The sequence below is a fragment of the Erythranthe guttata genome, chromosome 3 (genome assembly GCF_056151865.1).
Source record: "Erythranthe guttata isolate IM_541 chromosome 3, IM_541, whole genome shotgun sequence".
Lineage (NCBI taxonomy): Eukaryota > Viridiplantae > Streptophyta > Magnoliopsida > Lamiales > Phrymaceae > Erythranthe > Erythranthe guttata.
The window spans coordinates 7,534,562-7,606,650 of record NC_142535.1 but is presented as its reverse complement, the minus strand read 5'-3'; the positions used below and the strand labels follow the sequence as shown (position 1 = coordinate 7,606,650).

The 72,089-nt window shown below is 32.2% G+C and overlaps 1 protein-coding gene, 2 long non-coding RNA genes and 2 pseudogenes across 5 annotated transcripts; 3 read left to right on the top strand and 2 right to left on the bottom strand.

The window, feature by feature from the left end:
* Nucleotides 1-262: 262 nt before the first annotated feature.
* LOC148771684 (uncharacterized) lies at nucleotides 263-3,434 on the bottom strand. The gene is made up of 3 exons (XR_016030273.1): nucleotides 3,228-3,434; nucleotides 3,084-3,141; nucleotides 263-466 (listed from the first exon to the last, which is right to left on the bottom strand). It is a non-coding gene; the product is annotated as an uncharacterized LOC148771684 (long non-coding RNA).
* Nucleotides 3,435-10,285: 6,851 nt separating this feature from the next.
* On the top strand, nucleotides 10,286-11,384 carry LOC105966837 (chalcone 4'-O-glucosyltransferase pseudogene; annotated as a pseudogene).
* Nucleotides 11,385-16,590: 5,206 nt separating this feature from the next.
* LOC148771683 (uncharacterized) lies at nucleotides 16,591-17,453 on the bottom strand. Its single transcript, XR_016030511.1, has 2 exons — nucleotides 17,164-17,453; nucleotides 16,591-16,867 (listed from the first exon to the last, which is right to left on the bottom strand). It is a non-coding gene; the product is annotated as an uncharacterized LOC148771683 (long non-coding RNA).
* Nucleotides 17,454-39,359: 21,906 nt separating this feature from the next.
* Nucleotides 39,360-42,374, top strand: LOC148771682 (protein NETWORKED 1D-like; annotated as a pseudogene).
* A 3,219-nt stretch (nucleotides 42,375-45,593) lies between these two features.
* LOC105966877 (hypothetical protein) lies at nucleotides 45,594-47,707 on the top strand. Of its 3 annotated transcripts, none has more exons than XM_088815474.1 (3): nucleotides 45,594-45,778; nucleotides 45,848-46,669; nucleotides 47,512-47,707. In XM_088815474.1, exons 2-3 carry the CDS (start codon nucleotides 46,113-46,115, stop codon nucleotides 47,660-47,662), a joined length of 708 nt encoding a protein of 235 aa, XP_088671600.1. In that variant the 5' UTR covers nucleotides 45,594-45,778; nucleotides 45,848-46,112; the 3' UTR covers nucleotides 47,663-47,707. The 3 variants fall into 3 exon arrangements, with proteins under 3 accessions (XP_088671600.1, XP_088671601.1, XP_088671602.1); XM_088815475.1 differs by having other exon boundaries at nucleotides 45,594-45,817; nucleotides 45,965-46,669; XM_088815476.1 differs by having other exon boundaries at nucleotides 47,430-47,642.
* Nucleotides 47,708-72,089: the final 24,382 nt, after the last annotated feature.

The window sequence follows — 72,089 nt, the reverse complement described above, 5'->3', positions numbered from 1 at the left end:
TGTTTTTTCGAAACAAAGTTCTAGAGAAAAGTGGTAAAGTTTTCTCTAGTTTTGAAAATACTTGAAGTGTTTCGCTTCAATTTTTGTTCGATAAAAATCTTTCTTGAAAAACACTTGAAGTCGAACACTTCATAGATTTAAGTCAAAACAACTTCACTCTTTATTCGGTGCCACATTTTCCTTTAAACATTTTCTTGCTTCAAATAATAAATTCGAATTGTGGTGGAGCTCTTAAGAAATCAACATTAGAAATGAATAAGAATAATCGGAAAATATTATATTATACATAAGGATTAAAAATCATTTCCCGATAACATATCCAAGTACTACGGATTACAATCCACTAAAAAGATTTAAGTACCAAAACGGAAGTTAATTAAATCCACATAAATTCCATACGGCTCGATTCCTCGGCTTTCCCCGGACTTGGTTCAACTTTGCTCCTCGGATTCGGATCATGAGCTACCTACACCAAGATAACATCTATATGAGCCTTTAAAAAGACTCAGTAAGAATCCGGAAGTAATAACAAGATTTTGAAAAAGACTTTACACATAATTTATATATATACACATATATATATATATAGGTATACACGAACACATAATAAATTTACAATCATTCGAAACTTACACTTACTATACTTTACCTTTACCTTTCCTTTAAATCTTTCAAGGATACTTTACATCCTTTCATTTCTTTCAAAAGTCGGGTACTTAACACCCTTCTTTCTCTTTACTTTAATATGCAAAAGTCGGGTACTTAACACCCTTCCTTTCTATACTATAATATGCAATATGCATGAAAATGAGACTTTAGACTTTTAAAACTTTTCATGAGAAAACATTGGGCCCGTTTGGAAAAACAATCGTGGAGTTCGGCAATAAGCCGTGTATTTTGGAGCTTGTGATCTATAACTTTACTATAGTCACGACTATAACTTTACTATAGCCGAGTTAGTGGTTTATAATCCCGATTCCTATGTGAATCAGTCCCTATGTGGACAGGCCCCTATGTGGACCCCAACTATCAACCGCTAACCGGAATATAGTCACGGCTATAACTTTACTATAGCCGAGTTAGTGGTTTATAATCCCGATTCCTATGTGAATCAGTCCCTATGTGGACAGGCCCCTATGTGGACCCCAATTATCAACCACTAACGGGATACCAGCCCCCCGTATCCCATACTTATTCACCTAGATCCACAACCAATTTCCAAACATTTTTAACTTTGAAAAATCGTGATGTATGCATCTTAGACTTACTAATGAATGACATGAAGCTTACATGATCTATCTATGTTTAATCAAATAAACAAACATAAAAGTAACAAGTATCACAACAATTATACTTCACATCTTCAATCAAATCATTGAACACATAATCATATAGAACATAGCACCTTTACTTCACATTTCATTCCATGAACACACATAAATATTTATTATCACATAGTAGCACCAAGAAGGGCATTCTTCAACTTTAACCATATTGTAATCACATAATCATATAACCATGTCATTCATAGCATATCAATATCACTCATATCATGAATTATGAAAATTATCACATACGGCATTACTTTAGTCTAATCACTTAATACATAAACCTTTATTTCAAAAGGGTCACATAACATCACAAATAATATACGAAAACAATCAAGTATTCTAATTTATCATTATAAATCAATTAATCATTTTTCTAAATCTTGCACTTGATTCATAACACCGTTCTAGGCTAGTAGACTCTAATTCTCTCTTATAACATGCAACATAATACCTAAACTTAGATCATTAGACCATAACTTAGAGGTTTCACCTTCATCACTAACTTATCTTTCCTACCTCGTATATTAGAACCATGATCACAAATCATACTTTGATAAAAATAGTCATCTTAAGAAAATCAAACAGCTTTGGTATCCTAACTTTGAAAAATCATTTGTCTTGCACCACAAATCAAAAGCCTTTGAAAGTTTCACTACATACTCCTTTATATGCCTTTAAAACCACCGAGAAACAGTTTAGAAAAATCATTATCCGAGTAAGAGATATAAATAAATTTCTAAGGTGGTACAGTTTTGAAATCTGAACAGAGGGAGTCACTTTAAAAATTTATTGAGCTTTACATATTCATCCAAACCTTTTGAAATTTTAACTACATATACTATTAGGAGTCTTATATACTCCAGAAAAACAGTTTTAGAAAATATTTAGGAAATTAGGTTAAATAAGTAAAATGGTACAGTAGTGCAGTTTAAAACTTAGAACAGGGGAGGGGACTTCAAATATTTCTTATAAATTATCTACTGTGTCAAAAACTGCCAAATATTATCTCAAATGAGTTTTCTAAGTTGGGGTTATGTTCCAAGTTGATTCACTAAATTTGAAAGAGGAAAACGTTAGATTTCATTACTAATTCTAAACTAACTCTAGTTCTGTACAGTTTCGGTAAATAATTCATAACTCATTCATTTCTACTCCAAAAATTACAAGCCACATATCAATATGACCATAATAGAGAGATCTATCCTCATCTAAAATTTCGTAGTTTTCATAAATAAACTCGTGGGTGAAACATGGGTTAAAATCCGTACCTATGAATCTGAAAATTTTACATATAACAATCTATTTCAAGATTCTAGACCCAATCAACTTATGTGCCTCAAATCAAAACCTTAAACATATAATCATAATTAGTAAATCTTAACATGCAATCATTATAAACATCAAGATAATTAATTTCATAGCATATAATCATCAAATTTTCGGTTTTCTCACCAATCTTCTATTTTCTTTCCAGAATCAATAATCAAGAGCTAGATTCTCACATGCAAAGCTTTAAACATGAAATTAAACATATCAAAACATCATCATCATTTTTCTCATCAAAGGTCAAGGATTCAAGCATGGATCTTAACATGCATGAGGCTAAATATATAATATAACATACTATGAGCACTTTCTTTCATAAAACTTTCGATTTCTTCAAACACTCAAGAAAGGGAGTTTTTCAAAAAGAGAAGAGAAGGAAATACTATTGATGTTAGCTTGATGTAGCAAGAATTCCATGATTCTTACCTTAGGGTCTTTGAGAATTTGAAAGGCTTTGTATATATTTGAAACCCACTAGAGAATCCTTCAAGAATTTCGAAAATTAGAAATAGGAACTATAGGGGATTTCGAAAAGTTTAGGAAAGAAACAAAGAACAAGGATTTGCTTACCCTTCTTGGTTGAAGACTCTCCTTTTGGAGATGAAGAACTATCCTAGCTAGGAATTTATGAAAGAAAAACGAGAAGAAGAAGAAGAAGAAGGAAGAGATTTAATGGAGAAGGCTTGAATTAGAAGAAGAGATTTCTTCTTCTACTTTGGGCTATTTTGATCGATGGAGAGGGGGAAGGAGAAGGGGACTTGGCTGATTTTTTGGTGTGTGGAAATGAAGAGGAGAGGGTGCTATTTATAGAATTGAAGAGGCTTGTATTCTTAATGAGTAAGTATGAAGAGGGGTCTTTTTGCAATTAGGAGTAACTTGAAATAATCTAGAGGGACTTCTAGGCAATTTCATTTAAGATATCTTAAAAATAATGCTAAATGAAAAGCCAAGTGGAAATGCACATGGAATAAGTGTATGCATGCAACACATACAATCCTAGCCAATTTAAAAAGAGGAAATTACTATCAATTAAGCATATAAACTTTCTAGTGTGAGAAAATAAATTCTTATGTTACTAAAACTAAATCCACGTAAATCACATAATTTCACATGTTCAATTATATTAAACACATAAAATACATTTTAGTTGCGCAAATAGAGAATAAAATCAAAAATATTTATGTAGACATATAATGCACATTAGTTCACATAATTTCACATAAATAGCAAATAAAGCAAATTGAAAAGCAACTAATAAAATTCGCACATACAACACATATTCATGCAAAGGAGACGAGAGGGAAAATACGGAAATCGGGTATCGGAAACGCGGGGTGTTACAACAAGAGGTAAATAAATCGAAACTTTCGTAAATTAATTCGAGCATGTTTGTATGAATTATAATTTATGATTATGAGTAATATGTGATTACGTGTTTCGATTTTATTGAATGATGAACAAGCATGTTTCGTAATTTTCGGTTTTACGTGTTTTCAATTAAATCGATAATTACCATATGTATGGCGGAAGCGTTAAGGTACGTTGACTATGTGATTAGTTTATGCATGTAATCGAAACTAGTATGATCTAAAAAAAATTAAATTCTGCTGCGTATACATGCACGATCCCCAACATCCGAGGGATCCGAGGGATCCGAGAGTGGTGTAAATCCGGATGGAGATGTGGGAGATGGTGATGACATTCCACGCGAAGATGTCATTATAGACAAAAATAGAGGGAAGAAAATAAAACCACTTAATCTGAAGTTGGTGGATTTTGATACTTCGTTAACCGAATCTCAATTATGTATTCTTCGTCAGCTAGTTGGGGCTCCGAGGAGATGCTCTTGCCTAAGAAAGGTGAACGATTGTATGCACCTCCTGTTGGGTTCCACACCCAATACGTCGCATATTTGACATGTTCCTCGCAGATTGTGCCTGACTCAACTCTTTTGAAGATATGCGAGGGATTTCGGGTAGGATATAGTCAATTAACTCCGAATGTGATTCTCACGTTCGAAGCGTTTCGACGAAGAATGAGCGAAGTAGGATTACCGATTAGTGTTGAGATGTTCAAGGCCTTGTTTACACTACATCGTTCAAGTGATTTACCCTTCTTCTGCACACATCCTCGGGTTCCTTACAGATTTTTGAAGGGGATTAAATTGAAGTGGGACAAATGGAGTACTTTATTTTTTTATGTAAGGGCTCCGACGTCCGATGTTCCCCTTGTTTGGAATCCGGTATGTGAATCTTTCAAGATAATAAATAATATGAAGAAACGTATTAAGGAGTCGAGGTACTGTGCTTTGGAGTTCGATCCGAGTTGTATTAATCCAAAGGGTCAGGCGCCTACATCGTTGCGTGTAGTCTATGCATTTTATTCCTCTATGCCTTATTTTGTCTTGTCTCTGCTATTCTATTTTATCCATCTGTGAGTAAATGGTTTTTTGTTTTTTTTTTTTTTTAATAGATGGGTGTATTGATTTCGCGGCTCTTCGGAAGAAGGCTACTGGAGGTGCGAAAAAGCAAGCGAGGAGGGATCCCTTGAAGCAAGCAAAATCAAGTAGTAGCAAATCGCACGAAGTGACCCGCGTGGAGGCCCCGCATGTGAGTGGAGATGATCGTAACCATAGTGTTGAGGGGGATGAGCTGGATCGAGTGGTCAATAATGGGAAGGATGAGTTAGTTGAGATCGAGTATGTGCCTGCACCGAAACGGCCTCGAGTGGATCCTGAGGTTTCTCATGTGCCTCTAGGGGGTGCAGGCGAATGCCTGTTCACATACGGGGTGAACCGAGAGGGGAAGGATTCTTTTTGGGATACGACCGATCATACTATCGTGCTGAGGAAGACCGAGGATTTCGTTGGGGAGTACGACCGAAGTCGGATGTCGGGTAAAGGTCGTGATCATATGCTTTCGTTGGCTGGAGGAGACATGTGTCGGGTAAATTTTTTTTTAAGTTAATATGTTTTCGTTTTAAATTATAAGTCTCGATTATCTAATATTATCTGTCTGAATTTTGATATAGCTTATAGTTATATGGAGATATCTCGTGGAGCAGGAGGAGCAAGTCGAAAAGACCAATGATGAGGAGCGTGCTGGGTGAGAGGCAAGGTCAATAGCTTGCCAATTCGATAATCCTAAGGTCCCTGCGAAATGAACACATGTGAACTAAGCTGGGGGTTGATCCGGCGGAAACCCCTCCGACACTCAAGTCAGATGTACGGATCGTGGAGATGGTAGAGAGAATAAGCACTCTAGAATACTTGTGAATAATAGAACGTACTATAACAAATGAGTAAAAATCTCTATTTATATGTAGTTGATTGAGTTGGATTTATTTTATTGGGCTCAAGCCTTATATTGAAGGTGTCTGGATTTTCGTGTATTGGGGCCAATTATTAGATAAAATTGGGGCATATTGGATCGGTCCAGTTAGGTATATCAAACATCAATAAATTAATAACCTCGCTTAAATAATAATTTCCTCTGGTCTCAAATTGGTAAAATTATTAACTCCATAATTTAATATTTTCACTAAATTAATAGAATTTTGTTAGTACCATTACGGAGGTTTAACTGTAATTGTATAGTCTCTCACTAGAGAAGATGATTATATATGCTTGTGATATATAGATTATTATAATTGCGTAACTAATTACTTGTTTGTCACGTAACAACATCAATATAAAATATAAATCGTCGTTTCCGCAAGTACAAGAATTATTGATTTAAACTTTAGAGTAGGTTGAGATTATTGACACTAGCCCTGAGTCCATAAAAATCAAATGTACAACTAAGAGTTCGTTGGGTTAAGTTATTTTATATGGCTTATAAGCTCTTAGGTTTGATAAGTTTCTTTAAAATTTGATAAGTTGGTATCTCTTATTTTTATAAGCTTTTATTTATAATTATATTTTAAAGTGTTTGGGTTAGGGGTCCGTTTGGCTAAGTTTATTTAAACAGTTGATAAACTCTTACGTCTGATAAATTGTTTTAAGAAATGATAAGCCGTTACATCTTATTTTTAGAATTATTTTTTAAAGTGTTTAGATAATAAATTTATAAACTATTTTTACTCATTATAAGATCTTAAATAACGTGGGATAGAAGTACCTCCAACAACTTGTTTTTTAAATTTGTAAAAAAACATTTATTCACTTTTACCAAACACTTTACAAAAACTTATAAGCTTTTAAATATCTTATAAGCTATTATAAGCTTATCCAAACATCCTCCAGTTCTATTAAATGTAAACTGTACTATGTAGTCTGTCCTTTTTGCACGGTAGATGCATTGCACCGTTCCAAAATTTATTATTTTTGCATTTTTTTTAATATGTTTACTTTTTTTTATTTATTTTTTAATTTTTTATTTCCTCATAAATTTTGATTTTGCCTTTTGAATACCGGTCGGTACAAAATTTAAAATGTTAAATGTCGTTTCAATTTTCATGTTTTGAATTTTCTCATATTAAAACAGTAACTCATTAATGCTTAACTATCTCAATCGACATTAAAATCTAGTTGATTAATCATTCAAATTAGATTAGACAGCCAATTTTAAGACCAATTTTTTTTTGTCAGAATGTTTCTATTAATAACGTCACTAGAAATCGAATGAAATTAAAGGGGTCAATATTACATATTTTATAATTTAAACAAAAATAGACCTATAAATAGCCATTATAGCACATTTAGGGTTTACCCAAAAAATTAAAATCAAAGTGTCATCAACTCTTGTGGTGTAGTCTTTACTCTTTAGTATCGTATCAACTACTTCATCCACTTAAAAGATAAACAAAAACAAAAACAAAAAAAAAAAAAGAAAAAAATAAAACACAAAATACAGTAAAAACTCGATAAATTAATAACATCTATTAAATAATAGTTTTTCTCAGTCACGACTCGGTGCAAATGTGTTAAATTATCATTTCGATAATTTAGCAATTCGCTAAATTAATAGAATTTCTCTAGTCCCGACTGTATTAATTTATAGAGGTTTAACTGTATATGCCATTTGGTCTAGATAGTCGGATTGCTAACGGCCAACCAAAAAATGCTATTAATAGAAAGGAACGTGACGAAAGATTTTATTTAGATTGAGTATTGGTATTAAAAAAAATCCATTATTCGAATTATGGGTCATTACAAATAAGCCCATCAATGGGTACTTATTCATAAAGAAATCCAGACAAAAAACTCTTTTACCAATAAGTACACACATGGTCCAGATTTTTGTAAATGACTAAAATAACCCCTCATAGTTTAATATGCTCCAATTTCATCGTAAAAAAAAATCAAATATTGATGTGGTTGACAACAATATTACCGTCAACCACAGTAATATTACCGTGAACAACAGTAATATTATTGTGTTTATAGTAATATTACAATAATAGACAGTAATATTATTACGTTACTTCGTGAATAACTCATACAAAACAAAAAACCCAAAAAAAAACATAATATTGATGTTGTTGACAGTAATATTATTGTGTTTACAGTTATTTTACTGTTAACGACAGTAATATAATTACGTTGACTTGTCAACAAATCAAAAAAAATAATAATAATAACAAAAAAAAAATATTACGTTAATTTACTTTCAACGGCAGAACAATTACATAAATGTATTGTCAACGGCAGTACAATTACGTTGATTAACGTCATTGACAGTATAATTACGTTAATTTACTGTCAGTGACAGTACAATTACGGTCAACGTTTAGTGGCGGACGTAAAAACAAAAAGAAGAAAAAAGAAAAAAAAAAGTCAACGCCGGAAACCGGCGAAAATATCCGGAAGAAAAAAAACAAAAGAAAGTCAACGCCGGAATCCGGCGGCAAAAAAAAATGTTGAAAAAAAAACGTTTTGAAAAAAAATCAAAATTGGATTTTTGTGATCAAAATTTGATTTTTGTGGACAAAATTGATTAAATTGGGGTTACAATTAAGAATTGGGTATAAATGATTTGGGGTAATATTGGCATATATACATGAATGTTTCCTTTATTTATAATAAATATTAAAGAGATGGGCTTATTGGTGAAAGAGATATAACCTTAAACCTAGAATAATAAAGATGCTTGATTGGGGACTGATGCACAAAAACCCCTTCAAATTAAGTTTTCCAATTTATTATATGCTCATATGCAAAAGGGGCTTCAAGATATAGGTCTCTGGTGACAAAACTTATTAGAACTAAATAACAAGTCAAACTAAACATTTGTTTCACATCCTTTATAAATTTCATTCCAAAAATATCCCTTATACACAAAAAATAAAATTTGCACCAAGTAATATTTAAACTGTATTTATCATTTTTATTCTGCATTTAATAGTTGAAGTTTTGCATCTAACATTTTTGTTTTTATTTTTTTTCTGCATTTTCGTATTTTTTCACAATTATAATAATCTATTTTTTTTTCCTTTTTCTCTATCTAATATTGAAAATTATGGTTTTTTTAAAAAAAATTCGGCCATAGGCATCTATAGAAAATCGTAGGAAAGTTGAGTATACCGTAATCACGTATAGACACCCGTAGAAACCTGTAGTAATCCGTAGTCACAATATTATTTAAACTCTAACTCCTCATTTTAACCCTAGCCAGCAGACACCATAGACACCTATAGACGCCCACATACATCTGTAGACATAAAACGAAAAAGATCTTCGATCTGTCCCACCAAACCATAAATCTACTCCACCAAACCCTAGATTCACGATGTCAACGTCACCCACGCCGCTAAAGATGCCACAAACCCAACCCACGTTGCCGTTGCCATCGCCACCCCACAACATTGTTGCGCCACCGGCACCATCCCCGAGCGCCGGCGCCCAACGAGTGTCGTCCTCATGCCCAAAAAGCGTCACCACCGGCGCCTCCCCTGTAGAGCAGCCGCCGCCATTGCCACCCCCCACATGCCGCCGCCGCTTCCATCGTCATTGCCACCATCTCCCTTCAAACCATGGAGTGGAGTGGTGAAGCGAGAGACCTTGAGAGAAATAACTCGAACGAGAGAGATGGAGAGAGCGAGACGCGAGACAGAGAGAGAAATAGAAGAATAAAAGAGAAAAAATGGATCTGGGAAATAAACGTGAATATGTGGTTATAAGATTTAGGGTTAAGGGCAAGATTGAGATTAAAAAAAAAATTAAGAATGTGGGTCATATATTATTTCAAACTAAGAATTTAATTAAAAATTGGATTTAGAGTTGTCATTTAGTTCAAATTAAGTTTCAAATTAGGGGCTCATAGCATATTAACCCTATGCAAAACAGATATCTCTTTATTAAACTCCAGTTTCTTGTATTTATAATTTACATCCCTAATTTAATTAAACTCCAAAAATATAATCCCATATTATTTACAAATTTCTTAAACTATATATTATTTCTCAAATAAGAAAATCAAAGTTAAAATTCATTTTTTTTTTGTCAAAAAATGTACTTTTTTAATTTATTTATGATGTTAAAATATAATAATTCAAAAACGTAGTTGGCAATTCAAAATAATTCACAGTTTATTTATTAATTATTTAAATAAATACTACGACTGCATGCAAAAGCAAATATCATTATTTCATTCCTGTTAACATTTTTGTACGGAAGGTTATTAACAAGAATGGCGGACACCATACTCGTTTACGCCTCGTTGGGAGCATTTGAATTCTATGTTACCACTCGCTGTTTCAATCACCAAACACCACCCCTCCATCTCCGTCGTGGTCCTCAGCACCGCCGCCGCGGCCTCCTCCTCCGTCACTTACCGCCGCCTCCCGACCCCCGCTCTTCCACCAAACTCCGATTACGTCGAACACTTCTTCGAAATCCCTCGCCTCAACAACCCGAAACTTCTGGACGCCATTGAAGAGATCTCCAAGGTATCAAACATCAAAGCAATCATCATCGATGTTTTCTGCTACTCCGCGCGTTTGAAGTTTCCGCCGCCGTCGGCATACCCACTTACTTCTGCAACACCACCGGCGCGTTCGGCCTTTGCCTACTGCTTCACTCTTTGGATCTCCCCAAGGTATTGCTTTTTCCTCAGAGTAATTCTTACAAACACTTTGTCGACGCGTCAATTAACATTTGGAAGAAGGGGTGTTTTATCTGCTCAACAGTTGAAAGAAACGGCGGTTGGTTTGGAAAACAGCGGTTGCAGATTTCTTTGGGCGGTGCGGAGTCCGCCGGGAAATCCAGACGTGGAGGCGCTGCTGCCGGAGGGTTTCGCGGACAGAACTAAAGACAGGGGGATCCTTTTGAACTTTGAAGGGCTACGCGCCGCAGATGGAGGTGCTGAGTCACGAGTCGGTGGGGGGTTTCGTGACTCACTGCAGTCAGAGTTCGCTTCTGGAAGCGGTGTGGTTCGGCGTGCCGATGATTGGCTGGCCGCTGTACGCGGAGCAGAGGATGAATCGGGTTTTCATGATGGAGGAGATGAAGGTGGCGCTGCCGCTGGAGGAGGCGGAGGACGGGTTCGTGACGGCGGCTGAGCTGGAGAAGAGAGTGAGGAAGCTGATGGACTCGAAGATCGGGAAAGAGGTGAGACGCCGGGTAACGGAGATGAAACACTCCGCCGCCGCCGGGGTGGCAAAGGGTGGATCTACGGTGGTGGCTATGGAGAAGTTTATGGAGGCGGTGATTGGGAGTTAATTATTTTGGTTAGGTATTAAGGTAAATAGGACATAGCTGTAGTTTGCTTGTTTTACCCTCAACCCATTCTACTTTTATTTATTTATAATTTTTTTTTTTTTCTTTTTGTGTGTGATAAATCTAGTTTTATGTAATAAAACTTATAATTATGTACTTTCTTTTGAAAATGATTTGGATGAAGGACGTTCTATGGACGTGTGACTCCATTTTTCCTCCAACCATTGCTACCATCTATGAATCAATTATGTATTTAATTTAATTATAAAATTTGAGTTGTAGATCTTTACACATATTTTTCATATTCTCTTTCAAATTCCTTCGTCGTTAAAGTTTGTTTTACGTTTGATCCTTGTAGCAGATTCAAACATGTGATCGTTGTACTTAGAAGACTATATTGATGAGAGATTGTTGCATCTCCGCCGGTCTGAAAATATTATGATAATATTATTATCTTAAGGCTTCAGCAAGTTTCAATCGGCACTTCGAGCTTCACAATTTCGAGTCTTTTCACAATATAAGTAGTTGTTTTTCTTTTCACACATATTGTTATATACAACAACACAAAGACCCATTTCATAATTAATACATGGTTTCCAAATAATATATACGTATATATCTTGTAAGATAATTAATGTGGTGTTTGCAAATGATTATTTAAAAGTAGAAGTTAGTGATTGTGAGTTTAGTTAGTTTTAATTGCCTATTTCTAAAAGTTGGGGGTGTTTTTAAATATTACGGAAAATGAATTTAAATAGAAAAAAACATGGTTAGAGGTGTTTTAAAAAAAATAGCTTAAACAGATTATTTTAGAAGAAGCAAAAGCAAAAGTTAATTTTGGGAACACTTAAAAACAGATTATGAGCAAAAAAGAAGTTTATAATCACTTTAAAAAAGCTTTTGCAAACACCACCTAACTACCCTATGGTACTTTAAATATAAAATGTGTAAAAGAAAAAAATGTAGACCGAAATCGATCCAATCTTACAACCTTTTCGATGTGAAGGGATATCTTCGAGCGAGTATTCTTCGCCCTTTACGTTAGAAATATCAGAAGTGCGCTTGCACTTTGGAGTTTAGTTTCTTGTTAGTGGCTTCGACGAATCACTACAAAGGTGTAAACCGATTGTATTTCCGATGTTCAACTTATTGAATTTCATTGGATGCAGTACAGTAAAATTGCACTATAGACTAGACTCCAATAATTGAAAATAATCTTGCCTTGGGATTCGAGGGAGAGGGCAAACAAATTCATTTTATTAAACGATTCAAGATTATGCAAGAATTTTTTGAAAATTTCTTCAAAACTCATTGGGCATTCACATGTACGTTATTTGATCTTTCCCAAACTTTTAACGGTACATATAACTAGGACAGTTTGATATACTTTGCTTCACTGAAACAAAGGAGATGAGGGGCAAAATCATCACATCACCTTGCTTTCTAAGAACATTCAAAGGAGAGGTAGATTCAAGAATACGCTTCCCATAAATACGATTTCTTGAAGATCTTCAAGTTTTCGTGCTCTACAGAATGGGAGCTTAAAAAAAATTGGTTTATTTTTTTTTTAAATATCGAATTTTTAAATAATTTGAGCAACATCATAACACATGTTGGAACTATTGAACTCGTTTGCATATTCATCGTCAACTTCTTCGTCAGAATCACCATCAACACCCTACCAAATTATAAAGATTGATAATTAGTATATTAATAAATACTAAGGAATAAAGTAAAACAAAAAAGAAAAAGAAAAAAAAACTAAAACCCTAGATTCAATTCCTGTCCTCTAGGGGACGATTACTTAAAAAAAAAAAAAATTTACTACCCGTGCTGTAAAGCACGATTACCCTTCAGAAATTTTCATTTTTTCATTTCTTACGAATAAAGTAAAAAAAAAAAAAGAAAAAAAAAACTAAAACCCTATAGTCCTGTCTTTTAGGGGACGATTACTTAATTTTTTTTTATATATATATACTTCTCGTGCTGTACAACACGATTACACCCTTCATTTTTTTTATTTTTTTGTTTTCTTCATTTTTAGCTCATAAAAGTAATTTGGATCGGTCATCGAAGAAGTTGTTGTTCGGTTTCAAATTTGTCGAACGACCTTCAGATTCTAAGTTTTCGACTTTTGTTTAGTTGAGAGCGTCTCGATTTTGTTTAGAAAGTTAGAAAGTTGACAAATAAGACTACCGCCGCAGATAAGTCAACTTCAGTAAAATTTCCGTAGCAATTAGCATTTCAGATCATCAAACCAATGGGATTCAGTACATTTACAAACCAAATTTCACCAAATAAAAATTAAAAATTAAAAATTAAAAATTAATTCACAAAAAAAAAAAAAAACAAAAGAAAAAAACAATCAAAGTCCACATATTTAGCTTCTCACCTCATTTTTTTCTTGAGAGTTCACTTGGTGTAGAATAACTCTTGCTAGAAGCACTAGATTGACACCGGTGAGGGTCAGGCCCAGCCACGTTCCATCATAGATTAAATCATCGTCTGATCTGGGCTATTTTTCCCAAGCCCAATATAAGAACCGAAAGCCCACCATGTACTTCTTTCTCTCTCTCTTGGGTCAGCCCATTATCCCTTCTCCCTCTCTCTCTGGCCCAGCCCATTCTCTCCCCATCTCTCTCGGCCAACTAAACGGCACACGCCCCAAGACAAATAAAGAAGGATAAATGGGAAGAGAGGGGCAGCTAGATAGAGGAGAATATAAGAGAGAAGCGTGCCTCTCTCTAAAAAGAAAAAGACACAAACCAGAGAACACACACTCATATCATACTACACACACAAGCATAAATATGCATACAAATATATACAGTTATACATAAATCCTTGAGGGATCCAAATGGGCTCCATCATAATGGGGAAGATAAATAATTTGTGGTTTATTTACATCATATGACTTCTATTATTTCTTGTTTGCTAATTCCCCCTCCCTATCTGGATGTTTCATTCCTTTGTCAATTCATTGCAATTGGATTTAAGTTTAATATCTGACCTTAAAGCTATTGATGGGGTCAATGCATAACACGACGACAATTGATCCAAGTATTCAGGTAGCTGGCACGAGCTCATTAAACAAACAGGATGGGTCGGAATCGACCTCATACGATGTGAAGACCGCGGTCGGTATCGGCCGTGTTACCGAAAAGACGGGGTCGGAATCGACCCCGCACAAAAAAAGGAGTGCGATCGATATCGGTCGCACTGGAGTAAGACGAGGTATCTCGCATCCGAAAGAGGACTAAGACGAGGTTTCTCGCATCCGAAAGAGGAGTAAGACGAGGTATCTCGCACACGAAAAAGGAGTGCGATCGGTATCGGTCGCACTGGAGTAAGACGAGGTATCTCGCATCCGAAAGTGGAGTAAGACGAGGTATCTCGCATCCGAAAGAGGAGTAAGACGAGGTATTTCGGATCCGAAAGAGGAGTAAGAATAGGAATCTCGCATCCAAAAGAGGAGTGCGATCCGATAGTGGAGTGCGATCGGTATCGGTCGCACTCGGTTTAAAGACAGGAAATATTGAAGTCATAATGAAGAATGTACGTCGTAAAATACATAGTGAAAAGAAAAACATGGCATTAGGAAAGAACTAAGGTAACCGGTAATTTGTTCATAGAGCGAAGAACGACATCTCGTTCCAAACAAATATAGAAAAGAGAGAAAAAACAAACTCGAGGTGACTATTTACTTCGCGCCTCTTCACCTCGTCAAAGCATCTCGAGAGAGTAGTTCACCACTACTAGTTGCTCCGCACTCCTCATGACGAACTGGGGGGTAGATAATCTGGGCTATTTTGCCCTGGCCCAAATATAAGAACCCAAAGCCCACCATGTACTCATTTCTCTCTCTCGGGTCAGCCCATTATCCCTTCTCCCTCTCTCCGGCCCAGCCCATTCTCTCCCCATCTCTCTCTCGGCCAACTAAACGGCATATGCCCCAAGACAAATAAAGAATGATAAATGGGAAGAGAGGGGCAACTAGATAGAGGAAAAGAAAGAGAGAAGCCTCTCTCTCTAAAAAGAAAAAAGAGAAAAACACACACTCACATCATACTACACACACAAGCATAAATATACATATAATATACACAGATATACACAAATCCTTGAGGGGTCCAAATGGGCTCCATCATCGTCTATATATGGACATTATTGATGACTCGTCTTTCAAAGGAATGGATGTAGGGACTATAGCTCCTTTCTTAAAATAAATTGAACTCGGCCTTGTTGATTTTCTTCGTCGATTTGGATTTAGGAGCCGCCTAAATATCAGCTCGTGATAAATATAATTTGTGACCGCCGGTTTCATTTGGATGTCTGGGATCACCAGCGGTGGATTCCGCCAGCCTTAGGAAAAGTGTGCAGCATGTTTTGAGGCAGCCATGCATGGTGTGTGGCAAAGTGGTGGTGGCGGCATAAATTTATTGAAATCCATAGACAATTTTGCCCCTCCTCAAACACATGTGAATGGCACATGCACCATTCATGCGAGAAATTGGTTGAAAATTTCCAAATCTTTTTATCGGTGCTTCAAATAATAGAGTATGGAGGTATTGTGTAACTTTTTTTTTAGTTTAGGGGTAACGTGCGAAACACGTAAATATTTAGGGGGCAAAATGCAATTAACCCTTGAAATAATTGAAGGGGTCATTAGCAATAAACCCCTCATATAGATAATAAATGGTGATATGTCCAACCCTTAAATCTTTCTTTGTGATAACCCCTAGAATTTGTATTTTCAATTCTACCCTTATGTCAATTAACATAATTAGTCTCAATTATTCCTTTTTTCACTCTTTCCATAACAATAATTTAATTCCTAAAAATCTACTTCCAAATTTCTAAAAATTTGCTACCAAATCAAAAAATAGGATTTTTTATTTATTTATTATTTTGTATTATTTTCGGATTTTATAGCCACTTTTTTATTATTTTATATTTTTTAATATTTTTTTAATAAAAAAATAAATTTTTTTAATAAAAAAATATATTTTTTTAATTTTTTTTAAACAAAAATTTGATTTTTTTTTTCTCGACAGATTTACAACTCCGAATATGACTATAGTTGAATATGACTATTATGTGACTACAATGTGTATAATAGTGTAATTAACATATTGTAGAAGCATAATTATTAATATAACAGTAAGAATATGACTACTATGTGAATGTGACTGTGCTTTGTAAAATATTATAATTAACAGACAGTAGAAACATGAATATGACTATTATGTGACTACAGTTTGTATAACATACTGAACATGATAGTGGGAATATGACTATTATGTGACTAGCAACTGCGTAATGTGACTACAAGTAATCAGCACTTGAAAAAACTTGCAATATTAACAGCAAAATACATTGCAAAAAGAAAAAAAAAATGACTACGAAAAAACAAAAATAACTAATGTGATCCTTCAACAATGGCCATCGAACATGTTTTTTTGTTGCGGTATCCAACTCGGTTGCACCGACTGCACTTAATCTTCCGTTTGATCTTCTCTGTTAAATATGACTACACTGTTGAACATATGCAGCACTACAAAAAAAAAAGAACAAATATAATTAAGTTGTTAAACATGACTACTCTGTCAAACGTGGCTACTCTGTAAAATACATTGCACTACAACCGACTAATCTCGTAACTCAATGGATTTTCCAGATCTAAACATTCAGAATATGCAGAATAACACAAAAATTAATAAAATCAAGAATAATTGAAAATCAATGTATTCGTTCATAACAAACAAATAATAGAACTGAAAATCCAGATCCATAACATATTCTATTGCTAGTTCGACAATTAATTCGAGAAAAATAAAAAATAAAATTTACCAATTAATATAGTATATATTGGTATTCCGCGTTGAGAGAAGGGAAATCTCCATATAGAAATCCGACGGAGGCAGCGACAAGGTGGGGGAGGCGCCGCCGCCAATTGTACCAGGCGTCGATGTGGTGGTGTTCGACGAGGGGGGAGACGATCTCCAACATCGGCGGAGGAGGGCCTCGTGCAACGGGTTTCGGCGGCGGCGTTTGAAGGGTGACTCCGGCGGCGGCGGTCTACAGATGTGAAGAAGAAGGAAAAAGAAAAAAAAAAGAAAAAAAAGAAAAAAAAAAAGAAAAAAAAAGTTGTAAACAGAGAGAAATAGCGAGAGAATGAAAGAGAGAGAGGCGAGAACCGAGAGAATGAAATTGAGGGAGAAATAAAATTGTATTATATTAAAAACCTAACACATAGGGGCACTTTAGTCTTATCATGGCTGGTAAGGGGGGTCTCACTAATTTAGATTGGAATGTGGGTTATGGGAAAAGTCTTTAAAGTCAATTGGGTTTAGTTCAAAATATTTTCTAAATAAGGGGTGTATTGCATATTTCCCCATAATTGAAATATTAGTGAATTTATTGTAAAAACTAAGTTTATTGTTGGGGCTGCGTGCAGTTTTCATTTTATGCAAAATACTGACTTTTTTTTGTTAAAGCAAATTTGCCATTTCAATTTTTAGCTAGCCAAATTTGACAAACCAAACCTAAATATGAACAAGTACCCTAAATTTTAAAAGAGCTGGTGGAGCAAGATTTTTAGCCAAGTTGTATCGGAAATGGTAAACTATAACATACGAAATAGCTGTTGGAGTTGTTCTTACGTATTTACATATTCCTCGAAAAACAACATCAATGTAAATCGTCATTTTCGCAAGTAAAGGGCTTTATTGATTTAGAGTAGGTTTGTCACTTTCGACACTAATTTTATTAAATGGAAACTATACTCTGTGTTGTGCATATTTCCTTTTTATATAACCAAGTTTCTTAATTCATGAAAAAGCCTATTGAATGAATATCACTCAACTTCAAGCCAAAATTTAACTGAGTGACAGATATCGTAATAATAAATTTTAGTATGGGTAAATATTGTAGTGAAAGTCATGATGGATCAGATTAAAATTAGTCTTTTTGGAAAAAAATCAAAAAAATTCGGAAGTACAATATCAATTTCAATTCCAATTTCAAAATTTTCAGAATTTAAAAATTTATTTCAATTCCAAAAGGTCCGGAAATTTAAGCCAATATTTAACGAGTGACATATATCGTAATACTTAATTTAGTATGGGTAGATGCACTGCGCCTTCAAATATTTATTATTTTGGCACCCGAGGACACCGTAGGCTACCGTCGTCGGATCCTCGGACAATCCCTTATGCATATTGTGCCACCCAATTTTTCACTATCAGTCAACACCACCGTGTATACTAGCACACACCACTCAGCGTTGTAGTTCGCCGCGGTAACCTCGCACAAGTCCACTGATCTCAGTCTCACTGTTGGAAGTAGGGGTTGGATGGGTTTCTTGAATTTTGTGTCAACCTCAAAAAAGTAAAGTAAATTTATAAACTAGGTTATGAAGAATGTTTAGCTGCTAATTAGGTATTTCATGTTTTCCTCTCTCACGAAGAAGTAGAATGAACATGAGAGACATTTGTTAAAAATAAAAATGATGGGAGCGAGAAACGGTGGTGATCGGTAGACATTATTAGTGTTTTAAGCGAAAATAAGTAAATGCACAAGAAAACTGACGATGTTAGTTTTTAAGGTAATGTCAAATTACGAAAAAATTCCTTATGTTTAGGTAATTACAACCACCCTTCAACTATGAATCTTCTTACACGTCCACCCTTAAGGTATCAAATTCAGTGTAATCTTCTAAATTATATAGATTATGTGGAAAATTCTCGAGTTTGTACCCGTTTTACTCTATTCGAGCTCCACATTTTGAAACAAGATGATCATAAGATGTGTCTCGTGGCTTGTAAATATCAGATTGTGGAGCATTGGAAACTACATTCTTTGTACAAATCTAGTACAAACTAGAGAACATTCCAGGAAATGTAGAAGATTCTGTTGAATTTGCACCGTAAGGGTGTACGTGTAAGAATATTCATAATTGAGGGGTGGTTGTAAATTGTAACTACCCAAACATCAGATATTTATTCTGAATTATATGTATCCGCGGGATTAATTCACCGCTCCTGGCCCCAAGCAAAGACTTTTCCTACTCTTGACCTTAGTTACCTGACTGACCTTATTTTCCCTTCCTGGCTCTGATACCGTCTTCCCTTTCTCTTCCTTCTCTGTCGGAGTGGCCAGAACCCACTCAATCTCCAACTACCTCATTTCTCGATGAGAGGACCGCGAAATCTTCAGGGTTGGCCGTAATTTATCCTAATTTTTATAACGTCGACCAAGACATGGACTTTTTTGTTATGTTTCTACTTCAAGGGGGGTTTTTGGTACAACCCAAATAGTTCAGGGGTGAAAAATGAATTTTGCCAACAATAAATTGACTCCGATTGCATGCAAAAGCAAAATATCACTCCTCTAAACATTTTCAGTCCTAAAGGTATCATCAATGGCAGAAACCATACTTGTTTACGCCTCGGCGCGGAGCACTTGAATACAATGTTACCTATGTCGTTTACAATCGGCAAACACCACCCCTCCATCTCCGTCGTCCTTCTCAGCACTGCGGCAGCAGCTTCCTCCGCTGCCGCTGCCGCCGCCGCGGCGCCCTCCATCAACTACCGCCTCCCTTCCTACCCCAGTTTTTCCCGAAAAATCCGATCCCTTCAAACTCCTCTTCGAAATCCCTCGCCTCAACAACCCGATCCTTCGAGACGCCATTGAAGAGATATCCAAGGAATCAAACATCAAAGCAATTGAAAGAAATGGCGCATTGGTTTGGAAAATAGCGGTTATAGTCAGATTTGATTGAAGCGATGCAGAGTAAAAGCTCCGGGAGCGGCGGCAGAAGCTTCGCCTCTCTCGCCGCCGCCTCTTTCGCCTCCACCCCTAGATTCTCGGCCGTCATCTTCTTTCCCTCCTCCGTGAAGTTATGAGACTGTTGGACAAAGATTAATTGTTAAAAATAGGTAGAATCATGAACGAATTTGGAGAGAATTCAAATCTGTTTTGTAATGTGCATGGGTTATCTATCGTATTTGACGTAGATCATTTGATTTAATAATTCGCAATTTCCCCTATTTTTACTATAGGAAGATTGGATTCCACTGAGCAATTGACACGTGGATAAGAACATGGTTTATTATACTCATCCTCCTAATTAGCAGGCGTTTATGTATATATTTTATCTATAAAAGTGGGAATGTTAGGGAAGGTTTCTTCCATTTCATGTGAGCACCAAAATATCTTTATCAATAGATAATATTTTAATACTAACTGTATAATATTCGAAATGAGTTGCGGAATTCAAACTCGGACCTTTTGCGGAATTCAAACTCAGACCTTTTCATAATTTCATTTGACATGACTCTGATACCATATTGAATGGTCATCTCATTCAAAAGTTTAAGCAATTACTGAAATATATCATTTAATATTAATATATTCAACAAAGATGGATACATTTGTTAACAGAAACATCTTAATATTAATGTGAGTTTCAAAATTATTTTTCTACATATCACATATACTTATTTTAATTTATGTCTTAATCATTTCGATTTGTATGTATGTCATATGGTACCGAACATTACCATGACATGGATCACGGTGGTAGCGAACTTCCAATTCTTTCATCAAATTTGTCTTATGAATCCAATAGAAAATAGAAGGTATATTTATGAAACTTATAAAAAAAAAATCAACATATAGTCTATACTATTTATAAAAGTGGGAATGTTAGGGAAGATTTTTAATATTTTAATATTAACTGCATGAAAGGATAATTGAGTAATAACAACAAATAAAAATAAAAATAATAATAATAATAATAATAATAATAATAATAATAACAATAATAACAATAATAACAATAATAATAATAATAATAATAATAATAATAATAATAATAATAATAATAATAATAATAATAATAATAATAATATAATAATAATAATAATAATAATAATAATAATAATAATAATAATAATAATAATAATAATAATAATAATAATAATAATAATAATAATAATAATAATAATAATAATAATAATAATAATAATAATAATAATAATAATAATAATAATAATAATAATAATAATAATAATAATAATAATAATAATAATAATAATAATAATAATAATAATAATAATAATAATAATAATAATAATAATAATAATAATAATAATAATAATAATAATAATAATAATAATAATAATAATAATAATAATAATAATAATAATAATAATAATAATAATAATAATAATAATAATAATAATAATAATAATAATAATAATAATAATAATAATAATAATAATAATAATAATAATAATAATAATAATAATAATAATAATAATAATAATAATAATAATAATAATAATAATAATAATAATAATAATAATAATAATAATAATAATAATAATAATAATAATAATAATAATAATAATAATCTTATATATAAAAGAAAGAAACGCTAGGGCAACCCTAAGAAACCCTAATGTCATATTTGTAATTTTGTTTCAATTTTTATCAAATTTTTATCTCCTTAATATTATTTTAAATATTATTTTCGAATTTTATCATATTTGTATCCCCTAAATATTATTTTTTATTTTTATCAGATTTTTGTCTCCTAAATATTATTTTTTATTTTTATCAAATTTTTATCTCCTAAATATTATTATAAATCATATTTTTTTTTAATTTTATCAAATTTATATCTCCTAAATATTATTATAATTATTATTTTCGTATTTTATCAACTTTTATCTCATTAACATTATTTGAAATATTATTTTCGATTTTTATCAAATTTTTATCTCCTAACTATTATTTTAAATTTTATTTTCGATTTTTATCAGATTTTTATCTCCTAAATATTATTTTTTGATTTTTTTTATCAAATTTTTATCTCCTAAATATTATTTTAAATATTATTATCGATTTTCATCAAATTCTCCTATATATTATTTATAATAATCTGATTTTCGATTTTTACAGAAAAGGGTAAATAAATCTGATTTTCATCCCTAGCGGATTTTGTGACATCGTTTTACAGAATGTCTGTAACATTTGAATTTTATTTCTTCCCTACCTAAGGCTTCTTCTTTTGGTAACCCGAGTTTAGATTTTGTTTCTTATCTTCTTCTTCATCCTATTGACTGTGTGGCAATTAGTTTACATCTTTTTCCATCATGGCTTATAGGTAATTTCATTTTGTTAAATTATGTGTTCATTAATTTATACCAAAGTTTTCAAATTTTATGTATAACAATTATTTCATTTTATATGTTATTGGACATGTTATTAAAAGGGATGATTTGAGAAAATTAACCAAAAATGGGCGGAGCCACAAGCTATTGGAAGTCGACCTTCAAGACTTATTGTTTGTATGCGATATTTAATTTATTGTTTGTATTTATTTTTGTTTCTTAATTTTCCAATTGTTAATTCCAGTGGCAAAACAGCCTTAAAATGAGGTAGTGGAGAAGGGCTTAGTTCCGATGCAAGATGTATAGATGGCCTTTTACGATGGTATGTTGTCGATAGTTTAGTTTTGATTATGTTAACTTAGTTATTAAATCTAATTACTTTTAAGCTCAACATGAAAGACATAATTGATGATTTTTTTCCTGGTTTAAATTTTCAATCTACTGGTATTAGCTGATTCAATTCATTTAGAAAATTATTCAACAGTAAAGTTATGTTTTTTTTTTTATGTGTAGTATACTTAATAATGTTCCAGTATAATAGAATTTTGATCATACAATACATCAAACGTTTGTTTATATTCTTACAATATCAAAACAATACAATTTGTTGTCCCGTGCATCGCACGGGTACAATTACTAGTAATAATAATAATAATAATAATAATAATAATAAATAAATAATAATAATAATAATAATAATAATAATAATAATAAATAATAATAATAATAATAATAAATAATAATAATAATAATAATAATAATAATAATAATAATAATAATAATAATAATAATAATAATAATAATAATAATAATAATAATAATAATAATAATAATAATAATAATAATAATAATAATAATAATAATAATAATAATAATAATAATAATAATAATAATAATAATAATAATAATAATAATAATAATAATAAATAATAATAATAATAATAATAATAATAATAATAATAATAATAATAATAATAATAATAATAATAATAATAATAATAATAATAATAATAATAATAATAATAATAATAATAATAATAATAATAATAAATAATAATAATAATAATAATAATAATAATAATAATAATAATAATAATAATAATAATAATAATAATAATAATAATAATAATAATAATAATAATAATAATAATAATAATAATAATAATAATAATAATAATAATAATAATAATAATAATAATAATAATAATAATAATAATAATAATAATAATAATAATAATAAATAATAATAATAATAATAATAATAATAATAATAATAATAATAATAATAATAATAATAATAATAATAATAATAATAATAATAATAATAATAATAATAATAAATAATAATAATAATAATAATAATAATAATAATAATAATAATAATAATAATAATAATAATAATAATAATAATAATAATAATAATAATAATAATAATAATAATAATAATAATAATAATAATAATAATAATAATAATAATAATAATAATAATAATAATAATAATAATAATAATAATAATAATAATAATAATAATAATAATAATAATAATAATAATAATAATAATAATAATAATAATAATAATAATAATAATAATAATAATAATAATAATAATAATAATAATAATAATAATAATAATAATAATAATAATAATAATAATAATAATAATAATAATAATAATAATAATAATAATAATAATAATAATAATAATAATAATAATAATAATAATAATAATAATAATAATAATAATAATAATAATAATAATAATAATAATAATAATAATAATAATAATAATAATAAATAATAATAATAATAATAATAATAATAATAATAATAATAATAATAATAATAATAATAATAATAATAATAATAATAATAATAATAATAATAATAATAATAATAATTAATAATGCAACTTACTCATTCACAAACTAACAAAAACCACCGCATGAAATTCACTCTCCATATTTCTGTCAAATGAAATTATTTCATTTAATGTGAGTAATAACATATATTACTTAATAGTAATGCATTAGAAATAGGGTAAATTCCACTTCACCCCCTCGTACTCTGCATGAGAATCACTTTCCCCCTCGTACTCTCAATTTCACCGATTTACCCCCTTGTACTTGTACAATTTCCCAATATAGCCCTTTCCTTCAACTTTTGTCTATTTTGACTCTGACGCCGTTTAGTCAACTCTGTAAATTACAAACCACTGCCTATAACGCGTCGTTTCTCCTTCGTCAATATTGTCATTTCTACTTCTCCAACCACTTCCCCTCCCAAGATATCCCCAAATTGAACACCTAACTTAGTAAAAATCAAGACCCAAAAATTGATCGATTCCACCCAGTGCAAAGAAAAAAACATATGAATGTGTGAAACTTTCTCTTTTCTAATCTCGAGAGTCAAAATCGAAAAAAATCAGTATTTACGTCAATATTTTGACTCTTGACCAAATGGCGTCAGAGTCAAAATCGAAAAAAGTTGACAAAGAGGGTTGTATTGGGAAATTGTACAAGTACAAGGGGGTAAATCGACGAAATTAAGAGTACGAGGGGGTAAAGTGATTCTTGGGCAGAGTACAAGGGGGTAAAGTGGAATTTACCCTTAGAAATAAAACTGAATTAAAACCTACATAATTGAATTCTCCTATAAAAGGAAATATATCCAACAATTCTCTTAATAAAAAAAAAACAAAGAAACTCTCCACATGCCGCTGCAACCAATCTATCATCATTAACACAATCCCATTCATTACTATGGAGACGTTTCCAAATCACCCGTTATCAAATAGAAAAAAATAATAAATAAATAAATCTTACTCTTGGCTCATTCGGCAAGGTGGTCATTCCAACCGTTAACGTTTTGTGGAGGCCGGCATTGTTGTGAAGGTGATGTAGGCAACGGGATGAAATTAATGGGGAGTTTTGTGGGTAAGGGGTGACGCAAGTTGTATATGTTTGCGACATCCAAGGGAGATGCTTATTAGGTGCATTGTTAGAGAGATGATCAAAAAATGAAAATGAAGAACAGATACGCATTAGTTCAAGTTGCAGAGCTGGCAAGACAAGACATTGTGCCAAGATATCACCATGAATCAAGGGTATTTTTTTTAGCTATATACCAATTCTTTATGTGTCTTATTATATTAAGCCATAGATCGTGTTTTTTTTTAATTGTAGTGCTTTGTAAAAAAAATTGTTGCCTCCAATCTTTAATTTGTTTTATTTTCTTTTTTTTTTAATTTAATGTGGATCACAACCATAATTTGTATTTTCATGCGTACATTAATGATGCATAGATGTATTATTTTCATGCATATACTGCTTAAAACTACGAGGATGCATGTTAAATGATTCACAATGTCTATATCAAGGGGTTACAATTAAATTAAAATTCTTGAACATTTCATCTAAAAGCCTTACGAGTTGGAACTCAATTATGAAAAGGCTGATTTTGATGGATCAGGAAGTAAGTATACAAGCCTAGCTCATTTACCTATTATATTGTTTCAACACCTAAGAAACTAAAGACTTCAACAAAAAATTGCAAGGGAGTCAACGAAGAAATCCAATATTTGGACGATCATTTCTCCTTTTTTAAGACTTGCATAATCTCTAACCATCACCAAAAAAAAAAAAAAGAAAGAAAAACATAATCTCTAACGGAATTGTTCGAAATACCAATCCCTATGTATTATTGATGCCATAAAAATTAATATCTATGTATATAGTATGCAAAAAGCTAAGTTATATTTAATCACACAAAAAAAAAATTATACTTATTTCACGTTTTAATTATTCGACGAATTAATATAGTAAATACAAACTTTTAAAAAAAATTATCAACTTCGTGAATAATATTTACTGTAAATATATAATTCTATATTAATGCTTAAAATAAGTTAATTTAGTTTTTTTTTCTTTTTTCTGTTTTTTTTAAGGTGTTATTGAAAGAAAAGAACAAGGATACACCTAATCATTTTAATATTTATGCAATAAAATAGACATCCTATATGAATTGACAACCACATGTCAACAAGAAGTTAAATCATTAAATCAATACCAAAGGGGGTAAAGTATAAAATAGGTAGACATCATGGGTTAAGTTTTATTTACCCCAAATTTAATATATCTTTCTATTGTTAATATCATACATATCAAATGAAAATAAATTACGAAAAATATTCAACTTCGATAGGAATAAGTGCTAAACATGTGTAAATAATAGAATAAAAATAATAATTTATTATGATAATATACCCAACTATTATTAATATCATACATAGAATAATTAATACGACACGTGCAACGCACGTGTGCACCTATCTAGTAACATTAAAAACTTCTTAACCATTCTAGTTAAGAGTGGGAGTGCGTAACCACCGTAACATCCACAAGTTAACTTTTTTCTTTGTTCATTTTAATTTCTTTCATTTTTTCATTTTTTAAGGGTAAATAGCACTTAACCCCCTGTAGTTACAAACTTCTGCAGATGACCCTTAGTGGCGAAACATAAGAGGGGCAAGAGGAACTGTGGACTCCCAAGATTTAAAAAAAAAAATAGTGATTTTCAGTAATATTCAAGAAAGTAAATTAATTCTGATATGGGAATAAATCAATCAAAAAAATAAATTATTTTTTTTCTCTCATCAAACTATGACGAATAGAAGAATATAATAGAACATTTGAGTTATTCTTGTTAACTATTTTTACCAGATTTGCTATGGCAGTTAAATTTTCAGGAAAAACCTTGAGCAATTTTTGCTTTGTAGGTTCGTATACGCCAATATTTAGTAAATTTTTGTGTTTGTCTTCGGTTACGATGTCTTTCGTCTTTGGAAGACTTCTTTCTTGTTATAGGAATCACCAAGTAAGTCAGGTTATGAATCCCATGGATTCCATGTATTTTATAGTTACTTACCGCGTCAATTGTCAATTCTCGGTCATTGAGATTCGGTACCCCACAAATGAGATGAATAGTGTGTGGTTTGATTCCACTTATAAAACGGGTTCCAAATAAATGAAGGCTTATTGTCTAAGGTTTTGCTTGATTTTTCAAAGGATATCCGAACAAAAATGTTTTCTCACACACCTAATCAAATTGCTTGAAATGAATGAAAGTATGTACTAACCTCACTTGCACGTTTTTTAAGTTGGAAAGTCTTGTAAAACATAGATCGAATAAACACGGGGTATGAGGGACCGGTACCCCAAAAATGAGATGAAGAGTGTGTGGTTTGATTCCACTTATGAAACGGGTTCCAAATAAATGAAGGCTTATTGTCTATAGTTTTGCTTGCTTTTCCAAAGGGTGAAGAACCTTTGTGATCAGCTGGAGGTTAAATTTATTGTTTCTATTCGTATAGCTCATTCGATAATACTATAATATGGGTTTCGATTTTAACATGGTATAAGACTTACGGTATAACACCACCAAACCAGAGTAAAGTCCCTTCAAAATCATTTCACCCGCGCCACGAACTGCCTACATAGGAACCAAAAAAGAGTTTTAATTAACAGCTTATTTAACTGCTTATTCAACCAAAAGTGTGGTTCTAGTGAAAATAATTAAATCATATAACATGCTTGCAATCGAGTTTTTATCGTATCAATAGGGTACAAAACAATTTCGACCAATGTACCCTCCTGCCACAACACTTTCTCCATAATCCCAATAAGGCAACATTTCACCAAATAATGGGTCGGCTCTAGTGCATAGGCAAGTTAGGCCTATGTTTAGGGCCCCAAAACTATCTGTAATATCTATAGGGCCCCCTAAATTATGTGTATTATAAATTAGAACCCCAAAATTTGATTTTTTTTTTGTATATTTCCATAAAACTAAACAAAAATATTTATATGAAAGCTAAACTATACAAAATATAACATAAGATCTAATAATTTTAATATTTGCACTTTAAAAAATAAGAAAATATAAAAAAAAATATTTAACATTAAATTGAAAATTTAATATAAGGCCCCCCAAAAAATTATTTGTCTAGGGCTCCATATGGGCTTGAGCCGGCCCTGACCAAATAAATTAGACTGCATACTCTAAATACGACGATAAAGACTTCATTAATTTACACAAATTTTCAAGATATTGATGTTCATCAATCGCCAATGAGATACCTTCACAATAAAATCGACATGCGTACATATTCCCTAAAACTTCCTCTCATATCGTAGTAGTTCCGGAAAAAAATGAACTTTAAACTTTTTTTTTTCCGTTCAACAGAAAATCGGTACTTTTAAACCCCTGAAGTAAATTTAACCCAACCATTGCACGCAATTCAGTTTCTTCTCATTCCAATTGACATCCCTTTCTATAAATCATTTAGCAGCATCATTTGTAAGGGCCGTCGAAAATTAACCCACGAGAACTTAGCATCGTAATACACGATTTTATATGTCATGATCTTGATTCACGCTCTTCTCATGCAGTTACATTACAAGATTGTTCTATGATTAAAATTTCTGAACTTCTAAATTTATGAAATAAATTCTACTATTAGTGTAAAACTATACGGAATAACACGCCTATAAAATCAAAGGGCTTGTGTTGTGTACTGACTGATGCTACGCTCGTATATTCCTTGTCCGAAGAAGTGGTTGTCGCTAGTTTCAAAACATTTTCTGGACAGGATTGATTAAATAAACCACATTCACATCAAATAATCACTCATACTATAAAACGACGAAAGCTAACAAACAGTTATATACAACCAGGGGCGAGCCGGACTCAAGTCCACCCTCAATTGATTATTTATTCCATTTGCATCACCCCACGTCTCTGATAATTTAATGTTCTATTAATTAGCATATATTTAGTTAACATGATTTTATCTATTATGTGCGTTATTATTTTAAGATTTTATTTATGTGATAACCGGTGAAATTTCATATAAAATGCATTAGTCTGAAATAATTTTGGGCGAATTTAAATTGATCGTATTAGTTAATTATTATATCTAGAGATTGATCATACTCTTTTATTTTACTAGAACTAATTTATTAGGAAAATTTTAAATCAGATATTTTCTTATTTTCAAACCAATTGTTTTTGTTGAATAAAATCATTTGTAAGAAAAATCGAAAGATTCTCCTTATTACTCCCTCAAATTTTTGCCACCATGGTACAACACAAGATCAAAACTTTTCCTTGAGTACAATCCTTCTCTAGGTGAGCCCATGTGTAAATTGCAATTTATTTTGAATTATTCCTTTTTGAATTTATTTTGAGGGATAGTTAATTGAAATTGCAAAGAAGTCCCTTTAGATACTTTCTAAGTTTGCCTAAATAGCAAAAAGGCCACCTCCATTCTTAATCATTAAGCTTGCAAGACCCCCACAACTCTATAACTAGAACCCAAGCCTTCATGTGTTTTCTCATCTTCTCTACACATCCTAAAGATTAAAGATCAAAATCTCTTTCTCTTCTTCTCTCATTTTTGAAATTAGTGGTGTAGGAAAGCCCCAAAATCTCTTTTTAAAGAGTAAAATTCTTGGCAAAAGAAGTAAGTCTTCTTCCTCTTCTTTCTTTTCTTCATTTTCGAAAATTTCAAGAAGCTAAGCTTCTTCTTCCTCTCTCTCTCTAAAATTTCTTCTTCTTCTCCTTGTAGAAAGGAAAGAACACCCTTCCAAATTCTAAGAAGAACAAGGTGAGAATTTTCGAATTCTTGCTACAAGTGCTTCAACACCAATAGTATTTTTCTTCTCTTTAATTTCGTGTTAAAGTTCTTATGATGACCGAAAACTAAAGGAGAAACAATATAAAATTTTGTGTTGAATTTATGCTTTGATCATCCATGAATGTAATAATCTAAGCTTTAATTGAAATAATCTTGAAAAACTAAGAATAAAATGATGATTTAATTGTTATGTAAGTATATACTAAACCTACGTGATCTTAAGGAAACTTCGATCCATAGTTTTTGTAAACCTACGTGGTCAAAAAAAGTATTTAGTCCATGGTTTATTTATAATCTCTATGAGAAATATATATAAATATATGTTTCTATGTGTATATATATATCAACCTACGTGGTTGTAAGTGTACTTCATTCGGATCGAGGAAGCTTGCAATCCATGGTTCATGATCTATGAGGTATAAGATAATATATGAAGATAAAAACCGAGACCAGGATTAATAGAAATGGATCGGAATTTTGTGTGATTGAATTGTTGATGTTTCGAATATTTTTGGAAAGAATTTGAGTAAAATGTTTAGATTGCTAATGCATGTAGAATTTACAAGAATGAGTATTAAAAACTCTCAATCTAACCTTGAATGTAAAGATTTAGAAATAAAATGAAATAAATTGAAATTTGGTGCTACTTTGAAATTTGGTGCTACTTTCAACTTTAATTAATGAAACTTGGAGGTAGTAACTATAAATAACCGAAAGTTTTGAGACACTTTTGTCATAAGAGTAAAATATGTGATCTGTGCTCTTTGCTTGAGTTGTTATTTCTCTTACTTGATTTTGTCATTTTGTGACTATACTATGTGCCTTTATGAATTATATGGAAATATGTCTACTAATATGCTTATGTGTAAGCTAACTTTGAATATGTGAAATTAAAAGTGTATACTAACCTCACTTGCACGTTTCTAATATTGGAAAATCTTGTAAAACTTAGATTTAATAAGCATAGGGTATGAGGGATCGGTACCCACAAAATGACATGAAGAGTGTGTGGTTTGATTCCACTTATATAACGGGTTCCAAATAAATAAAGACTTATTGTCTAATATTTTGCTTGATTTTTCAAAGGATGTCCAAACAATAATATTTTTCTCACACACCTAGTGAACTTACTTGAAATGAATCTATGTGTAAAAGAACGACTCTGTTGTAAGCTATCTACTCCTATTCCTTATGCAATGATGAAAAAGAAGTTCCAATAGGTAAAACGAGAAGGTGTAAGAGGTAAACCGAGAAGGTAAAGGTAAATTGGTCAACTTGCTCAATGAAATAACAATTGAGGTAAAATCGAAATGTTTATATTGAATATATGTGTGATTTTAAATGGCATATATATATATATATATATATATATATATATATATATATATATATATATATATATATATATATATATATATATATATATATATATATATATATATATATATATATTACTGTCTGAGATAGTAATTTTGCTGTTTGGGACACTAATATTAGTGTTTGGGATAGTAATATTAGTGGTATTATTGTTTTGGTATTCAAAATTACTGTGTCAAACGGTTACATTACTGCTGGACACAGTAATTTAGTACCCAAGACATTAATTTTAATTAAACTATTTTTTTTAAGAAAAATAATATAGAAAAAAAATGTCAACGCCGGACTCTGGCCAGGAAAAAAAATTCAGAAAAAAAGAAATATTTTTTCAAAAAATTATTAAAATGGGGTTAAGGTGATATATTTGTTCAAATCCGGGGTCAATGTGTAATATGGAGGAAGTTAGAGTACAATGGATGGAATTGATAAAAATTATATTATGTAGAGTATTTTAGACAAACGACATGTGAATAAGTTTATTTGAAAGGCTGTTTTTTATCTCGACCAATGTGTATTTAACTTCTATGTCATGTCCCTCTTTGCTATTTACCTTGTTTTTTTAATCACTCCATTATGATCCAAAAATATCTTTTAATTTAGTGCAAAATAGCATAACTATTGCTCGGATTCTTAACCACTATTTTAACAAGGAAAGAAATATGTTGTGTTAACAGTTTACCACTAATATAAGCTAAATTAAGGAGTCAACCATTGTTTTAAGGGGTTTTTGTGCATAAGTCCCCAACCAAGTATCTTTATTATTCTAGGTTTAGGGTTATATCTCTTTTACCAATAAGTCAATCTCTTTAATATTTAGGGATCATTAGCAATAAGCCCCTCATATTGCTAAGAAATGGTGATATGTCCACTCCTTAAATCTTTCGTTGTGATAACCCCCTAGAAATTTTATTTCCAATTCTACCCTTATGTCAATTATAATATATTGCCTCAATTATTCCTTTTTTCTCTTTTTTCTCTCTTTCTCTCACACACGTTTAAATGCTAAAAAACTGTTACCATATATAAAAAAAATATTATGTTTTATTTTTTATTATTTTCAGACTTTATTTGGTATTTTTTATTTATTTTTTAATTTTTTTTAAACAAAAAAAATTAAAAAAAAAAATTCCGACTGATTTACTACCCGAATATGACTATAGTTGAATATGACTATATGTGACTATTCAACTATAGTCATATTCTTTTTTTATATTATTTTTTTGCATTTTCAACTTAAAAAATCCAGTTATATAGTGTGGTGCAGTCATGTTTACCAAATTATATAAAACAATGTAGATGGCCTAATGTTTACGAAAACAATTCAATCAACATCCACACAAAAAATTACTATTTGAATCTTGTTATTACAAGGCAACTTGAAACGATAAGATAAAACACATTCGAATATGAATATGACTACAGTCATATTCAACAATAGTCATATTCTAATATGACTACAGTCATATTCAACGACAGTCATATTAGAATATGACTAGAATATGACTATAGTCATATTACTGCTGCTGTTCAAATCTGAAATTGTATTTTCAGATCTGGAGAAAAAATTAGAAATTTTTTTTCTCGAAAAAGACATAAATAAAGATAGAGAATAACGAAACAGAGGGAGGCAAGTCGATGACAACGGCGGTTGCGGCGGTGACGAAAGAGACAGTAAGAGAGGCGGCGACGATAGTGGTGAACAAATCTAGCAAAAAAAAAAAAACTGAGAAATCGAGAGAAATAATGAAAATGAGAGAAACAACCTTATGTGGAAACGAAGGAGGCGGCGGCGGCAAATGGTATCCACGCTCAAACATTCTCAGATAAATAAAACGAACTTGAACAACATAACGAAAAAAATAAAAATCATAGCTCTTATCATGCCAATCCACAAGTATCAGTGTATACAAACATGCACTAGGATCCGAGATAACAAAAACTCAGAAAATTAATAAAATGCAAGATAATTGAAATCTATGCATTCATAACAAACAAATGATAAAATTGAAAAATTCAAATCCAGAACGAGCTTTACGGTTAATTAATTCGAGAAAAAATAAAAAATAAATTCTACCGATTAATATTATAGATCTCGGCAGGCAGCGGAGGGAGAAGGGATGCATCGTTCGAATGACACTTTTGACGGAGTACCGCGACGGCGGTTCTGGTGAAGGGCGGCGGAGGTGTTTTGGCGGAGAGCGACGGCTATGGTGAGAACATGGGCGGTGTAGGGTAATTTTCAGAACTCCGTCGGTGTCTAGCCGCTAGTCCTTTACCGCCTTTGTTTGTCGAATCCGGCCACCGGTGATTTTCTGTTGCCTCTTCGATTTCGTAGTGATGGAAAGAGTAGATCTCGGGTTTGAGGAAGAAGAATAATGAAGAGAGAAAACAGATCGGTTGAAAATCCGAGAAGTGAAGGGCGGCGGCCATGGTGAGAACATGGGCGGCGTAGGGTAATTTTCAGAAAACTCCGTCGGTGTCTAGCCGCTAGTCCTTTACCGCCTCTGTTTGTCGACTCCGGCCACCGGTGATTTTCTGTTGCCTCTTTGATTTTGTAGTGATGGAAAGAGTAGATCTAGGGTTTGAGGAAGAAGAAAAATGAAGAGAAAAAACAAATCGGTTGAAAAATCCGAGCATGACGATTGATAGCGGAAGAAAAAAATTAGGATTTAAGGTTATAGGGTTGGGGGTATTTTTGTCTTATCACATAAGTCTAGGGGGTCTCACAAATTCAAACTGGAATTTGGGTTTATGCAAAAGTCATTAAAGTTAATTGGATTTAGTTCAAAATATTTTCTATTTAAGGGGGTATTGCATATTTCCCCTAATATTATTATAAATAAATGAAACATTCATGTATATGTCAATATCACCCTCAACTATTTATATCCAATTCTTAATTGTAACCCCAGTTTAATCAATTTTGTCCACAAAAATCTAATTTTGACTATAAACATTCAATTTTGACTTTTTTCTGCATGATACTTTAATATGCTCCAATTTCATCCTTAACTTATTTTAATCTCAATTTGACCCCAAATTTCACAAATTATTCAATTTTGACCCAAATGTTTTTTTCAAAAACCAAATTTTGCCGCCGGATTCCAGCGTTGACTTCAATTTTCTTTTCTTTCTTTCGGATTTTTTTGCCGGTTTTCGGCGTCGACTTTTTTTAGTGTTTTTTTATGTTTTTTTTCCCTTTTTTTTGTACGTCCACCGCTCAACGTTGACCGTAATTGTGTTGTCACTGATAGTAAATTAACGTAGTTATACTGTCAATGACAGTTAATTTAAGTAATTGTACTGTCGTTGACAATACATTTATGTAATCGTTCTGCCATTGACAGTAAATTAACGTAATATTATTATATTTTTTATTTTTTGTTATTTTTTTTTTATTTTGTTTGATTTGTTGACAAGTCAACGTAATTATATTATTGTCCAGTAAAATAATTGTAAACACAATAATATTACTGTCAACAACATCAATATTATTATATTTTTGGGTTTTTTGGTATGTTTGAGTTATTCACGGAGTAACGTAATAATATTACTGTCTATTATTGTAATATTACTGTAAACACAATAATATTATTGTAGTTGCCGGTAATATTACTGTTTTTATAGTAATATTGCTGTCAACCACATAAATATTATTATTTTGTTTGGATTTTTTTTGTTTGTTTGAGTTATTGACGGGGTAACGTAATAAAATACTGTCTATTATTGTAATATTACTGTGGTTGACGGTAATATTACTGTTGTTATAGTAATATTACTGTCACTCACAGTAATATTAATTCTTTTGGCTTTTTATTATGTTTACATTTGTTGAATAATTTGTGAAATTTAGGGTCAAATTAAGTTAATGATGAAATTGGAGCATAGTAAAGTATGAGGGGTTATTTTAGTCCTTTACTAAAATCTGGACCATGTGTGAACTTATTGGTAAAAGAGATTTTTGACCCGATCTCTTTATGAATACGCACCAATTAATGGGCATATTTGTAATGACCCCTTATATTACTCCCTTCTTTCAGTTATGCATAAATATTAAAAAAATAATAAATATATTTTCGATTTAGAAAAATAAATATAGTTAGATTAAGATACTCTTATTTATTAATTAATACAGATAGAGTGTTAGAGACTTAATAAAGATATATATATATATATATATATATATATATATATAGATATATATATATATATATATATATATATATATATATATATATATATATATATATATATATATATATATATATATATATATATATATATATATATATCTATATATATATATATATATATATATATATATATATATATATATATATATATATATATATATATATATATATATATATATATATATATCTATATATATATATATATATATATATATATATATGGCAAATGGCAAAAAGGCCCATCACATGGGACTTAAATGCATTTTAGTCCACAAAAAAAACAGTCTCTCAATTAAGCCCATCCCCATGTCTTTAGTCTAAAATACCCTCAATAATATAATTCTTAACAATTTCACCCATTATGCTCTAACTTCCTTAATATTACACATTGACCCCGGATTTAAACAAATATATCACATTAACCCCCAAAACTTTTTTTTTTTCAGAAAATAATTTTTTTTCTGAACTGTTTTTTTTCCGGCCAGATTCCGGCGTTGACCGCCGGAGACCGCCGGTCTCCGGCGTTGACTTTTTTTTTTTTTTTTTTTTTTTTTTGAATTGTTTTTTCTTAGAAAAAAAATATTTTAATTAATATTACTGTCTTGACTACTAAATTACTGTCTCAGACAGTAATATTACTGTTTGGGACAGTAATATTATGAATATTATTTTTCCGAACAGTAATATTATTAATATTATTGTCTAAGACAGTTAAATTACTGTTGGAGACAGTAATTTAACATCCAAGACAGTAATATTAATTAAAATAAATTTTTTTAAGGAAAAAAAAAAAAAAAGTCAATTAACAGTTAAGTTACTGTCTCCGACAGTTAAATAACTGCTGGAGACAGTAATTTAGCAACGAATACAGTAATATTAATTAAAAATATTTTTTTTAAGAATAAAAAAGTCAATTAACAGTTAAATTACTGTCTCCGACAGTAAAATAACTGCTGGAGACAGTAATTTAGCAACGAATACAGTAATATTAATTAAAAATATTTTTTTTAAGAATAAAAAAGTCAATTAATAGTTAAATTACAGTCTCCGACAGTTAAATAACTGCTGGAGACAGTAATTTAGCAACGAATACAGTAATATTAATTAAAAATATTTTTTTTAAGAATAAAAAAGTCAATTAACAGTTAAATTACTGTCTCCGACAGTTAAATAACTGCTGGAGACAGTAATTTAACAACAAATACAGTAATATTAATTAAAATATTTTTGAAGAAAAAAAAAAAAAAAACAGTCAATTAACAGTTAAATTACTGTCTCCGACAGTTAAATAGCTGCCGGAGACAGTAATTTAGCAGCCAAGACAGTAAAATTAATTAAAATATTTTTTTTAAGAAAAAAAAAAAAAAAAAAAGTCAACGCCGGAGACCCGGCGGTCAACGGCCGTTGACCGGCCGGAAAAAAATTTCAGGAAAACAAAATAAAAAAATAAAAAAAAAAAGTCAACGCCGGAGACCGGCGGTCTCCGGCGGTCAACGCCGGAATCTGGCCGGAAAAAAAATATTTCAGAAAAAAAATTATTTTCTGAAAAAAAAAGTTTTGGGGGTTAATGTGATATATTTGTTAAAATCCGGGGTCAATGTGTAATATTAAAGAAGTTAGATCATATTGAGTGGAATTGATAAGAATTAGGGTTAAAATTGGGGTCAAAATTGAATTTAGGGTTAAAATTGGTTAATTGATGAAATTGGGCTAAATTGGGGTGTAAATCATGAAATTGGAGTTGAATTGGGTTTCAATGAATTGAGGGTAATTTTGGTATATATAAAGGGATTTTCTTTATTTGCAAATAAGTTTGAATGGGGTGGATTTATTTGAAAGACAAAAAAGTTGGATGTCCCTATTTTAATTAAGTGCCCTTGTCATGGGCCTATTTGCCATTACCCCATATATATATATATATATATTAATTAATTAATTAAGTATATATATATGTTCATAACCCCCTTTCTTGCCCCCCTATTTTTTTCCGCTTTTTTTTTTGCCCCTTTTAATCTGGAACGACGTCATTCCGTCAATTCCCACCAATCATATCTCTCCTTTCTTTACTTTTTCTTTTTCTTTCAGCAAATGCACGATCGACCTGCTAATTTTTTTTTTAGATTTTCTTTTATCTTCTCTAATTCTCCGCCTACAATTATTGACCTGCCCTCCCCATCATCAATAACTCTTTCTTCTCCCCTGATACGGACCGAATTGTCCTCATGGGCTTTCCCAATCATTTATTGGGCCGTAGATGGAGCATTCACTTGTATTTGGCCCAAAGCCATATCAGGCCCAAGAAGAGGAGTTAGGGCAAGTTTGCTTATTTCTTGCTCATCAAGTATCTTCACCTATAAATAGGGAGTTACTCTCAACTCATTACTTCTATGCTCTCTCTTACATAACAACACTCAATTATCTCTCGATAAACACTGACTTGATCGTCGGAGCTTCTACGCCGGGAAACCCCTCCCGGCGTTGCAGGTACCCCTCCGGCGGAATCCCGACGAGCTATCATCCAAAATATCTTCCAAGGATCACACGTCATCATCTCGACGATTTTGGAGCAAACCAAGTGGCGCCGTCTGTGGGAAAACATCTCGGGCTAGGACGTGAGGACGTTTGATTTTGGAGTCTTCTCTATGAGGTGGGAGAATATGAGCTGCCTCTGATAGCAGATCTAAAGGGAAGATCGAGGAAGAACAGTGTCTTGAGAAGTTTTTTAACGGGAAACCAAGAAAGGGGCTCAAATCTTGTGTTTCGAATCTAAATCCGATGAATCGATAAATTACAAAGAGGAGAATCCAGATCTGATGAATCGACCAAAATCTAGAGAGAAAAATAAATAAGAGCAGATTTACGAGGTAAATGACATGAAACGAGTCCAAATCCTGAGTCAAGAGCTTGACGAATCCGAGGTGGGAGAAGAAAGGAAAGAAGAAGCAGTCAACCCCGTCTTGGTGCTCGTCCATCCGTGTCCATCGGCCAAGTTTTGCTGACCTCGTTTAACGAGATCGAATCTCGTTAAACCTGGATTTGATGAGCCATCCCTCGCCAAACCTGTGCTCGTCTATCGAACGCCGGCCAAGCTGAATCTCGCGGGCTCATCACCTCGAAATCCGATTCTCTTTTCCTCGCCGAAGCCCAGAGCCGCCAATTGAGCAATAGCTCGTCAAAATCCATCTCAGTAATTCATCAATTTACAAATTTAAGAAACACCCACCGCCGGCGGAATTTCCGGCTGTTTTACCTCCGCCGTCGACTTTGTTGATGCAAATAGATTACTGCCCAAAATTCCCCTCGTGTAGAAATCGACTTATTTTGGTACTTCAAGAAGGTAACTGACTTTGCTTTTGCTGGTTATGTTGTTGGGATTGCTGCATATCTGGCTATTCATAATCTGGAGTATTTCGGTTTCGACAATTCTAGCTGAAATTCTGTTTCTTTCTGGTTCGTAAGTAACGGAGGGAGTTGATCTGTTAATGCTATCAAGTGTAGTAGAGAATTTATGAAAACTCAAAAAAAAAAAAAAAAAAAAAAAAAAAAAAAAAAAAAAAAAAAAAAAAAAAAAAAAAAAGAAAAAGACCCGAGCTTATGAAAATGCTGGAGGGGTTCTACCCAGCATATCGTGCACTAGCAGAAAGATACGGCCACGCAACTGGTTTTATTCGTCACGCCCACCGTGCTATGTCCGAACATCTCCCCAATCAAGACCAGATGATGTTTCCAGATGATTCCCCCCCAAGTTCTGCCCCCGACATGTCGACACCGATGGGAGAATTCACTGACGAGTCCGATTCTGTTTCTAGAAGAAAGCCCGCGAAAGCGTTTAATGAAGTGAGAAGAGGTCTTAACTTTGACGAGGCGGACGAGGAAGAAAATGATTCCGAGGATATTCTTTCGTTGAAGAAAGCCATTGCTGAGCTGGAAGCTGAGGAAGAAGCTAGATTAGTTCAGTACCAACAAAGTTCGGACAAGCTGGCTCAGCTCGAGGCTGAGATTACGAGAACCCGCGAGGATTTCAAATTGTTTACTGATCATGCGAGTAAAGCGGACGACGAGGTTGTTGTCCTAAAAAGAAGCGCTCAGCAAATTCGAAGCTGAAAGGGAGTCTAAGTTTCGAAAATACAAACAGTGTCTAGATAGAATATCCGATCTAGAGACAACCGTATCGGCTGCTGAAGTCGAAGCACAATCCTTAAAAAACGAACTCGATAAATTAGCTCTCGAAAAGGACTTAGCTCTCGATCAGTACATGCAGTCGTTGGGGACCATTTCGAAGCTTGAGAACAATCTAGAAGTTTCTAAAGACGACGCCACGAGGTTGAAAGAGAGAGCTGAAAAGGCAGAGGGCGAAATCAAAATTCTCCGACTAACCGTCTCGAAATTGACCGAGGTAAAGGAAACTGCGGCTCTGCAGTACAAACAGTGCTTGGAGACGATTTCTAGCCTGAAGGAAAAATGTGTCATGTTGGAGAGGGCAAATTAGTCTTTTCATTCGGAGATGGAATCTTTGTCTTTGAAGATGGGGAATCAATCACGCGAGATCACCGAGAAGCAAAGGAATTGGGGAGGCTTTGGGCTTGCGTGCAAGAAGAACGATTGCGCTTCGTCGAGGCTGAAACGGCTTTCCAAACTCTGCAGCATTTGCATGCACAAACTCAAGAGGGGTTGCGGGCCATGGGCTCGGAGTGGCAGAACCGGGCCCACCTAATGAGGGTCTTTGAGTCCAGAAATCAGAGTTTACAAGACGAGGTTCGAAAGTATGAAGAGGAGAATAAGCACCTTAATGAGCTGGATGAATCTTCCGCCTTGTCGATAAAAGATGTGCAAAACGAGATCTATAGCTTAACTGAATTGAAAGGAAAACTCGTGGAGGAATTTGAGCTTCGATTAGACGAAAGAAACGCCCTGCAGCAAGAAATATATTCTCTGAAAGAAGAACTAAGTGGCCCGCACAAGAAGCACCTCTCGGTGTCGAACCAGGTGAAACAATTGCAGAACGAGAATTCCCGTCTGAAAGATACTTGTCAGAGGGAAAGTATTGAGAAAGCCGCTCTTCTGCAAAAACTGGAAATTCTGGAGCAGCTTCTCGAGAAAAATTCGATCTCGGAGATGTCTCTGTCTGATTTGAATGCTGAGCTGGAAGCTTTTAGAGGGGAAATGGAAGCACTGGAGCAATCGTGCAGATTCCTTATGGAAGAGAAATTGACTCTCGTAGCGGAATTAAAGGCGACAAACGAGAATCTTGAAAAGCTATCGGAGAATAACACGGTTCTAGAAAGTTCCCTCTCTAAAGCACAACATCAACTTGAAGCTTTAAAGGCTAAATCGAAAATCTCGGAAGATTCGTGTCAGTTACTTGTGAACGAAAAGGCTGGTCTGATAAGCAAAAATGACGGTCTAATTTCTCGGCTGGAGAACACGCATACGAGATTAGAGGAACTGGAAGGAAGATGTTTTGATCCGGAGAAAGAGAAAGAGTCGACGCTTCGTAAAGTTGAAGAGCTGAAGATGTTTCCTGAGTTGGAGAGGCAAGAACACGGCAACTATGTTCAGACAAACGATAATAGGTTCAGTGGTGTCGAAGCTGAGATGCTCGTTCTGGAAGATAAGGCCATGAATAACGAAATCGAGATAATCATCTTACGCAGTACTGCTCGACTGTTGAAGGAAAGTAACGATTCCATGCTTGTAAAGAATCAGAAACTTCTACATGAATCGAGTTTATCGGAAATGAAGATTTTGCAGTTGGAGAAGAAAAGTTCCGAGCAACAATTTGAGATCAATTCTTTATCAGATCAAACTAGTTATCTGAGGGCAAGAATTTTTCGATTATTGAAAGTTTTTGGCTTATACGACAATTCTTCGTGCGAGGATAATGCTACAAAGGACCAGGTTTATTTCAAACAGCTATTGACTAAACTTCAAAGCATGAAAAATTCAATCCGCGAAGCCGAGGAAGACAATCTCGAGCGGTGTGTTGAGTTATCAGTTCTTTTCACATTAATTAATCAACTAAATACCGATTCAAAAATCCTTGAGATGGAAAAAAGCAAAATCGAGCACGCATTGTTGGCTCGAATCGAAGGTTTAAGTGAGAAGCTAATGTATACGCGAGGTGTTTGCCAGATCTTAGAAAGGGGGAGGTTGGCGAATTCGGAGGAGAAAAGTTCGTTAACGGATAACATCGTACATTTGGAGGAAAGGAACAATGTCCTGGAAGAGGAAAACTATGTCTTGTGCGATAAAGTGTTGGCCTCGGAGAATCTCTCGTTGCTTTTTCAAGGCTTTACCGACGAGAAACTTACGGTGTTGAGAGAACTTGGGAGTGATCGAAATAAATTTTGTGAGATGAATGTTGCTCTTACGGACAAGTTAACCTCAACTGAGGCGAGGTTGGAGGAATCGAAGATTGAAAATCTTGACCACAAGGACAAGCTGCAAAAAACAGACAACGAATTTAAGGTCGTTGCCTCTGTCTGAGATCAGTTGAGCGACGAGATTAAGAATACAAAGGAAGTGTTGCATGAGATGGCAATCAAACTTCAAGACGGAAAAAAAAAAAAAAAAAAAAAAAAAAAAAAAAAAAAAAAAAAAAAAAAAAAAAGATAAGTCTAGTCGAAAAGCAGAAACTGGAGTTATCTGAAGATAATGGTGATTTGAAAACGGAGAATACTTTCTCACGCGAAGCAAGTAAGGAACTGGAATTCGATCTGCATGAATTGCAAGGAGAATACGATGAGAGAAAAATTCGAGAAGAGAATCTACAATTTGAGCTGCAAAACAAAATAGATGAGATCAGCGAGATGGGGAATCGAGCCGCATCGGTTTTCGGTGAATTACAACATTCCATGGTGAGTCAGCTGCTTTACGAGCAGAAGTATAACGAGCTCCGCAACATTCCATTTTGAAACTCAAATTTCGAGAAGGGTTTGTAAAGCTCAGCACTACTCAGATTCATAAGTCGCGAGAATGTGGTTTTCCACAAACCAGAAATTTATTCGTTGGTTGAGAGCTCCCCAAGCTCGCATTATTCTCTCTAAATCTGACCCAAGTCTCGCCGACCCGATGCCCGACGAGCTGAACACGTCGGACCGAAGTCTCACCGACCCGAGGCCTGCCAAGCTGAACATGTCAGACCCAGGTCTCGCCGACCCGATGCCCGCCGAGCTGAACATGTCGGACCCATCACTTACACAAATTCAGCTCTCTACTCAACATCATATCCGTTGCCGCACATTGAGTTGGAATCTGTCAGAGGGACGTATTTGGACAACCTGATTTTCTTTTCTCGATCGGTGGCGGGACGCCTAAAACTTATCTCTCTAAATCTGACCGTCTAAGGTCACTGACCAGCATGGGTATTCGGGCGCCACAAGCTTCGAACTTACTCCTGAGCTCGATATTGGTTAATAGATACCCATGGCTTATTAATTCAACGGCTTGTATTTTCTCTCTTATACCCCGGCAGATCCCTCAAAGCACGAAGTTTATTTCCATGATTTAGCGGGCTGAGTTTTCTTGAAGTCCGGAGTTCTCGAATGAACCCGACGCTTGGTGAAACCTTGAACTCGCACTCACAACTTACACCTCAAATTCATTTCTGGTAATTAGACTATTTGTCGCTCACATTTATTACGAGAGGAGATTATGTGAGAAGAAAAGATACAAGCAATATTCTTACGGCGATGTGAGGTTTCCACCTCGGCAAGAGATCGCTACGAGTCGAGGCGATCAAGTGTCAACACCACCACCTCGCATTCTCTACCTAAAGCTCGAAGTTATCCGCTCGGCGAGATTGCTGAAAACTTACTTTATTCCGGGAGCTCGCGTTCACATTCCTCGCACTTCTATGCCAATTCTCCTACAACTTCGAGCCAGATTTCGTCGTCTGGAATGTTACCACCTCGGTCTTCTCTGACCGAATCTCGTCGATATAATGCCCGTCGAGGACTTTTCGAGACTTGTAGTTCTCTCATATCTAGCATTGGTCCTATGAAGCTCGCATCTCCACCTCGAATACGAATCTATGAAAGCTCGAACTCTTCCTAATATCCTTGCGAAGTAAGTTCTCTTTTAACTGATGTGCCTATACCTCCATGGCAATAACTCTTTTCACGAAACTTGAAATTATCCATCACCTGGATAGAATATATTAATACAATACTAACTAATGGATTGGTGGAAAAACGAGGCGTTAAATCGCGTGTTTTATTGTGGCGTTAAATCGCGTGTTTCATTGTGGCGTTAACTCGCGTGTTTCATTGTGGCGTTAACTCGCGTGTTTCATTGTGGCGTTAAATCGCGTGTTTCATTGTGGCGTTAACTCGCGTGTTTCATTGTGGCGTTAACTCGCGTGTTCTATTGTGGCGTTAACTCGCGTGTTTCATTGTGGCGTTAACTCGCGTGTTTCATTGTGGCGTTAACTCGCGTGTTTCATTGTGGCGTTAACTCGCGTGTTTCATTGTGGCGTTAAATCGCGTGTTTCATTGTGGCGTTAACTCGCGTGTTTCATTGTGGCGTTAACTCGCGTGTTCTATTGTGGCGTTAACTCGCGTGTTTCATTGTGGCGTTAACTCGCGTGTTCTATTGTGGCGTTAACTCGCGTGTTTCATTGTGGCGTTAACTCGCGTGTTTCATTGTGGCGTTAACTCGCGTGTTTCATTGTGGCGTTAAATCGCGTGTTTCATTGTGGCGTTAACTCGCGTGTTTCATTGTGGCGTTAACTCGCGTGTTTCATTGTGGCGTTAACTCGCGTGTTTCATTGTGGCGTTAACTCGCGTGTTTCATTGTGGCGTTAACTCGCGTGTTTCATTGTGGCGTTAACTCGCGTGTTTCATTGTGGCGTTAACTCGCGTGTTTCATTGTGGCGTTAACTCGCGTGTTTCATTGTGGCGTTAACTCGCGTGTTTCATTGTGGCGTTAACTCGCGTGTTCTATTGTGGCGTTAACTCGCGTGTTTCATTGTGGCGTTAACTCGCGTGTTTCATTGTGGCGTTAACTCGCGTGTTTCATTGTGGCGTTAACTCGCGTGTTTCATTGTGGCGTTAACTCGCGTGTTTTATTGTGGCGTTAACTCGCGTGTTTCATTGTGGCGTTAACTCGCGTGTTTCATTGTGGCGTTAAATCGCGTGTTACATTGTGGCGTTAAATCGCGGGTTACACTGTGACGTTAAATCGCGCAAAAACGAGACGTTAAATCGCGCAAAAACGAGGCATTAAATCGCACAAAATGAGTTGTTAAATCGAAACGAAAATGACTTGTTATAATAGGCAAGAATAGCCTATCAAATCGAGTATGTCAATCGCTAGAGACATTCAAGCCAATGCGGCGAGATAAGCGCACGAGTCATACAACCAGAGAAAAAACGAGGTAAGATGAAAAGACAACACGTGAATAATACTCCTAGTCTAAACACGACTTCTAGACTTCGGAGTAGGGGGGAGTAGTTGATACGGACCGAATTGTCCTCATGGGCTTTCCCAATCATTTATTGGGCCGTAGATGGAGCATTCACTTGTATTTGGCCCAAAGCCATATCAGGCCCAAGAAGAGGAGTTAGGGCAAGTTTGCTTATTTCTTGCTCATCAAGTATCTTCACCTATAAATAGGGAGTTACTCTCAACTCATTACTTCTATGCTCTCTCTTACATAACAACACTCAATTATCTCTCGATAAACACTGACTTGATCGTCGGAGCTTCTACGCCGGGAAACCCCTCCCGGCGTTGCAGGTACCCCTCCGGCGGAATCCCGACGAGCTATCATCCAAAATATCTTCCAAGGATCACACGTCATCATCTCGACGATTTTGGAGCAAACCATCCCCCATTCGGATATCTCCCCTCACATCTCTCTCTCCGATGATACCGCCGCGGCCTCCTCCAAAAAAAGCCCCAAATAAAAAGTCATCTCGCTTCAGTCTGGTGGGGATTAATTCGCCTTCTTCAACGATTTGTGTACGAGGCTTTGACGGCGGGCCGTTTTCCTTGATCGCCGCACGGGTTTCGTCAAGGTAAAGAAATTGGGCTGTTTTTTTTGGAGATGTTCATCTGCTAGGTGTTGTTTGTGTTGTGATTTGTAGGGATATGCCCTAATTGAATACGAGAAGTTTGATGAGGCACATAGAGCTATAAGTGAAATTGGTGGAACTGATCTGCTCAGTCACATCATAAAAGTTGATTGGGTTCTGTTTGATGAGGCACAGAGAGCTTTTCACGGCTCTCGTCAGCGGCGGGACAGTTGTCCTGTTTTCTCCGATGACGTCCCTCTTTTATGGCTCGAGATCATAACCAAGTACAAGGGGACCCACAGTGCGGGGCCCAATTTCGCCTTCGAACTCATGATTCATGATTCGGAGATTGGAGCTCGAGAAGAATAGAGCTTTGAAGTACGATCTTTCTTCCATGGTGTTTCTAATGGTTGCTGCCGAGCCGGTGAGGCAGAAGACTCTGAAGAAATTCATCGAGCTTACTTCTCCGCACGGTCTATCGGAGTACGTGATGGCTCCCGGCTACGGATTGGCCGAGAATTGCGTGTTCGTGAGCTGCGCGTACGGCGAAGGGAAACCTATATTGGTGGATTGGCAAGGTAGGGTTAGCTGTGGGTATGTTGATTACGCCGATCGAGATGTGGATGTGAGAATCGTCGATCCGCAGAGTGGCGAAGAGCGTAAATATCCGGAAATTGAAGGCGAGATATGGATCAGTAGACCTAGCGGCGGAATTGGGTATTGGGGGAGATCGGAGCTTTCCGAAACGTGTTCGAAACCTGACCCGGTAAAATGTACACCCGAACCGGCGATCTGGGTCTGGTCATCGAAGGGAACCTGTTCATCACGGGTCGGATCAAGGATCTCATCATTGTTGGTGGGAGGAACATTCAGAAGGAGGAATATGCGGAGGAGGTATGGGTTCTGGTTTTTCGTGTGTTTTTAAATAACAATGTTCATATTTCTCCAGTTGCCAACTCAAATTCAGGTTCTTATTAACAGCAGAACATAGGAATCGGAATACCGCTACTACCAAATTATCATATTGGTATCTGTGAAATACATAGAGTGCATAACTCTGAAATACCATGATTTGGCTGAGAGTTAACTAGAAAAATAGAAATCTTGATATTTTGTTAAAAATATTGTCACTGAAATTTCTTGGCGGTATCCCGAAAGCCTATAAGTGGTTCTTAAAATTTAACATTTCATATCGATGCTGTAGATTAAGAATTGATAAAGAATTAACCTTGAAGAATCTTTGTGCACGATGAATTATATATTAAATTCTTTAGCTTTATGAAATCCCGAGGTCATCATTGTTTGAGCAAAACATCCCTCATTGTATTAAATGGCGTCTTATTGCAAAGCGTGTTCGAAGTAGCAGCATTGTTGCTACAACTTCTAATTGATTAGAGGATAAACACGGAGGCAAACTATATTTTTTTCTTTTTAATTTTCTCAATCTCATGTTATTTCTCGGAGTCCAAGGAGGAGATTCTGACTTTGGTTTCTTGTGAGAGTTTTGTGTGGCTTTGGTTTCGGATAAAGATGCTAACGTGAATCTTGGCTAAATGTTAATTAACAATATGTACGATCGTCTTTCTCATGAGAATTTTCTTTTTCAGCCGCTTATTTTCCCTTTGTATTGACACTTTGTATTGACACTTGACAGGCTTGTTGGTGATTATGTTCTTCAACGATTTACCGCATTGTATCTATCTTTCAGTATTCTAATTGAACTTTGTTCTCCACAGTGCTACAAGAGCAGGACCTGAAATCGCGTCGGCGGAAATATTTTCTTATAATTTTTGTCATGGTTTTGTTCGCATTGGATACTGTTTATTTGAGACGAACTGTTATTTTCTGGCGGTATCATTTTGTTCCATATTTGTATTATCTAAATAATGGGCAACGACACCGCGCATTGCGCGGTGCACATGATCTAGTATATGTATATGTATATATAAAAGTAGGGGTAGTGACAAATAGGCGCATGACAAGGACACTTAATTAAAAGAGGGACATCCAATTTTTTTGTCTTTTAAATAAATCCAGCCTATTCAAACTTATTTGCAAATAAGAAAAATTCTTTTATATAAAACAAAATTACCCAATTCATTGAAACCCAATTCAACTTCAATTTCATGATTTACACCCCAATTTAGCCAAATTTCATCAATTAACCAATTTTAACCCTAATTTCAATTTTGACCCGCCGGTCGCCGCCGTTGACCGGCGTTGACCGCAAGAGAACGCCGGTCTCCGTCGTTGATTTTTTTTTTTTTTTTTTTTTTTTTGGAAAAACATTTTGTTTCCTGAATTTTTTTCCTGGTCGGTCAACTGCCGTTAACTTTTTTTTTTATAATTTTTTTTTTCTTAAAAAAAATATTTTAATTAATATTATTGTCTTGGCTGCTAAATTATTGTCTCCGGCAGTTACTTAACTGTCGCTGACAGTGATTTAACTGTTAATTGACTTTTTTTTTTCGTTCAAAAATATTTTAATTAATATTACTGTATTCGTTGCTAAATTACTGTCTCCAACAGTTATTTAACTGTTGGAGACAGTAATTTAACAGTTAATTGATTTTTTTATTCTTAAAAAAATATTTTTAATTAATATTACTGTATTCGTTGCTAAATTACTATCTCCATCAGTTATTTAACTGTCGGAGACAGTAATTTAACTGTTAATTTTTTTCTTAAAAAAAAATATTTTAATTAATATTACTGCCCTGGATGCTAAATTACTGTCTCCGATAGTAATTTAACTGTCTTAGACAATAATATTAATAATATTATTGTTCGGGAAAATAATATTCATAATATTATTGTCCCAAACAATAATATTACTGTCTGAAACAGTAATTTAGTAGCCATAACAGTAATATTAGTTACAATATTTTTTTTCTAAGAAAAAAAAAAAATCAACGCCGGAGACCGGCGGTCAACGGCGGTTGACCGGCCGGAAAAAAATATCAGGAAAAAAAAAAGTTTTCAAACAAAAAAAAAAAAGTCAACGCCAGAATCTTGGCGGAATCTGGCCGGAAAAAAAATATTTCAGAAAAAAAATTATTTTCTAAAAAAAATAAAGTTTTGGGGGTTAATGTGATATATTTGTTTAAATCCGGGGTCAGTGTGTAATATTAAGAAAGTTAGAGCATAGTCGGTGGAATTGATAAGAATAATATTATGGAGGTTATTTTAAACTAAAGACATGGGGATGGGTTTAATTGAGAGACTGTTTTTTTTGTGGACCAAAATGCATTTAAGTCCCATGTGATGGGCCTTTTTGCCGAGTAAACTGCAAAAGGTACCCCTGTATAATCTCAAACTAGCAAAAACCCCCTGCGATAGATAAACTAGCAAAAATCCCCCTATGTTTTTTTTTTAAATAGCACACTTGACCCACCACCTATTTAAGGGCTGACCTTGTGTAAATTGACAAAAAAGACCCTGTGAAATATCTATTTTTATAGTATTAAAAAAAGCACAAATGAGATATTTAAATTCTTATTTTCTAATGTTCTAACTATTTTATTTTTTATTACTGATAAAAAAACTAATTTTATTTTTGTTATATCTTGTAATTAAAAAAATGGAAAGGGGTCTTTTTATTTTTAAAATTATCATATAATTTCTTTATAACTTTGAAATTATTCCTACACTAAATTATGTAAGAGAAAAAAAAATTACAATATTATGTATATGTTTATTGACTATTTTGTTTTTAATATAATATTTCCATTTAATTTGTATACTAAATTTTTAATAATCAGAAAAAATCAAGAAAAAAAAAATAGATAAATCGAATCATCATCATCTTCAACGATTTGAATCCCGATGCCATCTCCAACACCACCACCAACGTCTAAATCAGAGTCGATTAAAAGATTAACTGCTTCCCAGGTCCCCCAATTTTCGGAAGCTCCTCCGATCGTCAGCGCCCTTGTTCGTCCTCACGAAGTGATCGAGCCTGGACTTCGCCCGACGGCTATGGTAGAGCAGCACAGCAGAGCAGCCGATGGTGGAGGCTGTGCTGTGGTAGTGGGAGGACGCTGGTCGAATTGAAGTCGGGAAGATGGAGATTAAGGTTTGTGTAGGAATTTCCGGAAAAATCATGAAATTACATATTAATAAAATTTGGGGGGTAATTATGTAATTTCAGATTTAAAAATTCGTCACCAGCTGCACACTCGGCGAGTGTGCAACACGAAAATGCACTAGGGGGGTTTTTGCCTTTAACAAATTTTCATTGGGGAGTTTTTGCTAGTTTATTTATCATAGGGGGGTTTTTGCTAGTTTGAAATTTCACAAGGATATTTTCTGCAGTTTACTCTCTTTTTGCCATTCGCCCATAAAAGTAATGCAGCATAAGAAATCTAATGTGACACATAATATTAATCAAACATTTTTTTTAAAAGTGATAGATATTATGAAATTTAGAGAATCGAGGTCTACGAAATAAAGTTTTTTTCTTGTAATATAAGCTATGTTTGGAAGACAAATCCTTTTACTTGTAATTATTTGGAAGGTAAATTCCACTATCCCCTTGTATTTTGGCTCAATATCACTTTACTCTCTTGTATTTTCGATTGCATCGATTTGGCTCTCCTGCATTTGAAAAATTATCTCAATATGACCCTTGCAGTTAGTTTTCAGACATTTGACCTTAACACTGTTGATCTGAGTTCGAAAAAAAAAAAAAAAAAAAACCACCCTCACAGTTTAAATAATTATTAAAAAAAATTAAAAATAAATTATGGCTTATTTTCTTGATGTCTTCAATTTTTTATTATTTTTTTATTTTTTTTAATTTTTAATAATTATTAAAACTGTGAGAGGTGATTTTTTTTCCTTCATAATTTGACCTTATTTTAGGGACCCTAATTCACCGATAATAGTTATTTGAGTTAGGCAACTTTTACAAACAAGGCATCATTAATTACAATTATCTAGATGGGTTGGAGACCTAAATATTGTGATTAATTATAATTAAGGGGTCATTAGCAATACACCCCTCTATAGATAAAAAATGGTGATATGTCCATACCATAATTCTTCTTTTGTGAAAACTCCCTATAATATTTATTTCCAATCTTACCCTTATACTACCCAATACCCATTACGGTTTTTTAATAATTAACCACTATTTACAAAATTCCTATTAATGAGGCACCTAAATTCCGCTAATTATGATTAATTAGTATAATTTATCTCAATTATTCTTTTTTTCTCTCTTTCCATAACAATAATTTAATTCCTAAAAATCAGCTTCCACATTCCTAAAAAATTGCTACCAAATAAAAAAAAATATTTCCGGACTTTATGTTTTTATTTTTTATTTTTATATTATTTTCGGACTTTATTTAATCATTTTTTATTTATTTTTATTTTTAATATTTTTTAATAAAAATATTACTTTAATTTTTTTTTTAAAATTATTTAAAAAAAAAATTGAAATTTTTTTCTCAACAGGTTTGCAACGCCGAATATGACTATAGTTGAATATGACTATATGGGATTATAGACTGTAGTCATATTCTTTCTTTATATTGTTGCTTTTTTACATTTTGAACTTAAAAATTCCGATTATATGGTATAGTCATGTTTACCAAATCATATAAAACAACGAAGATCCCCTATTATTTACGAAAACAATCCTATCAACATCCACACAAAAAATCACAATTTGAATCTTGTTATTAGAAGTCAACTTGAATAGTCACATTCGAAAAATACATAAATATGACTATAGTCATATTCGAATATGACTATAGTCATGTTACTACTGCTGTTCAGATCTGGAAATTTTTTTCGAAAAATACATAAATAAAGATAGAAAAATAACGAGACAGAGGGATGGGAGTCGACGAGGTCTTCATACATAAAATGACCCTGGCATATCTTCACCACAAACGACCCTCCATACTTCAACAGAATTATCAAGGTTGACGACATGATGTGCATCACTACAAAAAAACACGAGAATGTGACTACTATGTGACTACCAAATTGTGATACTTTCACAATTTATATCTGGAGTTAGGGGGCACCAAATTGAATCTCCTCCGTACAGTATATAAAAATATATACTCTGAATACTCTATCCAAATTTCGGCCACATCCAACGGTTCAATTGTACAAAAACGCGTCCAATCTAGTTGCCCTGAATTATTCAGAGAAGTCTGATTCCGATTTCCACCCTTCAGCAGCGAGTTTTAAGATCCGATCTATACGTAGAGAAGTCCGATTCCGATCTCCACCGTTCATAAGTTATATTTATGTGTTAAGAATCCTCTGTAAAATTATCAACCCGATCCGACGGTTAGATCTTCCGATCTGGCCTCTGCAAGAAAACTGTTGTATCTCAAAAACTTGATTTTTCTCCTCTCTTTTCGTTCGCTCTTCGGAAGGAGAATCGAAATCCGGCGCCGGCGCCGTGTGCGGCTGAGTGGGTCCATTGGCGAGTGGTGGAGGATTATGGGTCTGAAAAAGAAAAAAAAAAGAGAAGTTGCGTGAGAAAGAGAAGAATGAAAGAGAGATATATGGAGAGAAATAATGTAATCCTACAATCACGTGAGATTGTTATGGAAAATAAATATTGCAATTATTTAAAAAACTACTGATAAGGGTAGTTTCGTCTTATCACAGTTGTTGAGGGGGTTTCACTAATTAAGATTGGACTTTGAGTGTGAGCAAGAGTCTTAAAAGTCAAATGGATTTAACTCATAATATTTATGGTTTGAAGGGGGTTTTGCATATTTTCCCTATAATTAATTGTCAACACCTATTACTTATGACATCACAATCCACTTTTGGACTCGAATCAAAACAAAAACCATGTACAAAATTAATTTTCAATAAGCCAATTATTAAAAGAAGATTATTGATATAGATAATCATAGTGCGTGCTCGACTTTCAAAACACCAATAATTTGTATACTTATATTGTTGATATTTATAAACTTTATGCAAAAAGATTTAATATGGATGAACTGTAAATACAGTAGAACCTCGATAAATTAATAATTTTATTTAAATAATTTTTTTTATTCAATAAAAATATATTAAACTATTAGCTCGATAATTTAATACTTCGCTGAATTAATATAATTTTACTAATTCCAATTATATTAATTTACAGAAATTTAGTTGTGTATTGAACCGTCAAATTGGTCCACTAATTTCTCAATTGGTGGAAGAGAATTGTTTTATGAACGGTGGATGCTTCTTACAAGAATTTTTACTTTATTCCTCTTTTTATTCTTATTTCACTGAAAGATAACACAATTGTTGCTTCAACTTTTAGTTTGTGCTGTCATTTTAATATTAAAAAAATAAAATTATTATGTTGTCATAACTAATATTTAATATCCATAACTATATGCAAATTTAGGGTAATTGGCACTTTGCACCCTTGAATTACATCAGTTTGGCATTTTGCACCCTTAAATTGAAAAAATAGCACTTTGAACCCTACAATTGCAAAATCCTTGGCACTTTGCACCCTCCTACACTTTTTAGGTGAAAAAATGACTGGCAACCGGTTTAGTGGGTTCCAAGAGGGCAAATTTATCTTTTTACATGTATTATGATTCACTGGAAGCAACTCCCGTCGGAATTATTATAGTAGTTGAAACTTGAAATTGCAGATATAATTCAACGTCATTTCAGGTACTAAGTTGATAATATGACCGTTCCAATCTTATGATGCACTGACTCCCATTTGGACCGAGCTCGAGGGAGAACAAACATGGGGCATAATCGTCCAGATGTTTCCATGATGTAAGAAGCTGCTTCGTTTGTGTTATTTCGTTGTAAGACATTTTCCCACCGGGCAATCATGTGTCTCCTGGGCTATCGAGACTCTCCCATAGAAAGGGTTTGGAACAATTTGATGGGTTTGAACCCGACTCATTTTTCAGAACCAGGTTCCCGTCGTCGAGCACGGCGGCGACGGCGCTGGAATTGTTCGGAGTTTTTACACCGGTGGACCAAATATGGAATTTTGACTCCTTCAACAGGACTAAATTTCCGTCAACAATCGTGAGGTGGACATAGTTTTTGTCGAGAATTGGGGTTACTCTGTTAGCGACCCCGAGCCAGACTACAGTTTGTTTGTTGACTTTTTTGTTGATTCCCATGTAGTGTTTTGAAGAATTACCTGGTGAGAAGAATTCGAGCTCGAAGTTCCCGCCGAAAGAAACGGTGGTTGGTCGCCGGAGAAAGTTTGGTTTCCGGAAATCGTGTCCGCCACCGAGGAACGCGGGTTCATGAGGAAGAAACATAGGAGGAAGACGAGATGAATCATAGTATGGGATCCTAAAAAGATAAATCTGCCTTTTTAACCGGTTGACAATAATTTTTCTAGCTAAAAAATGCAAGAGGGTGCAAAGTGCCAAGCCATTTACAATTAAAGGGTGCAAAGTGCTATTATTTCAATTTAAGGGTGTAAAGTGCCAAACCCATGTAATTCAAGGGTGCAAAGTGCCAATTACCCTGCAAATTTAATATTTCATTTTGTATACGACAAGTTATAATAACGTCACTTGCAACACTTAGCAGTGGCGTTAGTCTTCCCACTCTCAATGTGGAGAAATATTAAATTATCGAACTGATAATTTAATACATGTTTACCGAGCCGGCCGAACCAAACGAGATTATTAATTAAGTGAAATTATTAATTTATAGAGGTTAAATTGTAGTATATATTAGGCATTTGGTAACAAAAAAGAATATTTCTTTAAATGAATTCAACCATAAAGTATAATTACGGACACCAAATATTATTTCGCAATAACTTTTATGGATCAAGTAAATATTTTTTCTTGTGCTTATTACTCAAAAAAAAAAAAAAAAAAAAAGAAAGAAAAAATTCCTTGTGCTATTTACTCCTTTTTCTAAATGTTAAAATTATAAAATATACTAGTCATCCCCATCCATTTAACTTTTTTTTTTTTAAAAAAATCGAATTTGCTTTTTAATTTTTATTTTTTGAGTTCAAAATAACGTAGCTGTAAAATTTATTTTAACCAAAACAAAATATTATAAAAAATTAATCATTATATTTAATTTTTAAAACAACATTAAACATGTAATACTTCACTTAAAACAAAATGACTTTTCTCACATGATCATTCTTATAATATATGATCTCCGAAAAACTCTCAAAATACATTTGCGACGAAAATAATTTTAAAAATCCCTCGATCGTAGTCATTGACATTATGTTGATCACGAAGAATCCCATCGATCTTCAACCTCATTCGGCGTTAGATTTTAATTTATACATTTTAAATTATAAGTTATTGTATTATTTTCTTATAAAAATACCCCTAGAAACAACTTGGAGAAAATAACCTTGAAAATCCTTGATTCATCGCATCAATTTTCAGTTCCACAACTGAATATTAGTATAAAATGGTATCTTAGTATTGAATTAGTTATACATTAAGATTGTGTTATTGACTTGTTTATTTTATGTTAATTTGATTGCTTTGAGAGCCAAATTGTATTATAGAAAAGCCTTAAACAAAATCTATTTTATCCTCAATTTAATATTAATAGCAAGTTAATAATAATATATAGGGAAAATTACGGCCACCTCTGAGGTATCATGATTAAATTACCAAAAAATCTCTCTTGTTTGGGTAATTACAATCAGCCCCCTCATTTTAAATATTTTTACATATTAAATTTATATACAACTAATTCAATTATATGATGATTTAGATGGTCCAGATAATAGTCTGGTATCCATTTTTAAGTCCATGGAGTTTTCTTTAAATACGCATGGTTATGAAGATTATGTATTTGAAGATTTGGCAAAGCCAATTGATTGCGTTAATGTACGAAGGAACCTTATTGAAATATTATTAAGTAAAATAATATATTTCCTGAAAAATATCATTAAAAATAAGCGTACAAAAAAGTGAAGAAATACAAATATATGACAATTTAAGAAATTTTCTTGGAAAATCGACTAATTACAATTATTATACATCATCATCGGGTTCACTACTAGCATCATTTTCACCTTCACTATAATTCCAGGTGTATCTCAAATCCAGGTATTCACATTGTTGGCAACATATCAATAAATCTCCGATTGCAATATCACCACATATCACATGGAAAATTGATACTATATCTGAAAACGTAAAAAAAATGTTACATAAATGTTTCGTGAATCGTGAGTATGTTAATTCCACAGAAACCAACAATTAAATACATGTACATGCAAATAAAAATTCATTAAAATAATCTTCCATAGAAAACATGGATGGAAGAACGTATAGTAAATTTTTGGAACGAAAAAGAATGAATAGTAGGAAGGTGATGGATGCCAGAATTTATAGGTGGATGTATTATATGACGAACATGGAAATATAATATAAGTTAGGATAATATATTAATGTTATTAAATACATGATTTACATAATTGAAGAAGTCAATATTTACTATAATAAACATATTGTTGATGTGTCCATTAAAGTGGGGAATAAAATATGTTGGTAATGAGTTACAAAATCTTCTAAAAATGACATTTGCACCTGATTTTGTTGTAAAAAGCAGCAAAAATATATTAAGAGCATTGTCATATATATATATATATATATATATATATATATATATATATATATATATATATATATATATATATATATATATATATATATATATATATGGGGTAATGGCAAATAGGCCCATGACAAGGGCACTTAATTAAAAGAGGGACATCCAACTTTTTTGTCTTTCAAATAAATCCACCCCATTCAAACTTATTTACAAATAAGGAAAATCTTTTTATATATATCAAAATTACCCCCAATTCATTGAAACCCAATTTAACTCCAATTTCTGATTTACACCCCAATTTAGCCCAATTTCATCAATTAACCAATTTTAACCCTAATTTCGATTTTGACCCCAACTTTGACCCGCCACCACCGGAGACCGTCGGTCGCCGCCGTTGACTGCCGTTGACCGCCGGTCTCCGGCGTTGTTCTTTTTTTTTTTTTTTTTTTTTCTTACAAAAAATATTTTAATTAATATTACTGTCTTGGCTGCTAAATTACTGTCTTCGGCATTTATTTAACTGTCGGAGACAGTAATTTAACTGTTAATTGACTCTTTTTTTTTTTCAAAAATATTTTAATTAATATTATTGTATTCGTTGCTAAATTACTGTCTCCTGCAGTTAGTTAACTGTCGGAGACAGTAATTTAACTGTTAATTGACTTTTTTATTCTTAAAAAATATATTTTTAATTAATATTACTGTATTCGTTGCTAAATTACTGTCTCCGGCAGTTATTTAACTGTCGGAGAGAGTAATTTAACTCTTAATTGACTTTTTTTTTCTATTATTTTTCCTTAAAAAAATTATTTTAATTAATATTACTGCCTTGGCTGTTAAATTACTGTCTCCAACAGTAATTTAACTGTCTTAGACAATAATATTAATAATATTACTGTTCGGAAAAATAATATTCATAATATTACTGTCCCAAACAGTAATATTACTGTCTGGGACAGTAATTTAGTAGTCAAGACAGTAATATTAATTAAAATATTTTTTTAAGCAAAACAAATCAAAAAAAAAAAAAAAGTTAACGCCGGAGACCGGCGGTCAACGGTGGTTGACCAGCCGGAAAACAATTTCAGGAAAAAAAAAATTCAAAAAAAAAAAAAAAAAATCAACGCCGGAATCTGGCCGGAAAAAAAACATTTCAGAAAAAAAATTATTTTCTGGAAAAAAAAAGTTTTGGGGGTTAATGTGATATATTTGTTTAAATCCGTGGTAAATGTGTAATATTAAGGAAGTTAGAGCATAATGGGTGGAATTGATAAGAATTATATTATTGAAGGTATTTTAGACTAAAGACATGAGGATGGACTTAATTGAGAGACTGTTTTTTTTATGGACCAAAATGCATTTAAGTCCCATGTGATGGGCCTTTTTGTCATTTGCCATATATATATATATATATATATATATATATATATATATATATATATATATATATATATATATATATATATATATATATATATATATATATATACCAATATTAAACAATATATGATTATAATATGAAATGAATAATACATTCAAATTGATAAAATGACTATTTAAATAATTATTACATTACAATTTCAATTACAATATTATGCAATAATACATTTATAATATGTTGCAATTATTTCTCCCGGAATGTTTAAAAGAAGAAAACTAATAATAGACACCATAATCTATTATAAACTTAACTGAATTCTGAAAAAAATATAGAATAACAAATGGCTTTAGTAAGTAAATAGTTCATAGAACATTAAACCAAAAAAATATTAAAATAAGTAATTCATTGAGGCATGAAATCCTGTTTTCTATATTATCTATAGATTGTTCAAATTACATGTGATTATAAAATTTCAAATTAAAATAAAAAAGGTGTATATTTAAAAAAAAAATAATGTAATAATAATATTATTATAAAATTATGGATTATTCAAATAAAATTTATTCAAATTTTTCTATTCAGATAATCGAAAATAATCCAGAATCAAAAAATGACATTATTTTTTTAAATTATTCAAACACTAAAAATTTCATAAATTATTCAAATGTATTTTTAAATTACGTATTTATTAACATAACAATTTAAATTACAAATTTGAATAACGTAATATAAAACAAGAGAGTCGAAATATTACGATTATCGGAAATTAATAAAGTGAGATAATATTTTTTTCGACTTTTTTAAATATTAAATTCATTGAAAAATATATACATGTGGTAATGTTTAAATGACTGTACAAATGTAAATTAAGAAACAACTAGACACATACTAAAATAAAAAATGACAACTAAGGAATTGAATAATACATATAAGCCATTTTGCTGCCAACTAAGCGATTTAGGAAAATAACATAAAAATTTACTACATGTCATTCATTTAGATTATAGATCCTCCTTTTATATAATATATAGATGGTTGTCAACTAATTCGCACCAACTACAATGTGTAGTGACCCAATTTTTTGTCAATCATTTCTCTATTTAATCTTATCAAATTAATTGGAATTTATTCTAGTTATGTTCAATGATGGTAAAAATATATACTTTGTATGTACATATTCCCAATTTATGTATTTTAAACAATTTTTAAAATCATCAATGTACTTTGACCGTATTTAGACACAGTTAGAATTATTTTGAAAGGCAAATTGATTAAGTGGTGTTTGCAAATGCTTTTAGAAATAGATTATAAAGTTTTTTCTGCACATGATGGGTTTTTTAGGTGTTTGCAAAATTAGCTTTTGCTTTTACTTTTCTTAAAATAAGCTGCTTTAGCAATAATTTTAAAACCACCAATATACCTTCTTTTTCAATTTTAGATGATTTTCCAGCTAATTTATAATCCCCAACTTTTAGAAATAATCACTTAATTCCAACTTAACTCACAATCACTAACTTTTGCTCTTAATAAGCTTTTGCAAACACCACCTAAATATTTTCCGCCAATTGAAATTTTTTAAATTAGAATTCTTAAATTTTCCTACATGTATGCTTCATTGTGATAACTATAAACCCCTACATCCATATAATTTTCGCTATCATTTACAACTACTCCACACTTTATAATAATGTATGGTAGTCCGTCTTAGGTCCAAGTTCCAATAGTTCTACCCATAGATCCGTAGTAACAAAAAGAGGGAAAGAGATATAATGTAAAATAGCTCAAGCAAAGAGCTGCCACTCACTATCCATAGTATTATAAAACGGTTCAGTTCCCTTTTTTCAGTGTTCAATCCAGAAGATCCAAGTTTTGGTGGCAACTCCAAAACGGAAACAAGACCAAGCAACATCCACTCACCCTAAACCCTAGATCCACCTAGAGCTCTCACTGAGTTGACTCACCAACCCATGTCAGTCAAATCAGTCACAACTTACCCTCTCCATTCAGCACATGTAACACCCCGCGTTTCCAATAACCGGTTTCAGTATTTTATTTGCTATTTATGTGAAATTATGTGAACTAATGTGCATTATATGTTTACATGAATATTTTTGATTTTATTCTCTATTTGCGCAACTAAAATGTATGTCATGTGTTTAATATAATTGAACACGTGAAAATATGTGATCTACGTGGATTTAGTTTTAGTAACATAAGAATTTGTTTTCTCACACTAGAAAGTTTATATGCATAATTTATGTATGTGTTGCATGCATACACTTATTCCATGTGCATTTCCACTTGACTTTTCATTTAGCATTTTATTTTAAGATAACCTAAATGAAATTTCCAAGAAGTCCCTCTAGATTATTTCAAATTTCTCCTAATTGCAAAAAGACCCCTCTTCCTACTTAGTCATTAAGATAGCAAGCATCCAAGACTCTATAAATACCCACCTCTTCTTCACAATTCTCTACACCAAAAACATTCTTTGATCCTAGAGTTCAAGATCAAAGTCTACCTCCTTCTTCCTCTTCTCGTTTTTTTCATTTAATTCCTAGCTAGTATAGTTCTTCATCTCCAAAAGGAGATTCTTCAACCAAGAAGGGTAAGCAAATCTTTGTTCTTTGTTTCTTTCTTAAGCTTTTCGAAACCCCATATAGTTCCTATTTCTAATTTTCAAAATTCTTGAAGGATTCTCTAGTGGGTTTCTAATATATACAAATCCCTTTAAATTCTCAAAGACTCTAAGGTAAGAATCATGGAATTCTTGCTACATCAAGATAACATCAATAGTATTTCCTTCTCTTCTCTTTTGAAAAACTCCCCTTCGTGATTGTTTGAAGAAATCGAAAGTTTTATGAAAGAAAGTGCTCATAGTATATTATATTATATGTTTAGTCTCATGCATGTTAAGATCCATGCTTGAATCCTTGATCTTTGATGAGAAAAATAATGATGATGTTTTTGATATGTTTAATTCCATGTTTAGAGTCTTGCATGTGAGAATCTAATTCTTGATTCTTGATTCTTGATTCTTGAAAGAAAATAGAAGATTGGTGAGAAACCCGAAATTTGATGATGATATGCTATGAAATTAAATTATCTTGATGTTTATAATGATTGTATGTTAAGATTTACTAATTATGATTATATGTTTAAGGTTTGGATTTGAGGTATGTAAGTTTATTGAGTCTAGAATCTTGAAATAGATGGTTATATGCAAAATTTACAGATTCATAGGTACGGATTTTAACCCATGTTTCACCCACGATTTTGGTTATGAAAACTACAAATTTTTATACAAGGATAGATCTCTCTGTTATGGTCATATTGATATGTGGCTTGTAATGTTGGAGTATAAATAAATAAGTTATGATTTATTTATCGAAACTGTACAAAACCAGAGTCAATTTAGAATAAGTAATGAAATCTAAGGTTTTCCTATTTCAAATTAAGTGATTCCACTTGGAACAGAACCCCAACTTAGAGAACTCTTTTGAGATAATATGTGGCAGTGTTTGATACAGTATATAAACTCTCTATACTACATATAAAAGTGTAAATGCTAGGTGGTTTCTTCCATTTTATGTATCGACAAAAATGCCCCGTAAAATAATTAAAACTTCAAGGTCAATTAAGTGAAATAGATAATAAATAAATAGTTCATTAATGAAGGTTAAATACAATAATTAATAATATACGAATCATTGAAAAATTGTAACCACAACATCTTAAATCTGTCGGTAATCGTTGGTTGAACCAACACTCGATTTGTGAAAGTAGATTTTAGAATCACAATCAAACTCTTAACTTGAGTTGGTTAATGGTCTTGTATTTTTGAATTGTGAACCCCGGTCGATTCTGACTCGTGAACTGTTGGTTCACGACGATAATCATGTCTCCATTCAATTTTTCATTTATGTTTAATTTTTCATTAATGTTCATTTGTCCTTTGTTCTAAAAAAAATATAATAAACAATCAAGAGTCAATGAGACAACTCGAATAACCTATGATATTCAAGACCATGATAAATAAATACTGGAATAACCTAAGAAGAAATAGATAATGTAACATAAATATAATAGTTTATGTATATCAATATTAAATAAAATCACATTACGTTATTTAAATATATTTTAATATATACATAAATTAATAGAGACGTGCAACGCATGTCACACCTTTATAGTAACAATAAATATTTTCATTGATGAATAGTATGAATTAAATGATAATAAATCAAATTATTTTAATATTAAAATTTTTGTTTTATTGTGTTAAATTTATGTAAAGTTCATTTACTATTGAAGTTTAAATATAAGTATGTTAATCATATAATTTTTGTAGATTGGTTGTATGAATTTTATATATATATATATATATATATATATATATATATATATATATATATATATATATTTTGTTGTTAATATTATACAATGTCCCATAAATACGTGTATCATTTCATATATTAATTTTTAAATAAATTTTAAATTCTTACGATTTGCAATTTTGAGAAAATAATTTCCGATCCGATTTAATATTTGATAACCGTGCATGTATCAACTCACGAAACACCCTGGTATCATATTTTTTTTTTGTATTGGAACTGGATTCGCTACAATTTTTCTGGGAAACTCGACATTTATGTAGTACTATTGTTGGTTTCTTTTTATTATACCTTACGAAATTCTATTTTCATCAACGTGAGGTGTGGATGATTTGGATATATGGGGGGATTCTAATAGTTTGTTTGAGAAATTTATCGTTCGTTCTTGATTGATCTTGTGGGTACTACATCATTGTAGGTGGCCTTCTTTATTTGGTCCGTAGGAATTACCATTCATTATTGCCAACAATTATTATCATATATTTTCTCACTTTCACTTGTTGTCTTGTTACCGATCAGGGAAGTACTTCTCGACCGGCAATTTAGCGATTCCACATCTACGACCATGTTTGCCTGTTTTGCTCTGGGTGTCTTTGATCAATATTTACCACATCGAAATGGATTATGACTTACTCGACTCAAGAATAGCAGTAGCTTTGGGTACCCTGGTAAATGCAGGACCCGAGGATCAGACATGGAAAGGACTAGTGCATTTAGGGTTTTAATGGGACTTCTGAGGCAGAACCTGATAAGAGGATGAGTGTGGCAGAAGTGAGGAGGAGAGAGGCAGATATGAGGAGGAGAGAGGCGAAGCTGATGAGGAGAGAGGCAGAACTGAGAAGGAGGATAAGTATATGCATTGAACCTAATCTATACTATATATAAAAGTGTGAATGGTAGGTGGTTTCTTCCATTTTATGTATTTTTGAATTGTGAACCCCGGTCGATTCTGACTCGTGAACCGTTGGTTCACGACAATAATCATGTATCCATTCAATTTTTTATTTATGTGTAATTTTTCCTTAATATTCATTTGTCCTTTGTACTAAAAAAAAATATAATCAAACTCTTCACCTTAAGGATCGGTTAATGGTCTTGTACTTTTGAATTGTGAACCCCGGTCGATTCTGACTCGTGAACCGTGGGTTCACGACAATGATCCTGTCTTCATCCAATATTTCATTTATGTTTAATTTTTCATTAATATTTATTTGTCATTTGATATAAAAATAAAAATAAAATATAATAAAAAATCAAGAGTAAATTAGACAACTCGAAATGAAAGTAATCACAAGATTGAAAAGGTTCTAATTAAAAAGAAAAAAAACCAGTTCACATATGATATTCAAGAGCATGATAAATAAATACTGGAATATAACCTAAGAAGAAATAGATATTGTAACATAAATATTATAGTTTATGTATATCAATATTAAATAAAATCACATTTTACTATTTCAATATATTTTAATATATACATAAATTAATAGAGACGTGCAACGCACGTCACACCTTTCTAGTTCATAAGAAATCTTTGAAGTCCCCACTGTTCTGAGTTTTACACTGTATTACTGTACCATTTTACATATTTATCCTCATTTCCTAACGATTTTCTAAACCTTTTTTTTCTGGGGTATATAAAAATCCTAATAGTATATGGAGTTAAAATTTCAAAAGGTCTGGATGAGTGTGTAAAGAGAAATGAATTTTTAAAGTCACTCCCTCTGTTCAGATTTCAAAAATGTACCACCTTAGAAATTTAGTTATATATTTTATGATAATTATTTTTGTAAACTGTTTCTTAATGATTTTAAAGACATATAAAGGAGTATGGTGTAAAAATTTCAAATGCTTTTGATTTGTGGTTCAAGAGAAATGATTTTTCAAAGTTAGGTTACCAAAACTGTTTGATTTTCTTAAGATAACTATTTTTATCAAAGTATGATTTGTGATCATAGTTCTAATATCCGAGGTAGGAAAGATAAGTTAGTGATGGAGGTGAAACCTCTAAGTTATGGCCTAATAATCTAAGTTTAGGTATTATGTCGCATGTCCTAAAAAAGAATTATAGTCTACTAGCCTAGAACGGTGTTATGAATCAAGTGCAAGATTTAGATATATGTTTAATTGACTTCTACGATGAGTTAGAATACTTGATTGTTTTCGTATATTATTTGTTATTATGTGTGGCACTTTCGAAATAAATGTATATGTATTAAGTGATTAGAGTAAATTAATGCCGTATGTGATGATTTTCATAATTCATGATATGAGTGATATTGATATGCTATGAATGATATGATTATATGATTATGTGATTATAATATGGTTAAATTTGAAGAATGCCCTTCTTGGTGCTACTATATGATATTAAATGTTTATGTGTACTTCTGAAATTAAATGTGAAAGTACAAGTGCAATGTTCTATTTGATTATGTGTTCAATGATTTGATTAAAGATGTGAAGTAGAATTGATGTGGTACTTGTTACTTTTATGCTTGTTTATGTGAAAGTAAACATATATAGATTATGTAAGCTTCATGTGATTCATTATTAAGTCTAAGATGCATAAATCACGATTTTTCAAAGTTAAAAATGTTTGGAAATTGGTTGTGGATCTAGGTGAATGAGTATGGGATACGGGGGGCTGGTATTCCGTTAGTGGTTGATAGTTGGGGTCCACATAGGGACTGATTCACATAGGAATCGGGATTATCAAACACTAACTTGGCTATAGTAAAGTTATAGTCGTGACTATAGTAAAGTTATAGATCACAAGCTCCAAAATATACGGCTTATTGCCGAACTCCACGATTGTTTTTCCAAACGGGCCCAATGTTTTCTCATGAAAAGTTTTAAAAGTGAAGTCTAAAGTCTCATTTTCATGTATTGCATATTAAAGTAAAGAAAATAAGGGTGTTAAGTACCCGACTTTTGAAAGAATATGAAAGGATGTTAAGTATCCTTGTGCCTATATATATGGTGTATGTATATATAAAGTATGTCAAAAAGACTTTTTAAAACCTTGTTATTACTTCCGGATGGTTACTGAGTCTTTTTAAAGGCTCATATAGATGTTATCTTGGTGAAGGTAACTCATGATCCGAATCCGAGGAGCAAAGTTGAACCAAGTTTGGAGAAAGCCGAGGGATCGAGCCGTTCGGAATTTATATGGATTTTAATAAACTTTCATTTTGGTACTTAAATCTTTTTAGTGGATTGAAATCCGTAGTATTTGAATATGTGATCGGGAAATGATTTTAACTTTATATTTAATATAATGTTCTCCGACTATTCTTGTTATTTTCCGATGTTGTTTGCTTAGAGCTCCACCACAACCCGAATTCATTATTCGACGTCAGAAAACGTTTAAAGGAAAATGTAGCACCAAATAAAGAGAGAATTTGTTTGACTAAATCTATGAAGTGTTCGACTTCAAAGGATTTCCATGAAAGAATTTTATCGAACGAAAAGTGAAGCGAACCACTTCAAGTAATTTTCAAAACTAGAAACAAATTGACCATGTTTCTCTAGAACTTTATTTTGAAAAGCAAACCCGTATTTTAAAAAGGTCTTCCGCTGCAACTTATTAGAAAAATCTTTATACCATTTTCCGGTATAGAGAGTAAAGTAAACATGGTGCTACAACACAAACCCCAGTTTTCCTCACTCAGAGATCTTTAATCACTGTATTGGAGGTGAAAACACTCGGTTTGAATAAAAGGTAAAGTTACACTTTTCTCTCTCTCATTGTAGTATTTATACACGAAGTCCAACAGTCCGCAATATTAAATGTGCTGCAACGGCAAGGACATCCATTGTCCGGCAAGACCTGTGACGGTGTCGCCGGAAAACGACAATGGGTGAACAAACACTGTAGAGAAAGAAGAGGACAAGAGGAAGAAGAAATCGCGTAGCTGAAATTTTATATATTGATTGCGTTTTCATATTTTATTCTTTGTTTTTCTTTTGTTTTAAGCTTTGCGTCACAATCGTTTGCACAATAAATCATTTCGGTATACCCTACATTATAATTACACAATAATGATTCAATATTATATATATTATTATATTTTTGAAAGTAGCTTTAAACAAGTATTTGAGCATTCCTTATCAACCTTGACTTATCGTAAGTTTGTAATTCGTGATCGAACCAAGTCTCGACACATTGATGTATTTTGTCTCCATCGGAATCATCGATGGATTCTTCACCGTTGGAATTGCCGGAGCTGACTGTTTCATGTATTGACACATTGCATTACCAAAAATGTTAAATGTTAATATATTTATGGTTATTATCACTTGCTTTCGATCATTTCGGGTTCTTCCTCATCATTATCTTCATTCCATTGCTCTCCGGACGCTTCACCGAATTCTTTATCCGAGCTACATAAAGCCTTATTGGCGTCAACGTTTGTCGATTAAAGTAATGTATTAAAAGTCATGAATGTCGATTAAAGTATTATAATTTTTATATATATTTAGCAGTTGTTCTATTTGTTTAAGTTTCCATATCTTTATGAAGTATTAATAATAAAAAATAATTTTATCAGTTACATACGATAATCTATAGTTTTTGGTGTTGTTTATGTTGGAAATGAATAAGCTAGATTCATTAATCAAGTTCAAAGTATTGGAGGTTCTAGAATTCATGAATGTGGAAGAATACATGAATGTGTCTTTTGGAGAGATTCATGCATAATGCTATGGAGGAAGAATATTATTAATTATGTGTTCATGTATATGTTTAGAATTTAGATACATGCTAGAAAAATCCTATAAATAGTCTATGCAGTTTTTCATTTGGAGTAAAGTCAAAAAAACAAAAAGTATTCTAGAGAGAAACAAGAGAGTTCTTGAGTGAGTTTATATATTCGTGTTGATTGAGTGAGTAATATTATTTTGTCCCCTCTCCACTCCTCCTCCTCTCTATTTTAAGTTATTCCACTGCGTGTTTTCGATCTATATTATTAAATCGATCCAACAGTTTACATCATTTTTTTATTTTATCATTAGCATTAGCATATCAATATTAGTCTTAGATTATATATATTAGTATTAATATTAGTATTAGTGTTACAATTATTATTAATATTAACATTGGTATTAGGATTATGATTATGATTAGTATTAGTATCATTATTAGTGTTAGTATTAGTATTAGAAGTTCATTGCGTATACAACCCATGTGTTACCTTTAATTGTCAAATATCTCTGTCAATAAAAATTCACCAAAACCCCCCTGTGTTAACAAAGTCAAGGCATCGAGACCCCTGGAGGAAAATTGTGTCACTCACTCGCGGGTTGCGTGATTTTTTTATGTTATTTTTTACGGTGATATGTCATAATTACCCCTTTTATAAATTAAAAAAAAAATCTGATTGGTTAAATTATGAATAACTTACATTGTGAGGACCATATTTTAATTTCTAAAATTACAAAATAATTAAAAAAAAAAAAAAAAAGAGAAAAGAAGAGTTATCACGTCTTCTTCCTCGTTCCAGTCTGCCGGCCACCGCCGGCGTCTCGCACCACTGCCACCCACTTCTTCTTCAAATTTCTCTTCCTCGACAACGTCGCAGTCTGGAACCACCAATTTTTAGCGACATAGAGTTGTGTATGGGTGAGGATGGTTAAAAAAATTCTTCTCCTGCATTACCGCCACCGCCGTCGCCGCCGTTGTTCAGATCGGGGCTGCGGATTTGGAAGGAAGGTGGTGGTGTAGGAGGGGTGAGCTAGTGGTGGGGCAGCAGTAGGTCGGCGGGCTCGAGAAATGTCGATGAAGTGTTTAGCTGGGTGGGGGGAGGGAGAAGAAGACATTTTTTTTTTGTTCTAAATGTAATTTAAATGTAAAAGAATTAAAATTAAAAACACATAGAAACTTTTAATATCACAAACTAATGCTTATAAAATTTGGGAAAATTAAATTAATTACAAAGTTTAAAAAAATTAAAATAGAAATACATAAAATATTTATAAATCAAATATACTTTACTAGTTGCTGAAAAAAAACCCTAGGATATTTTTGTAATTTTACTTGCAGTCAACTCTTAAAAGCACAATAGGTGTAGTGAACTTCGAATTTGTTCACACATAGGGGTTTTAGTGAAGTTTTTTTTTGACAAGGAGATATTTGACAATTAGAGATAACAGAGGGGTGGTATTTGCAATTAACCCTTAGTATTAGTATTAGTACTAGTATTGTGTGGTATTTTGTATTTTGTGTTCAACTCATCATTATATCAAGCTAGTGACATATACATCTCAACTCTTTTGGAATATTTACAAGTGGTATTTTGGTTTCATAATTGTGCATCACCGATTGGACGTCGTAAAGATAAACTTGTAGGTTATCTGAATCTTTATTCCGTTACTTTTTTGATACCCTCTTTGTTGTTAAGTCTGTTATTTTGCATAAGATTCACATGGTGTAAGTAGATTGAATTCCATGAAACAGTTGTACCATATGTTTTAATTGACTTCGCTTAATCTGCATATCACGTTTTGGACATTGTGTTTTCTTCTAGTAATATTTAATTGAATTTCATTTGTTACAAATTTGAATTAAAAGGTACCGTTTATATTTTTTATTTCTATTCATTTTGTTTTACTGATTTGTTACAAAGTGATGATCACTTACATATTACTATTTTTATGATTTTAAAACTTACCTTCGTGCAACGCACGGGTGAAGTACTAGTAATATATAAAAGTTGAACTCCACCCTTAATTGCTTAACATTTGGCAATTTCATATGGTGGCATGTCCTCAATGTCATCCCATGTGACAAATTGATTGGTAGAAATAAATCATCAAAAACATATCTCCATTGAGCTTAGTTTTGTAAAATTTTCTAATCTAGTTTATGGAAATTCATTAATTGTATAATTATAAGAAAGCATATGACATTGACAACTATATCTATATATAATATAAAAAGAGGATCTATGCCCTCAACGATTGACATGTGGCAAATGATAATGTCATTTATCAAAATTGTTTAGTTGGAGTTCAATTGATTGTGTGGCATCTCAAATTGATGAGTTGGTTTTTCATTTTTGGTATGTGTTTAAGTTATTTCCATGTATTATTTGCACAATCATCTAAACATTACCACATATACATATTTTCTTTAATACATTTAATCCATGTATAAATTCGAAAAATATTTATCTTATTTATAGTTTTAATTTTTGAAATATATTTGTTTGAATGTCCATTTTTTATGAATATTCAAATAAATTTTAGCAATTTTTTTTCATTTTAATATCGATTAATTTTAATAATAAATCGTAATTATAGAATTCCGGAATATGTATTCAATAAATTATATTTTTTTTAAATACAACATATATATTATTTTATTTTATAAAATATAATGATATATTAATAAAATACAATAATGTAAAATAAAAGATTTTATATATATAATTTTTTTTTTCTGAAAAAATATATAGAATTATGTTTTTGCAAGAGATAAAATTTCCGTATGAGTATTATTTTCTTTTTGGAAAAACTAAAACAATAATATTATATATAGATGATATATTCAACTATCTTTATTTTAAGATATAATTAATTCAAATTAATTTTTATTTTGTTCCGGATTATGTATTTATTAAATAAGGACAATTTTTACATTTTCTCATAACCATATATTTTTTTTCCATATTATATGTATCATAACATAAGGTAACTTACGTATTTTAATGTGACTTAACTTTTCTCGAATTACTTGGCTCAATTAATTATTTCCAAATCAATTCAAATCAAATCAAATCATTTAATTATATAATCAATAATTTGAAAATTTTAGATTGCTGCTTATTTTAAAATTCAAATTTTGAATTTTAAAAATATTTCTAAATTACGTAATAACCCATGCTATAAACAATATAATTTTCAGCTCTCGATCCGACTATTTTATATGAATATCCAATTTTTTTATGTTATATATATAATTTCGATTTTTTTGTTCTATTATGTTTATATTTTTGTATTTTTATGTATGTGAAGGTACATAATATTTTATTTCCAATATACACAATATTCTCACATATTTATGTAGATTTTGACCATATTTACTTCAATGGATTGCACAATTTATGAATATATACATTGCACATTTTTTTATTCAATATATACATTACATTCAATAAATACAAAATTAATAATAATAAATGATTTTTTCCTTAATTATTTATTCCGTAAGTGGCTTAGATTTTTGTTTCATAAATAATAAGTTAATCAACTCCATACCCGGCAATTATTATGACATCAATCCAACTTTTATATACGACCAATTTTGTTTTTTACCAAATTTAAATATTTTCATCTTTTTTTATTTATATGCAGATAATTATGATTGAATACTAATTAATACATATTTGGAAATTATAATTGAATGATTTATCAACATTAACTTCTGTCACCATATTAAAGTTTATTCCATATAGATCAATTGAATTATTTATATTCATTTCTATATATTTCAAGTAAATCAATGTTTTCCCCTTTTAAATATCAATCACTTGCAAAATATATTACACTATTTCTATAAGATTATTATATTAAATATGTATTTCCTTAATGACATAGTATTCACAAGTATAAATATCCCCATTCCTCCTCAGTTTTTATATCCATCAAACATTCGCCATTTTTCTGTTAGAGTTTATACATTTTCGCCAAAAAGATTTCTTCGCCTTTCATTTTCGTTAGATTATTAATGCTTAAATGTCTTTTAATTTATTATTTGCATACAATGATTTGATTGTTCTTATTTACGCACATATATGTTGTTATATATTATTTTAATTTTAGTTTGATTTGGTTTTCGTAATAATTCGTCATAATTTATTTATATTTATAACATGTCAATATATTTTTTTTCATCGTGGTTATTGTAAAGGGTGAAGATCCTACATAATATCCTGTGAGTTTTGATGGTTTAATTGATCAAAAGGTTACGTTTAAACTTTAAAGTTGCCATAAATGTATTAATCTTGATAATGCAGATCATTCTACGTGTGATGGCCAGAAATTATGCAATGATGACACTATTATTTCTTCTTTCATCAAATTTTAAAAGTTGGATGAGATTAAAAATAATATTTTTTGAATTAGTTATATATTTATGCTTTTACTTTTGATAGCAATCGTTTAAAGTTTGTTCGTTCTACTATGTAAATATAAACAATGGTTTGCCATGTATGAATGTGAATGACAATAATGATCTCCATGTTTATCATCTTTATTCTTACTTATTTAGTATTTCATTACGTTATTTAACTCAATGATTATCTATTTATGTTATTTCTTAAAATACCATTACATGGATCAAATGTAATGAGTGAAATTAAAATTCCCAAAGAGATTATATTGCAGTCCAGCATTCAAAGTAATTGAAAAAAAGAAGGCAACAAAAATTGAATTTGCAATTGTGTTGTTGTTTTCATATTTATTTGTACTTATTGTTTAGTCTTGGCCTTTTATTGAATATACGATTTGTTACCAACATATATAAAATATATATGTTTTGTATTTGAGTTATACATCGTATAGGCCAAGCATTTTTTTATTTATATTTTATTTTTTGTATTAGTATATATACTTAGTATATAATTAATTCATGCATGTGTCAATACAGTAATATATATACATATTGGTTGGTAATTTTTCAATATCGGTAATTCAAACATGCTAAACTAAGGCCCTCATCTAAAACTTTTTTTTTTATTCCTTTTGTTTTGTAAATTCATAATGCAATTAGTATTTATCGATGTGTTCGCTTGAAGCATTTATTTGTCGTTGAATATTTATGATGTTATTCATATATTATGTATGTGTACATATAACAATCTAACTTATGTTTGTTTTTTTTTTTTTTTTTTTTTGCAGATCCATGGATATCATCGTTTGTGTCATACGCGGCGACATTAGCAAGAGAGAAGCCCTGCGACGTTGTATAACACAC

Bases quoted from the DNA above. Each gene is read 5' to 3' on its own strand.
- LOC105966877 (XM_088815474.1), top strand. From the start codon at position 46,113: ATGATTCGGAGATTGGAGCTCGAGAAGAATAGAGCTTTGAAGTACGAT. The intron at 46,670-47,511 runs GTATGGGTTCTG...TGTTCTCCACAG, and splicing joins AGGAGGAATATGCGGAGGAG to TGCTACAAGAGCAGGACCTG.